Source organism: Nelumbo nucifera, chromosome 5, assembly GCF_055504915.1.
Source record: "Nelumbo nucifera cultivar China Antique chromosome 5, China Antique-T2T, whole genome shotgun sequence".
Classification (NCBI taxonomy): Eukaryota; Viridiplantae; Streptophyta; class Magnoliopsida; order Proteales; family Nelumbonaceae; genus Nelumbo; species Nelumbo nucifera.
In genome coordinates, this window is record NC_142653.1 from 30216071 (window position 1) to 30281166 (window position 65096).

At 36.2% G+C, this 65096-nt stretch overlaps 3 protein-coding genes and 3 non-coding genes across 8 annotated transcripts; 4 read left to right on the forward strand and 2 right to left on the reverse strand.

Moving 5' to 3' along the window:
• Window positions 1-4749: 4749 nt before the first annotated feature.
• On the reverse strand, window positions 4750-14647 carry LOC104600061 (aminotransferase ALD1, chloroplastic-like). 2 transcript variants are annotated; one of them, XM_010262870.2, is made up of 10 exons: window positions 14470-14647; window positions 14313-14347; window positions 14103-14170; window positions 10776-10892; window positions 7657-7719; window positions 6318-6422; window positions 6087-6137; window positions 5622-5942; window positions 5306-5512; window positions 4750-5210 (listed from the first exon to the last, which is right to left on the reverse strand). In XM_010262870.2, the coding sequence occupies exons 1-10, from the start codon at window positions 14550-14552 to the stop codon at window positions 4917-4919; spliced, it is 1344 nt and encodes a 447-aa protein (XP_010261172.1). In that variant the 5' UTR covers window positions 14553-14647; the 3' UTR covers window positions 4750-4916. The 2 variants fall into 2 exon arrangements, with proteins under 2 accessions (XP_010261172.1, XP_088743317.1); XM_088887191.1 differs by lacking the exon at window positions 10776-10892 and having other exon boundaries at window positions 14470-14635.
• On the forward strand, window positions 8237-8310 carry TRNAN-GUU (transfer RNA asparagine (anticodon GUU)). Its single transcript has one exon. It is a non-coding gene; the product is annotated as a tRNA-Asn (tRNA).
• On the forward strand, window positions 8515-8588 carry TRNAN-GUU (transfer RNA asparagine (anticodon GUU)). The gene has a single exon. It is a non-coding gene; the product is annotated as a tRNA-Asn (tRNA).
• Window positions 8705-8777, forward strand: TRNAN-GUU (transfer RNA asparagine (anticodon GUU)). Its single transcript has one exon. It is a non-coding gene; the product is annotated as a tRNA-Asn (tRNA).
• A 22847-nt stretch (window positions 14648-37494) lies between the features above and the next one.
• On the forward strand, window positions 37495-42355 carry LOC104600059 (S-adenosyl-L-methionine-dependent methyltransferases superfamily protein). 2 transcript variants are annotated; one of them, XM_010262868.3, is made up of 4 exons: window positions 37495-37749; window positions 39024-40118; window positions 41662-41753; window positions 42021-42355. In XM_010262868.3, the coding sequence occupies exons 2-3, from the start codon at window positions 39055-39057 to the stop codon at window positions 41744-41746; spliced, it is 1149 nt and encodes a 382-aa protein (XP_010261170.1). In that variant the 5' UTR covers window positions 37495-37749; window positions 39024-39054; the 3' UTR covers window positions 41747-41753; window positions 42021-42355. The 2 variants fall into 2 exon arrangements, with proteins under 2 accessions (XP_010261170.1, XP_088745035.1); XM_088888909.1 differs by lacking the exon at window positions 37495-37749 and having other exon boundaries at window positions 39178-39311; window positions 39524-40118.
• A 1676-nt stretch (window positions 42356-44031) lies between these two features.
• LOC104600058 (uncharacterized) lies at window positions 44032-51086 on the reverse strand. The gene is made up of 7 exons (XM_088887163.1): window positions 50959-51086; window positions 47445-49154; window positions 46351-46406; window positions 45662-45895; window positions 45277-45568; window positions 44985-45181; window positions 44032-44642 (listed from the first exon to the last, which is right to left on the reverse strand). Exons 2-7 carry the CDS (start codon window positions 49038-49040, stop codon window positions 44489-44491), a joined length of 2529 nt encoding a protein of 842 aa, XP_088743289.1. The 5' UTR covers window positions 49041-49154; window positions 50959-51086; the 3' UTR covers window positions 44032-44488.
• Between the last annotated feature and the right edge of the window lie 14010 nt (window positions 51087-65096).

Genomic DNA, 65096 nt, shown 5'->3' on the forward strand with positions numbered 1-65096 from the left:
ATCAATTAAAAAAATAGGTTTATTGAAAAATCGGATCATCAGTTCGATCTTGTTTCTTGATGAATCTCTGAATCGACTACATAAAAAAACATATGTATGTGACACCCACGACGAGGTTGGGTGCGTTTTAGGGGTTGTAACAAGTAGCAAGGGCGTTCTTTGTCCGTCAATCACGCCTGTCGGCCTTTTAGCTTCCAATTCGAGGCTAAAAACATGCCTCAGCCTCAAAAGATGAGTGGCATTCATTCAGTTTTTATATGCTACCGGCCAGTCACCTTGATGTTGACCTACCAAGATAAGGGAGTAGCAAAGTCCAACTTGCTTGGAAAAATAGGGCCCCAGCCCCCTAGCTGGCTTTGCTTGAGCTTGAGCGCATTACTATCTAACTACGCCTTTGTGTTCCACAGAATGACAGTTTGAGTTGAGATGGCTCGAGCCGCTCGACTGGCAGTGGACCACAATGAAGGGTCCGTTCGTCCGTCCCAATCCACCGACGAGTACACCTTCACCTCCGTGGAAGGAGGAGAAGATCATGACCATCGTCTGGTGGATTACATGAACGCGTAACATTAAGGGTCCATTTAATTTATAGTCAGAATTGGAATGGTCTATTTCTCCCACCTGGAATGGATTTGGAATGAATTAGGGGAGCAAATGGATCGCCGATTCGAGATCCGATCTTATTTGGGTCGGATCGGATTAATCGGATCACCACTTATCCAATCCAAGAAGATTCGGTCCGATGTGTTATATATTATATAATATATATGTTATTTATTTATTTATAAATATATTATTTATATTGTATTTTTATAAATTTGTTATATTCTTTATTTTTTTATAAATAACATGTATATATGATGAAAATAATTAAAAAAAATATTTGTTTTTTTGTTTTTTTCTTTATTTAAATTGGTATATTTTATTTTTAAAGAAAATAGGTCGGTTTAAATCAGATCTGAAGATCCAATAAGATCCGAATTTAGATTGAGTCCTATTAGTTCTGATCAGATCTTCAGATTGGATTGGATCCGACATGAATAGTGTTGGATCGGATTTGAATATACCTAATTCGAATCCGATCTGTTTGCATCCCTAGAATGGTTTCTCATTCCCTAAGTAGGGGTGTCAATTAGACTGGATTCGATCCAATCCGATTCAGTCCAATGTGAGTCCATTACAAATGAACCAGGTCTAATCCAATCCAATGAATATTTTAGACCATTTTGGACTGGTCCAATATGTTCAAATTTATTTTAGTTTAGATTGGTTTCAACCCAAACCTGGTCCGTTGACACCTATATTCTTATCTTATATTAATGGATAGGATTTTGGCTTAATCCAACCCAATCCAATATAAATTTATTACAAATGGATCAGGTCCAATCCAATCTAATAAATATTTTGGACTGGATTGGTCCAATCCAATATGTGTTATTGGTCCATCCAATCCATCCAAATTGATTTTGGAATGGATGGGGTCAAGTCTAAAACCAGTCCATTAACACCTAGGAGTGCAAATGGATTGGATCATGATCTAGTCCAAGATCTGATGCCATTTGGTCGAGTTCAGATCACATTGCTCAAATCTTTGGATTGGATTGGATCGAATAATATGATCTGATTAGAAATTGGATTGGATTCGAATCACCCCTATCCGATCCGAGAAGATCCAATCTGATATATATTATATATTTATAAATATAAATATATAATACATATATATGTTATTTATTTATTTATAAATATATTTTTATAAAAAGCATGTATATATATGATGGAAATAGTTAAAAATACTTATATTTTTTGTTTTTACTTTATTTAAATCAGTATATTTTATTTTTCTTTTAATGCTTTATTAATTTTTAAAGAAAAGAAGTTGGATCAAAGCAGATTCGAAGAACTAACTTACTGATAGGATTCAAATTCAAATCTAGTCTTATCAAATTTGTTTGGATTTTCGGATCAGATCGGATCTGACATGAATAGTGTCGGATCAGATTTGAATATACCCTGATTCGAATTTGATCCAATTTATTTACATTTTTATTGACACCCTTATTCCCAAGGGAGGGGGAGAGAATGACCATTCCTTTAAACGGGGAATGCCATTCCAACAAAAATGAGAATGAGGTTTCAATCCGTCCAATCAAACAATTAGAACACGAATAGATTATTCCAATTCCGATTCCATACCCTACTCCCACCAACGAAATGAATCTTAGGTTTTTAAGATTCAAACATGAGTCTTTCCCTGCTTAATAAATTAAATTAGTTTTCTCTTACCATCCATGCTGATGCTATCCAACATAAGCCAAGCCCAAAGAGGATCCACTAGCGGAGCCTCTTCATGGGACTTCGGGCTTTATCATTTGATAAGCTACCAGGCCCAAGCCTTTAGAGTGCTAAGCCCGAGCTTCTTTTTTATTTACTATTTTTTATTTGGGTTATTTACTAAAATAACTTATGGTCTCTTGGATTTACTATAGAGATATAGGGATAAGTGGACTGCAATCCACCTCAGAAATCTGAATTGCAGCTCCCTCCTAGTCTATTAGTGGCCTCTCCTCTATAAACCGCATTCTGCCCGTGAATTTGGCATCAATCAACAGGCAGGATTCAGTCCACCTGTAAAAATCCTAGCTCCACCTTAAGTGTGAACCAAACTATAAAAACCCCTTTAGATAACCTATTTATACTTTGTATTTTACTAGAATACCCCTATAATTCGCAACTGATTACTTAAATGACCTTTCATAAGACCAAGGTGGAAAATGATTTTTTAACTTTAATGTTTGTTTGAAAATTTTAATCAAAAGAAAATAAAAATAAAAATACTAGTCTTGCTCCTAATAAAATGCAAACAATCAATTTATTCTGTTAGTTTTGTTCTTTGTTCAAAGAAGGTAAGCTGTTACAGATGAAGAACCTGGATGCCATTGTTCTTTCATTTTCTTCATTCCCCTGAACCAAACATTGTTTGGTAGATCTGGAAACCAAATATTGTTTATTTTTAAAAGTTTGATATGAAGTATTAAGGGTATTTTTGAAATAAACAATTATGGGTCCATGCCCTTAAACATTTTCAACTCGGTTTAGATGGTCATGTGGCCATTTCTAAATGCCAATACAAATAGGTTCTCAATGGAAGGTTAATTAACTAAATTGGTTGCAAACTATAGGGCAGGTTTTAGTAAATAACTCTTTTATTTTGCTATATACTTTGGATATCGTGAATGGAATTATGGGAATTGTTAGGTTGAAAAAAAATTTGCTCTTGGATGTACTTCCACTTTTTCATGGTGGATGATTCAGCCATGCCTTTTGTTTTGATGAAACTTTTTGATTGCTAAATGAGGTGGCTTGAACATCCACCGTGAAAAGGCAGAACTACATACTTCTAGGATGGAGCGAAATAAAGCTCTGTTAGGTTGAGCTTAAGCAGTGAGGTTTTTGAATAGGTTTTTATTTTCCAATATGCCCCCTTAGGTGAATTCATGTTTGTAGCATGGACAAGCACAGACCCACTCATCTTATGTTGTTGAACTTTAATTAATTATAATGGAGGTGAAAAAGATCGAACACTCGACCATATTGTCAAACATGCCATCTTAAAAAACCCTTCAACATCGAAGTTTAAGCTATTAGGTGAAGTCCTTGAATAGGTTTTCATTATCAGGAATTATATCTACCCACTTTTTTCTAGCTGAACCATCCAACAACATCTTCACTGTGGAACTTCTAATTAAGGTGGTGTTCGGTAATGTGTTCATCTCGTGGATGGATTGTTTCGGTCCACGCCACCGGATGAATTCCCCGTTCGATTGGTCATGGATGGGACTAGTCAACACTATATCATAAACCGGCCCTGTCTACACCCCAAATTATCGTCAACAGCATTTTCTCGTGGATGGGGTTGGTCCACGATTCGTTTTTGTTACCCTGCTTCACAACATCCTGCAAACCCTAAACATCATTTTACCGTTGAAGGTCTCCACTACCAAAGATCTCTGTCGCTGTGCTCCGCTGAAGCTCTCCTCCGTCGAATCTCTCTACCGCTGGTATGTCATTAGATTTGTTAGAAACAAGTTTGTTAGTTTGTATAAATAGTTTGGTGCTATGTTTGTCTTGTAATAATTTGTTATTTGCTTGTTTAAATATTATTTTTAATATTTTTATCAATAAAATAATAATTTTTATTTTTTAAAATTATTTTATTACCATTTTTATTGAATTTAATACTTTTTTTAGTTAATATTCAATTGTCAAAGCCTTTTTTTCAATTTATTTATTATATAAAATATACAAATTAAACAATTGTGATCATGGCCTGTGTAGATTACTTCATATTAAGTATATAAGACATATGAAATCATAAAGTGTGGTATGGATCCCGTACCTAGAGAATACCACTATAAGTGTGGACTAGCCTAATCCACATATCCTCTACACCTAGAAATCTTAGCTCCACACTAGAGGTGGACTGAATCCTCCAAATTCACGGGCAAGATGCGTTTTATAGGGCTACTATTATTCTACGAAGGGCTGCAATTTCAAATTTCTAAGGTGGATTGCAGAACATTTATCTCTTAAATTAAAGCCTGATAAACTTGATGATGCAAAACTTACTTTAACGTCTCTTTGAAGGAAATCCTGCCTCACGGTTGCCCAGTAACTATGAAACCCTCTCCATGTGCCACCACCACAACAAGATCACTGAAAGAGACTTCTCATTCCGAAATCATGGGATTCCCAATAACTTATTCCCGGTCTTTGAGATCATTATTTGTTACAGTTACTACTCACATGACACGAAACGACAAGAAAGTAGACAGAATTCCAGACTAAAATTAACCTGAATGGTTAACATCGTCAGCATTTTGATAGACCCAAAAACGAAGATGTGAAAATGGGTTTTATCTAAACAGATTTTTCAGCCTCATTGAAGCTTCGAGGATGCTTTCTCTGTGGCCAAATGCACTAACTCTGATATACTCTTCACCACCAGGGCCGAATCCCCTCCCAGGAACTGTACTGATGTGTGTCTTCTCAAGAATCTCATCAAATACATCCCAAGAGCTTGAACCTGGGAAATGCACCCAAACGTAAGGAGCATTTTTGCCACCATATGCCTTCAAACCCAGCGATGCAAATGTATCCAGAATTATTCTTGCATTCTCCTTGTAGTAATCAATTACGCCACGTACAGCCTGAAACAGTTTTGCAGGCAGAAAGCTCTCAGCAAGATAAACTACGCCCATGTAGCATATATGAAGCCATGAGCTGAGAATCTAGAGAGACTCACCATGGAACCTTCAGGGGATAAGCAAGCCAGGCCCCCTGCCTGAGCAATGTTGGATGCGCCATTGAAGCAGGTGCAGACAATGCGGTTGAAATCTTTTATGACAGGAAAGCCGTTAGCAAAGCACAGCTCCTCGGGAACCACTGTCCAGCCGAGACGGACGCCGGTGAACCCAGCAAATTTGGAGAAGGAAGAGACCTCAATTGCGACCTAAACGGCAACCAAAGCTTTGTTAGAGAGGCAAAAGAAGGCTTTGACTGGTTCAGTTCTCCATGGCTGAGACTTTGGGTGACAAGCTGTGTTACAGTCACAGTCGTACCTCTCTTGCCCCAGGAATTTCGAAGATAGACCTTGGGCTATCATCTGAGATATAAGCGGCATACGCAGAGTCGTATATGATGATTGATCCATTTTTTCTTGCGAACTCCACTAGTTGCTCTAGCTGCTTTCTCGACGCAGCATAACCAGTTGGGTTATTTGGGGAGCAGAAGAAAATGATGTCAGTCCTTGCTGTGGTCGACAAGTCTGGAAAGAAATTGTTCTGAGGCCCACATTTCATGTACTCGATGTTCCAGTATTTCCCTGTTTCCTCCTGAAGCTCTCCAGCTTGACCAATTATAACACCCGAATCTATATATGCCTGCATCAAGAAATCCATGAGAGAGAGAGAGAGAGAGGATTGGGTGGTAATCTGTTACTGTGTCCATTAATTCATAATACAGAAAAAAGAAGGCAAAGGAAAAACAGTAATGCATGATGTTATAAGCAAGAAGAGTTGGATTACCGGAAATGAAGGGTCTTGGACGGCCATTGTCACATTGGAACCCAGAAGCAGCTGCGATGGGAAGCAGAGAAATCAGGATGTTTGGTGAATCAGGACGCGATGACATTCATCATATAATAAGTACAGCTTAATTTTAGAAGCTAATTCCAGGATAAGACCAAAATGTTTCTCAAGCCCAAATGCAAATAAAAAGAAACAAAGTTCAGTTCACCAAATTCTCAAGCACCGGACCTGAAGGCGGGAAATGTCGCACTGTGCACCATCTGATACGAAAATTTCTGTGTCCTTCACCTTTAGACCTCTGTAAATCACATCTGCAATTGCCTTCCTTAATGACTGTAGTACAATGGGGAAAGAAAGTTAGCAATCCTTGTATAAAACCCACCCAAGAAAGAATTAAAATATATGCAAAATTATAACGAAAAACTGGAAAATGAATTCAAAGCGCTAGTTATATATTAGGCTTCTTATTGGCATTAATTCTATAAGCTTATGCACAAATGTTACATAGTTAACCTCATTTTAAGTACTACTTTTGTACATAAGGAAGGAGAGCAAATACAAATATGTAGAGTGCAATATTATGTATTTTGTATGTCCCTCTAAACTGAGCCTAATGCACTGGTTAGTGGTTGCAATTGGCTATTGTCATCAAGGTTTTTAAAACCGGACCGGATAGGAAACCGTTTTGGGCTCTGGTTCTCGGGTTGAATGGTCCGACCATCTGGTCCGAATGGACAGTCTGTTTTGACAAAAAATATAAAAAAATTAAAAAAAAACAAAAAAATGGCCAAAAAGTGTTGTCCAGATTGACAGTTCGACGGTTTGACCTCTTGGGTCAGCGGTTCGTTGACCAAATCAATGATTTTTGGCCAAAAGATGGTTTTGAGGTAAAACGGAACTGGTCAGGTGACAGGTTCCCAGTTTTGAAAACACTGATTTTCATAGTTAGATTTGGGAGTGCTTAAAAATAAGTGCTTATTTGAATAAGCACTTATTTTGGGCCAGGGCCACACTAATAAGGCGCCTATTTACATTTGGGGAATAAGCCCAACTATATGCTTATTCAATAACTGATAACTTCTGTTTAAAATAAGTATTTTTTTCACCAAACACTCATGAACACTTAATAAAATTAAGCATTTATTTTTCAAATAAACACTCCTAAACTTAGCCATTTGTTTAAGGTAACATTGAATTTTCAACTTTAGCAAGTCAAGGGAAAAAACTTTGGCTCCTTCCACGGAGGAGGCTTTTCCTCAATAAACCCACACCAGACACTACCCATGGAATACATTATCAATTCCTCCCTTAGTAGATCATATATACATCTATCACTTAGAAGCTCAATAGGGTTTTGGTGTTTTCTTATTGGTTTGATCCTGGATTGACCCAACCCATTGACAGCCTCAATGGGAAGGGATTCTATAAGCATCACAATAATACCATCTATGATCAGTTAATAAGCATGGTTAAGCAAGTAATTTAGTATGAGACAATAGAACAATCTGACAAAACATAAAAGAGCTAGGGAGAAAGGGAGAAACCAGTCCAAGCACAATAGCATTACCTTGTTACCTTGCTCAGCTCCATACCCTTTGTAACCCTTAACAGTTGATAAAGCTTGTGCTTGCTGCAAAACAGCTTAATTACTAATCAGTGAACTACAACGAGACTGGCAATGGTTTCTAATCACCTAATTGGGATTGTTTGGCTGAACATATCCGCTGTGTAGCAGGTTGTGGAACCAATGATTACACACCACTCTAGTGATATATACATGTGATTCATAGTTAGAGGTTGAATGATTGTGAGTCCAATGTGTTAAAAGACTAATTATAATTGGTCCCATAGCCTTCTGAACAGGTATGGCGTTCAGCGAATCCTATCTCAAATAGGGTACTGTTAGGAGTGCTTTGTTTTCTACCATTGGAGTTTTGAATAGTAGATGTATGGTTGCTAAAGGAATAGTTCAGTTGGTTAGAGCGTGTAGCTGTTAACCACAAGGTCGGAGGTGTTCAAGCCTTTCTTCTAGCGTGTTTTTATTCTATTTTTTTCCTCTCTTTAAAAAATGAAAATTTCAAGCCGAAGTTTTGGTTGTATTTGATGGCAATGCAAATAAATTTGTACTGATGCAAAACTTTAATAGTGCTGGAATAGCTCAGTTGGTTAGAGCGTGTGGCTGTTAACCACAAGGTCGGAGGTTCAAGCCCTCCTTCTAGCGTGCTTTTTTTCTATTTTCTTCTTCTCTTTTAAAAATGAAAATTTCAAGCCGAAGTTTTGGTTGCAATGCAAATAAATTTGTACTGACGCAAAAACTTTAGCATAGTTTAGTTGGTTAGAGAGTATATGAAACTTTTGAGGCGAACTTTAGGTTGTGTTTGGTTGCAATGCAAATAAATTTATACTGATACAAAATTATGGCAGTGCTGGAATAGCTCAGTTGGTTAGAGCGTGTGGCTGTTAACCACAAGGTTGGAGGTTCAAACCCTCCTTCTAGCGTGTTTTCTTCTATTTTCTCTCTCTTAAAAAAATGAAAGTTTTAAGCCGAACTTTAGGTTGTGTTTGATTGCAATGCAAATAAATTTGTACTGATGCAAAATCATGACAATGTAAGTACTGGAATAGCTTAGTTGGTTAGAGCGTGTGGCTGTTAACCACAAGGTTGGAGGTTCAAACCCTCCTTTAGCGTGTTTTTTCCTATTTTCTCTCTCTTAAAAAAATGAAAGTTTTGAGCCGAACTTTAGGTTGTGTTTGGTTGCAATGCAAATAAATTTGTACTGATGCAAAATTATGGCAGTACAAATGATTTAAGTGTAAATTCTGACCTATTTTTGTTTCAAATTTTAGCTTATTTTGTTTGATTGTAATACAAATGAAATAAATTAAGACATAAAGCAGAATAAAACAAAATTAAACAAGAACTTTAGGTTGTGTTTGGTTGCAATGCAAATAAATTTGTACTGATGCAAAATTATGGCAGTACAAATGATTTAAGTGTAAATTCTGACCTATTTTTGTTTCAAATTTTAGCTTATTTTGTTTGATTGTAATACAAATGAAATAAATTAAGACATAAAGTAGAATAAAACAAAATTAAACAAGAATTTGCATTTTTTACATTTGCACTCCTATATATTTATACTAGTGCAAATAAATTTGCACTGCAACCAAACACAGCATTAGGGCCATATGGTTAGGATAAGGTTTCCTTGAATTGGGTTCACTAACAAATTGATACTTTTTTTTTTGGTATCTATTGTTATTCATAAATAGATAATACTTATTATTTGATTAAAAAAATAAAGAATAATATAGATATATTAGAAAATTAATAGTGGTCAATCCAACTCAACAAGCATTATTTAGATAATATATTCAATTTAATTAGCAGACTCCTTCCCCCACCCCACAAAGAAATAAATAAACAAAACGAAAGAAAAAGAAGTGAACAAAATCAAGCCTTAAATGGGGTTGGCTAAACGAAATCTGTCCCACCATTCTACTTCTTATTTTATACTATTAGAATCATCACAAGATGATTGTGTCCATAGGTTTTAATTTCATCATATTTTTATGAGATTTCAAATTAGTTTGGGACCAATGAAAATGAGGTGCCCAAATTCCATTGTTTGGTTGTCTTTCATTAAATTCTGAAGTTTTTAATTTGTGAGACTATATGTTTAGTTATAGTATAATAATTAACTTAATTCAGTATAAAAAAAAAAGAGAAATGTCACCTAATCCCACCCTAGTTATACAAAATGTGGAGGTTTAGGAATCGTTATAAACAATTGTTGGCAACCACTAGGCCTTATAAAATAATGATCCCAAGCCAATAACCGATTTAACAAGTTTCTAATGCCATTACATTATAATAGAAACTGATGGGTAGTAAATGCTGATAATTGACAAGGTTTGGAATTCACTCTCAAAGGAATTTCCATGAAGTCAGCCTGTAACCCCACTTGTGCTGTCTGAACTCAAGTCAATCCAACTCAACAAGCTTTATTGAAATACTCTATTAAATTTAATTAGCAAGACTCCCCCCCCCCACACACACACATAAATAAACAAAACAAAAGAAAAATAATAAATAAAGTCAAGCCCTAAATGGGGTTGGATAAATGAGATTCCAAATTAGTTTGGGACCAATGAAAACGAGGTGGCCAAATTCCACTGTCTTGATGGGTTTTATTAAATTATGAAGTTTTCAATTTGATGGATTTTATGCTTAGTTATAGTACAATAATTAACTTAATTCAATATATTTTATACTGGGAAAAAACAAAGAGAAATGTCACCTAATAAATAGTTATTTGCAACGACTAGACCTTATAATGATCCCAAGCCAATAACCAATTTAACTAGTTTCTAATGCCATTATATTATAATAGAAACTGATGGGTAGCAAATGATTATAATTAATAAGGTTTGGGATTCTCTCTTAAAGGAATTTCCATGGAGTCAGCCTGTGAACTCCACCAGTGCCGTCTGAACTCAAGTCTTTTGTCTTGTATACTTGTCTATGTAACTCCAACTCAGCCAATGGAGTGGTTCATGAGTCCATCTCTTTGGCTTAGTTTTCCACTAGGGTCTTCTTTAAATAGAAAAAAAAAAATTAATCATATTAGCATTTAGTTGGCTGAAGAGAAAAAGGGACCCAAAGCATGGTTCTTAGTTTCTTACCTCAACCATGTTGGATGTGATGATGTCGGGTATCGGCTCAGTGGTATCACCAATTCCAAGGCTTATCAACTTTGCATAAGGATATTTCTGAAGGTGTTCATTTTCACGCATACCAATCTGTTTTCAATTTCATACAAAGAGAATTGGCAAGAAAGATCTATTTAAATGGTTTCAAAGTTCAAACAGTTGATAAGGAATTTGAGAGGAAAGATGAAAACCCATTTCTGGGAGCTAGCATGTAGCCATGCACAAACTGGGCTAGACTTGGACCGAACTGATCATAATATAGCAATGGGCCAATGTGGGTTTAGTGCTACGCCACCATTAAAGACTGAGTGGTCAACTGGGCCTATATTAATGCATTGATTGACCCCAAAACCTCAACAATCAATATCTCAAGCCCTAAACTCTAAAGTTTGTAATGAAGTGTTTAATGTAGGCTGACCGAACTGGAGCAAGAAATTGAGATCTGAAGGCCCGAAATTGGCTTAGAATTTTTGACTGATATGTTTAAGGCTAAGGTCATCCCTGAAAGACTACTGCCAAGCAAGATGGGGCCAAAGGCCCAAAGGCCACCGGACAAAATCAGACAGGGTAATAAACGCCAGTTCTAGTCTTGATGAACTTTTGGGAAACAAATCCTTTTAGACATTCTAACTACCATTCAGTGTCCCTTTCTTAACCTCGCCCCTTATGTATTTTGGGCTGCCAATTGATCAGGTCTGGGCCGGATCAGGGTAGACCCAGTCGCTTATCCATAATAAAAAGCTTAGTCCTGGTTCCGGCCCTATGGGTGCTAGGCCCGAGATTATAACTAAGAAGCCTTTAACCTGGTAATTTGACAATACATTTAGTAATTCTTTTGCCCTCTTCTCAAAATATCATATGCATACCCTATAGATTTATAATTTTAGACATCTTATAATAATCATCATCATCATCTATGCCTTCTCCAAATTATATGGGCTTGGCTGCATGAATCCTATTTCACCATTCCCTTCTATTCAGTGACATATCCATTATAGGCATGCTTAAATCATTTCTTATTATTTCCAGGCAAGCCCTTTTTGGTCTGCCCCTTAGTTTTTTAACTTCTTCAATGTGTGACAGATTATTCTTTCTAACAAATGATGTAGATGGTCTTTTATGCATGTTACCAAATCATCTCATTCTATTTTTTCTCATAGATCTAGAACTGAATCGGGGCTCAAGATACAAATTGAAAGCTTGGTGTGATAGGGTTGGGTGTAAGTTTCTAGGTTGACTCGCCCTATCCTATATGTCAATTTTCTCCTCTTTTAATCTTAACTACCACAAGGCTAAGGAGAGATAATGACTAAATATGCACAATGCTTTATATCTTAAACCATTTACACAATTCAAATAAATCTAATTTTACTTCTATGGGAAATTTATAGTTTGATCCCCTCATAAATTTTTATCGGTTTTTATTTTCTCAAACCCCACCTATACACACTTGTTATTATTTCCAGCTGTACAGACTTATAAAAATTTATGAGGTCGAGGAATCAATAAAAACCCCTATATTTATCAGGGCAATAAAAAGATTACTTTGAAAGCCAACCTTTTGCTCATCTATTCAAAACTTTAAAACTACTAAAATGAAACCATCATGCATTGACAAAATCACCCTTAATTTATGTTTGTTGCCTTTTTTCTTCAGACTACCATTCCCTTCTTTTACCAAGATACTTATGCAATGAAATGCTAGTAATCAATGACTTCTTCATCCTTTTTCAATTATGTACATCTATAGGCATATGGCTTATAAAAGTAGAAAAAACATTAACTTATTTCGAATTTTACATTTTTTGCATAATAATTTTGGACCTAATGTTTTCAAAACTCACTCTATTTTATCTTATTTGCTTTCTCACCCATAAAAAGAATATTGCTTTTATGATCCTTTTATGGCTAAAGTGCCTTTGTTATTTTAATTGGAAATAGTGGTATTAATATCTTTTAAATTGAAAATAGTGCCCAGTAAAATAATTGTAATTAGAAATACACTATATATACATGCATACATACATATATATACATACATACATATATATACATTAATTAAGTGCTCTATAACATTTATTGAAAACTTTTCCACTATATCCTCATTATCCACTATAAAAAGTTAAGAAAAATACTAGAGTTCCAGAATCTAAAAATGTTCATTAGAGATGGAAAAATATTACGAAAATGACACTTAATGTGTTATTTCATTACTTAAGAAAATTTTAGAATAAATATATGAGAATAATTAATTATTAGAATAAAAATTTTAGATAGTATCTAATGCACCACTTAAAAGCCAAAATATTGAAGAGAAACCCTAATTATTAAATTGGATGGCCAAAGTTGTACTTGAGAAATCAGGATGCAAAAGTTAAATGCTTCATGGTGCTTTATATTATATGACTTACTCTTCATTCCAGTCAACAAAGTTTCATAGACAAAACACAAAACTTCTGGTTTGGGATTGACTGAAAGAAATGAAAGAGAATCCATCTTCATTAATGCTGCAATATTCTTAGGATACCTCTTGGCTGTTTTTTAATCAATATTCCTATCTTCTTGTTGCAGCTCCATTCTTATTAATCTGTGCGTGCATTGAACTAGTTCAAAACCCATTTTCTGGCCAATTTTTCAAAAATACAAGACTCTGGACCTTATAGTTCATGATAAATCCTAAAGGTACACTACAAAAAAACAGGTTTTCTTTCTAAAGGGGTGTAGACACACAATTACACTTATGATACATAAGAGAACCCAAATATATTTTTATCCCAATATTGTTGAATATTTATATTATTGGCATATTAGACAATTTACTGAAAAAAAGATTTTTTTGCATCACTGATTATTTGTAAAAGTAAAATGTGCAAAGTTTGATTTTATAATTTATATGCTGATTTGTTAACAAAATGATGAGCCTAGCTAGTCCAAATGAAGTCAAACTGACTGGAATTATTAAAATCTTTTTAAGTTTTAACTAAGCTAGGCATGGGGTTCATTTTTTTTTTCCATGGTCGGTGAGACACAAAATTGATTTCAGGCTTGATTTGAAGAAATTTCCTAGTAAGTAGATTGGCTTGTTGATTGCACCTCAGATTTCTCTTATCCCTAGAACCTGCATCAGGGCACATAGCTACAGAAGAAAGCTTCAAATTCCAGAAGTTAATTAAAAATAAACACAAACAGCATAGATGAAGAGAAAGAATAAGATCAAACCAATAAAAAGCTTGGATTCTTCAATCCAACAAAGAAATATGGGAGTAAAAAAAAAAAAAAAGCTTGAATCTAGTCACAGACCTCAGGAAACAGATACCCATTTCTGAGCTTCTCCAAATTTACGTTACGGGGGACCCTTGTGCAATGATCTGCAATTGCATTGCACTGTTCATCATTTCTTTAAAAAGACAAAAGATCCCTAAGAAAATAAATGAAAAACCAACTCAAGAGATCACTCAATGTTCAATTTCTGGTGGGTGAAGATTGAAGAATGCTTTGCCATGCACATACCGACTCTTCTCCTCTCCGTCTTGACGACCTCCCCACTACAATGAAATCATCATCCATCAATTAATCAATAAAGAGCTGCTGTCTTCTACTGATCAGTGATCAGTGATGTATGCATAATTTATGAAACTACTGGAGCTCAAAAGCAGCATCCACTTACCTGGTCTGGACCATCCTTGGCTTAAGCATCAAGGAAGGACGGACGGAAATGCAAGGTGATAGTTGAATCTGATGATAATACATCTTTCCCTTTAGCTAAGCTTTGTATGCAAATTACAGAAGGGAGAGTTGAGAGTTGAGAGCTAGAAATTAATGAATCACTTGGACGTGAGCTGATGAGTTCTCATGCTATGTGTTTGTATATATATAGCACAAGAGTGGTTGAGAGTTCAGACTCTTGTGAAAGAGTTTCCTTGAAGAAATGTATATGGGTCTCCTATGATGACTTGGAACCGTTGATTTGAACTGTGGAACAGGTGGGGTTGGCAGAGTTTTCTGTGATGGACCCTGGAAGCCTACAGAATACCTTTCCAAAGCTTCACGGCATCTGGGTTCCAAGATATCCATGTGATTATTGAACATTTAATTATTTGAATGGACCAATCAACTATTTGAAAATCCAATCAATTAATTAGTCATGGCACCAAAAATTTACTAAAAACACCAAGTAGTCCAATTTCCACATTCCCTTCCCTCCCCACCCTCCTCCACACACACACAACCTCATTTCTTGGTATTTTCCATGTCATTTGTGTGATGGTTTTGAGTCTTGACCCACCTATACCAAATGTAACATGGAAAATTCTTGTTGCTTCTAGCTTTTCTTCTACCTACTTAAGGGGCACACCTTATCACCAGTTGGCTACTGTGGTTTTCTGACCAAACAAAGTTAACATATTCTGTGGAGCTGTGGAAGAATCTGGCAAGAAACCCAGATTTTTCTTGGTTATAGAAGGGTTTCAACCAGCACTTCTCCAACTTTCCACCAGTGAAGTGAAGAAACTAATAAAACACAGTTAGAAGGACACTCCAAAGGGGTTGAGGATGGTTGTTGGTTGAATCAATGATCCGAAAGCTGGACCAGAGATGGATGGATGGCTGGGTTGAATAGGACCCAAACCCAAAAGTTCAATTTGACAGGATCATTGAATAGAATATAATGGTCCAAACAGGAAAACGACATCAACTTCCATCATACTACTCTGTAATATAATTTTGCCATGTAGCAGTCTAAATTCAGCAGCCTGCAGGGATGTCAACAGGGCTCTCCCTGCATGACACGTATGGAAAGCCCTGCTGGCTGTCCAACGTGAAAAGCCAAAGCTTATTCAAGCAGTCCCTATCTTCCGACAAAGATCGTCCTTTACGCTTTATACTAATATATATATATACTAATAAGCATGCATATATACAAAGATACCGTGACCAGATACTTAGCTCAAGGTGGACCAGACCAACCATCTCAAAGCCTTTAATTTATTGTTATGACCACGAGAACTACGTTCGTGAAAAGTTTGATTCAAATCGGTCTAAATCGAGTTTCGAGTTGAACTTGAACTTTAATATATAGGTTCATTTGCTACATCACTCCCTCGAATTTACTCTTACCTATGACCATACCTTGAATCAAAAGAAATGATCTCTTATGAGGCCACCGAAACACCATGATTCTCGATTTTGGCTAACAATATTGTCTATAAACAATGTTTGGCAAAAGAATCCGGAAAGACAAAATAATTGGTTCAAGTCTCAAAGAAACTCAACCAAAACTTCAACCCTACCAAATAGGCCCTTAGGTTTGGGGTTTAAATTTTGTTTGTATCAAAATAAATTTTGAGGGCAAAAACATAATTAAAATCTAGCTATTCCATCCAAAGTCTGTATAATAAATAAACCCTTGCTGAAATCTCTCTTGAAGTTTAGTAATTGTAATCACCTCCCCTGAACTTTTTAATACAATTGCAAGTAGATCCCCTTTGGTAGAATCTTCTTAAAATAAAAAGGCATAAAATGTTCAAGATATCCATGCAATTACTATTGAGACTGGTTTCTATGGTGAAAACATACAGACTTTATGAATGACAAAAACAAAGAGAATTTAAAGTAGTAGCTTTACCTTTGAGTGATTGATATGAAGGGCAAGTTTGGAAGATAAATCAATTTCAAAAAAGAGATTGGGAGGGTTCGGGGTAGTGATTTATACGAAGAGAAGATTTGGAAAATAAACATTTTTGTCAAAAGTAATTGCATGGGCATTTTGCTAATGGCTTTTTTAAGAAAATTCTATCAAAGGGGGTCTACTTGCAACTATGTCAGAAAGTTAAGGGGAGGCGATTACAATTATCAAACTTCGAGGGAGGTTTCAGCAACAACCAGAAAATTCCGGGGAGGTTTTAACAATTTACCCTAAAATTTATCACAATCTATAGATTGTTAATTAATTAAGTTTCAGCACAATGTATGGATGAGCTGCACTTATCTGCACTTTAAGCCCAATAGGGCTTTTGTTTGGAGAGGCATGTTAAAGAATAAAACCTATTTAGAGACCTTGCCTAACAGATTAAGCTCTTAGGTTGAACAGTAGTCCTTTGAGAATTGCATTCTATATTTTATCCCTTTTTTGTGTGAACTCAACATAAAAGGTTTTATATATCTCGTTTATGGAACAAGGCAGCTCATGAGCTGGCTTGCCGTTTTGATTGTTTTGCATTGTAAATCAGAAAAAAATTTGGCTGTTTGTTAGAAAAAAAAAACAACTTGGATTATTTTAGAAGCATAAATGATATCTCATAACAAGTGTAGATAAAATAATATTTATACACGACACTTTTTTAATTGAAAAGACAAATTAAGATCTGAATTAGCTAAGATGTCATATGTAGAGGCCCCAAAAACAGTCCGAGCTGTTTTTTTTTCAAACAGTTAAAGTGATCTCTCCTAAAACAATGACCTAGTCTTCTTTGCTGGATTTTATAAGGTCATTGTTATCAAATGAAATGTAATCTTTTTGATGATAAAAGGAATCAGCTTAAAGAAAACAGTTTCCATCCGATAAAGCACAAGATGCTTTAGGATATATATTTATTTCACTAGTGAGGCTCCCTGCAATTGCACGAAAATACACAGCATCCAATAATATGATGACAAAAGGGATTATAAAGAAATATAAACATCATATCATAGCTCCGGAAAAAGTATTATACCTGCTAAAAATTACATGTCAATTCATTGTTTATTATGGTTTTAAATTTTTAATTTCTCTCCTTTTGAAGGGGTTGAAATTCATATACTTGTATCATATCTTTTCCTTGGAGGAATGTTAATTGTGACCAGTTAAAAATGCCCATTGAATACAAGCATGCATGCACACATATAAATACAAACATGCATAAATGGTCATGAAAGATTCTCTATATATTTAGTGGAGGTTTCTGAAGTCAACTACTATTTTCACTCAAGTCTTCTCTCGCATGAAGCCAATTTAATCAGACTGTTTACTGGGTACCCCAGAAGAGATTATCAAATAGAAGATAATCTGCAGTCATAATATAAATGAATAAAAATGGACCATTTTGTTTGTACTAAGAGAGAGATTGGTAAAATCTAAGGGTGCAAAGATCTAAGGTCGATCTTATTTGGTCGAATTGGGATCATTCTCTATCTGATCCGAGAAAAGATTCAATTTGATGTGTTATATATTTATAAATATATATATATATATATATATATATAATATATATGCTATTTATTTATTTATAAAATATATTATTTATATTGTATTTTTATAAATTTATTATATTATTTATTTATTTTTATAAAAATCATATATATATATATGATGAGTAATTAAAAAATAATTGTATTTTTTTGTTTTTTTTTAATTTAAATTAGTATATTTTATTTTTTCTTTTAATAATTTATTAATCTTTAAAGAAAACAAGTCAGATCATATCAGATCTGAAGATCCGAAAATTCGACAGGATTCGAATTCAGATCGAGTCCTATCATATTTGATTAAATCTTTGGATTGGATCGAATCCGACGTAAATAATATCATATTAGATTCAAATATACCTTGATTCAAATACAATCCAATCCGTTTGCATCGCTAGTCAAAACATGTCTACTCTTATAGTTTAATCCACTTTAGCTCTTGTCGTACATTTATTGTAATATTTTTTCCCCGAGCGATGTAGTAGAGGTTGAGTGAGAAAAAAATGAAACTGCCAAAGATCTCTTTAACATCTCATTATGTCAAGAATCTTCAACAAGAGACCCAAAAGGGACTTCTCGTAATAATCATATATGTATATATCTTTTCATGGAGTAAAGTTTTAACTCTCAACCCAACAAACTAGTGGCCCCCAGGTGAAACAAGGCTAGTTTTTTCAGAAGGGTTGGTGCTGAAATAGACCTAGAACCTGCTTCAGATTCGCAGGAACCTCTTTTCTTAGGCTGGGTTAAAGAAAAATAATGGATTGGAGTCAAGATTGTTATTAAATTATACAAACAAGCGTCAGATTAGAATTATTTGTTATTATATGTTAATTTCTTCTATTACCCTGTTAGTGTATATTCTTTGGGTTTGCATGTGATTATGCTTATGTTTTATTATAAAAATGCAAAATAGTACTGGTTTTATGAAAAGGAAGATGGTGATGTTATGCTTATCTAGCTATTATCTGGGCTAGGTTGACCGAAGAGCTGAACTTCTAATAAGTTATTCTAACCCAAATCCAATCTAAAGCTTATAATAAGGTACCAAGTTAGGTATTTTTTTTTAATGTATCTAATTAAATAGCTTCAGGCAATTAATTGCATCCTTGTAATTAAAACCAATTAGCTAAGTGGGTGATCCCCTTTTCTCATTCTAGTTACATCTTTGATAGATTCACTTCTGTCTGAAATTTTGCTTGATGGTTTTGGATAGAAAGTTGAAAAGATTTCTAATGTGGTGGGAAACATTGGGCTCCACTATGGTTGGTTGAAAATTGGATTTTTTGAATCATTCAATTCATTTGAAGCTGATTTGAGGCTATATATTGAATCATACGCGCAACCCATTGGAGCATATGTTTCATACCTTTATAGTGTGGTTGAAAAAGGAATTGGAACTGAAATTGCCTATTCCCCCCCCCGCCCCCCCCCCCCGCCCCCCCCCCCAACCCTGTTTTGTTTAGATGGGAGTCGGAAACCAACTGAGGTGGAGGGAGAGAGGGATAGGGGTTTGGGAGGGGCGGGGGTTAACTCATTTGTCTTGGGGGAAGGTCAGAATGGCCATTCTCTAAATAGGGAATGCCATTTTGTCAAGAATAGGAATCAGAATCTCATACTCACCAATACAAACAGATAGAATAAAAAAAAAAAAAGAAGCATTCTAATTCCGATTCCAAACCCTTGTTCCCATTAACCAAAGGAACCCTCAATACTTCAAACCCTATTTGAAACTATGACTCAATAGGAGATTTATTATAGGTTATTATATTACTTATCTACATTAGACAATGACATTATAGTTTTGCCACATAGAAAAGTAAATTAGATGTGATGGTCATGGGTCAGGCCTGAGCTGAACTCAGCACCTATGATAAGGGACATAGCCCAAGCCCGGGTCCACAACAGTACGACTACAAAACTACAAAACCTAGGCCCAATTATGTAGTGTTTCAGGTTTGAACTAGGTTAAATTGGTTGCCTAGGAATTTGTTTGTTTAACTAATAAATGATACTTACACAATTATCAGTATAATTAGATGCTATTTGGCAAGTCTTTTTAGGAAGATCTTTCGACAGTTCAGATTGGTATGTAAATATCTTGATCCACCATGATTTATCGAGCTGTTAAATGAAAGATTTTAGGCATGAAAAAATGGAAAGCTTCATTTGAAGTTTATTGAGTTTTAGTCATTTTGAACTTTTATGAGCTTTTTGAGTGCAGGTCTTTCTAGTTTTCTGTCTTCCATTGCTAAACAATAAAAAATGACTTTTTTTTGGGTTCAATGGTCTTTGGCAAACCCAAAAAATCTTATGGAAAGACTTGCCAAAATATGTAGGTATATTAAATCCTTGTAAGTTTTGGTTAGAACTTTGATACGGTTGATTAACTACAAGTTTTGGTATGATATTCAAATCCTTGTAAGTATTATACTTACTTCTAATGAAGAATATTCAAAAGCTAGAGAGAGTCAAACACGTAGTGAACAGCTTTTTGGGTAATTTAAACATGGATATTGAAAAGAAAGGCATAATATTCGGTCATGTCGTAACTTCCACAGAACAGAAATACCACGAATGTTCTAACAAGTTTCCACCAATTTTCATGAGCTTAGTCCTCCTTTAATTAGATTAGTTACAATGAAGCTTCCAAGGAATTAATTATTTCTTCTCTAATCTCCTCCAGTCTCCCCACAAGTAGAAATAGAGGCAGTGAAGTGGAAAATGAGAATTCAGAAGTCAGAAGAGAGACAGAGAAATGACGTTTCCTAGTCTGAGTGGAATAACTCCTACGCTTTTCTTTTCCGTTTTCATCTTATCCAGGAATGAACGACCTGTCCTTCTGTGAACTAACAGTCCATGGCGCACATGCACGCCAGATGCTTGAACTTTGGAGTCTGCGACGTGAACAGAAGAATCTAGCACTAGCACATGGCTTTTGACTCTTTCACGTTCTTTGCTTTTTGCCAATCCCACCACGTCATGCATTAACGCATCCCGGGCCTCTGATCGTAGATCTGTGTGGGTTTTTCATACTTTTAAAAGTATGAAAGCAAAAATATATCATGTTTTTTATACTTTTATACTTTCAAAAGTAGTATTTTATAAAAATCTATCCAAACAGGGTCTAAGATAACCGTGTTATTTTTTGAGATTAATATAGGGTTTATAGAAGATTTATTTTCTCTAAATGTTTTCCAAGTGGATAAATGATTTTTCCACCTAGAGAAAAGTTGTCAACATTTGAATGCCATAAAATTGTTCTTTTTAATAATAACTTTTTACGGCTAAAACAATCATTATCTTATTTATTTAAGAAATAAAAGAATATAATTGCATTTACCTAGATAAATAATTTTCTGGAAAATTAATGGGGCCTAAATGCAATGCAAAGAAAGACAATAAGAGACCATGAAGATTTTGTCTTTGTTTCTTCTATTGTTAATTAGAGGTGTTCATATGGTCCCAATTGTTACCGTTTGGTCTTAGAATTTCTTGGAGCGTAATTTTCTGAACCAATCTGGTATATGTTTGGCATCGATGCTGCAGATGCAACACCGTTTTCTCAACTGATGTGTGGATTGGAAGTACTGTTTTCTTAGAAAAGCAATGTCTTTTTTTGTTTGTTTGGAATCGTTGCTGCCAGGTAGGATATTTACTGTAGCAACAACAACTTTTTCTGTTTGGTACTAATGCTCCAGGAAATGTTTTCAGCATTGGTACCCATTATCCAATGCCACATCAACGCCCTGTTGGCAGCAATGAGTTACAGCTATAGGAAATGCCAAATTTGGCGTTGCTCCAAGCCATGCTTTCCCAATTTCCGAGACGTGGCTTGGAGCATTGTTTTTTATGGAAAAATGGTTCCAAACAAATACTTGTTTCCTGGAGCACCATTTTTTCCGATATGACACTGATGTGGTGCCGTTTTTTGGACAACAACAATGATGCCAAACAGACACCTGGTTTTCTGAATTTTAGAAATCATATCAGACCATCAACTGAATTATTAATATATATATATATAATATAATGTATATATTTAAACATATATAAAATAATTATATATACAATATAAATATTCATTTAATTACATTTAAAAATATTACATAATTCTTTAATCTTTTAAACAAAAACTCCTTAATCTCTTTACTTAATTTATAAGATCAAATAAATCTGATTAACCAATAAACACCTAATAAAAAAAAAACTGAACAAACATAATCTCCAAGCAAAGGAAAAACTAAACAAAACAAAGCCTGATTAATTTCTCTCTAACTCTCTCATACTCCTGAATCATATTAGAAATCGGACCCGACTATAATACAAGATCTGGTCTGATTTATATACTAAAATGATTTGTTCTAATTTGAGAATTTCTCATATTATAATTGTTCAGTTTGGTCTAAGATTTCTTTCAAATCAAACCAGACCGGACTGTGAACACCCCTAGTTTAAAATTTGAATGACAAAAACATATTCTATCGTAGGAGTTTTCATGGTTCGATTTGGTTACGAGAAAATCTCATATCAAACCTGAAACTTACAATCTGAGAAATTCTCATACTAAATCAAATCGTTTTATCATTGAAATCAAACTAAACTAAACCATTTGGTTTCCGATGCGTACTGTTTGGTTTATTCTGTTAGGCTTACCACAATTAGAAGGCTCAAATAACAGACATGTTGGAAAAAAGTTAATCAGATTTGCCTTTATTTATTATTAATTATTACTATTTTTTTTGTGTTGGTTAGAGTTATGTTTGATTAGGTGTTTAATGGTTAAAGGTTTTCAAATCTTATTATATTCACTTAATCTTAATCTTACAAAGTAAAGCGTTATATAATATGTATAAATTAAGGTTAAATGAATACTTATGTTGTGTGTGTTTATGACTTATATGGTCTGACTTTTGAAATTTAGAAATCTTGATCAAAATTGTGAACCAAATTTTTAAAATTCTCGAAATTAGACCCATTTATAAGACCAAATTAGACTAAACTATCTGTAGGTATATAGTGTTCATGCGGTTCCTCAGAAAACATTAAACACTGTATTCATATTACATAAAGGCTTGCGATTAGTTTACAGCCAACTTTTCCCTTGCGATGAGTCCGTGATGCACCACATGCCTGTGATGAACCCACATAGTGCATCGTGGAAACACGATAAACTCACGGTTCATCGTACGCTCTCGATGAACCCACTCATAGCTCGAGCCAAGGCAAACCTAGGCTGAATCCACGATAGGACCCACGTGCACTTAGACGTGCGATAAACCTTCAACCACCGCGATGCCATGGACCATTAAAGAACCGTGCCCAAATGACACCTATGCATGTAACTCCGAAAGGACAAACGTGGCAAGGCGCCATGTATGGATAACGAGACGTCACTCACCAGACGGTGGCGTCACTAGTGCCACGTCAATTAAGTAAGGCATGCAAGAGGTAGTAGCCCACGTAAGTAATGAGGGTTCCTAAGCGAAAGGAAATCCGATTTTCAGAAAGATCTTCATGAGACATATGGCGAGACCTCAGTGGTGCACTTAATGATTGACAGCAAATCCAATATTTCATTTCCCGATAAGAGATAAATACTTTTATTTCCTACCTTTTAGGATCTTGGGATTTTCCTCATAAATAGAGATCCTCCTCGTATTGAAATTCATTTGGCATTCAAGTACCCTTTGCCTTGGACTCCCTACTCTACCACTAAAACCTAGCACCTTAGATCGAGAGCCAATTTCATTCCCATTCATAGTCTTTCTCTGTCTTTCAAAGAGACCATCCCCCAATCAAGCCTTACCCTATCTACACTATCAATTACAGTCTGATTTAATATAATTTGGCAGTTTATATCATATAATGAAAACCCCTACTTTGTGAGGTTAAATTTAGGCTAGGGTGAGTATCCAGTTTATTTGGTTAAAAACCAAACTGAATAAACCAAAATAATGCAAAACTAAAATAATCGAAACTAATATTTTTGTTTAATTTTTAATCAAAACTAAATTATATATGTATATATATATATAGTGTTTTCAAAACTGGACCGAAAAAATTGAGAACCAGTCACCTGATTGTTTCCGTTTCACCCCGAAACTGCTTTTGGCTAAAAATCATTGATTTGGTCAATGAACCACTGACTCGAGCAATCGAGTTGTCGAACTGTTGACCCGAACAACAATTTTTTTGGCCTTTTTTGTTTTATTTTTTATAATTTTTTTGTCAAAATAGGCCATTCGTTCGAACCATTCAACCCGTGAATCAGACCCCAAAACAGTTCTCTATCCAGTCCAGTTTTAAAAACCTTGTGTGTGTGTTGAGGGGGATTGAATGTTAGATGGGGTTTTAGACTTTCACTATATGGTCTAACCACCAAGCCGCTCCATTGATGGTTTGGTCTAGTTTGGCCTTAAAATGGTTTGATTTGGTTTAAGAATTTCTCAAACTATAATTTTCTAAATTTAATAAACCAGATCAAACCATAAATCAAATTATTAATAATACGTTTATTAATATATAATATGCATGTTTAAGCATGTTCATTTAACATTTCATATATTAATTATTGTTGCTTGCTTCAAATTTTAACTTGTAATTTGATGACAAGGAGCTGTTTTTGTTTGAGAAAGTGTGAATATCATTTATATAATAGTAATAGGTGGCATTTCCTAATATTTCAATTTAATATTTGAATTATGTTTGTTATATATTTATGTAGGTATACTTATTATTTAGGCTCTGTAATTGGGTTAAACCCAACAGAATGGCCGATACCATAATAGAAACCAAACCAAACTGTAATAATATGGTTTTGGCTGATTTGGTTTTTATACTAAAATGGTTTGGTTTGATCTTAAAATTTCTCAAACTGTAATTTATCGGTTTGGTCTGTGATCTTCTCCAAACCGAGCCCTAATTTTTTGTTAAGACTGCGGAGTGAGTTTTTATACTCACAAAGCCTAACCCATGACACCCGGCCCCTACTTATAATAAGTATATTTTCACATATATTAAGAAAATAAGAATTAATAATTATAAAAAGTGGGTGAGTTTAAATCTACATCTGACATGATGGATAGATGCTTTTACAAGTTAGAAGGGTCAGATTTGAGCCAAATATAAATCTTGCTTGTTGAATCCAAGGGGATCCTATAGGCTGTGTTTGATTGCAATGAAAATAAATTTTCCCTGATGCAAAATTATGGCATTGCAAATGATTTGAGTGTAAATTTTAACCTATTTCTGTTTCAAATTTTAGCTTATTTTATTTGATTGCAATATAAATAAAGTAAATTAAGACATAAAACAGAATAAAATAAAACCTAAAACAAAATTAAACAAAAATTGCATTTTTTTATTTGCGCTCCTATGCATTTATACTGATGTAAATAAAATTGAACTGCAATCAAACACAGAATAGAACTAAAGTGTTTGACTCCTGTTCCCCTCATTATAATTAATTAAATTTCAGCACAAGTTATAAGTGGGCTTATATTCATTAACACTTCAAGCCCAATATACTACCCTGTAAGACATTGTGTTAGAAAATAAAAAACTATTTAGGGACCTCCCCTAACAGATTAAACTTCTAACGTTAAGAAGTTCCTTAGGCTCAGTTTAGAAGGAGTATAAATACAAATATGCAAAGTATAAAACCTTATATTTTGTATTATTTTGTATATATTTGTACTGTATATATTTATATTTGTATTCTTTCTAAATTGAACTTTAAGGGGACAGCCATATACACCATTAGTATATGTATGTCTGTATTTATATAAATTCATTAAGATTGTAAGCTTGACTTAGACTAAACCAAAAAACTTGATGGAATAACCCGAAAAGCTTGAGATCTGATTGAATTTTGGATTAAATTCGGTTTTTTTTCCTACGAGATTGGATTCAGATTTGAGCTTTTAATAAACTGTTCGGACTTGCGTCCAATCCTAAACCAACACGATTACAATCTTACCACTAGAATTGAATTGTAAACGTAATGTCATCTTCTGCATGTCTAGTTCAGAGCATGCATGCAGATGAGCTACTTTCAAATTCAACGTATGAGTGGAGCATCCCAATTAGAGATGAGTATGGGCCAGTTCAGTCTGATTCTAAAGCAGAGCCTGAAACCTACTCCATAGGGGTTGGTTCCAGATTTTTGAAACCGAATCCTACCTTGATAAAGATTGGTTCTAGGATCTGCTCTGACTTTGGTGGTTCCAATGTCGATTCCAAAGTTTACCCATGGATATAGGTGTTCATTGTATGGTCCAAGTTGCAAAATCGAACCAAACCAAATTTATGATTTGGTTCTGCCTGTACTTTAAACTAGTTTGGTTCTGTTTGACATTTTCTTAAATTACAATTTATGGTTTTAATTTGGTTTACTGAATTTTATAAACTAAGCCTAATTGTAAATCAAAAGCCAAATTGATATAAATGTATGTATTATATAAATATATAATAAACTCTTTTATTTTATAATAAATAATAAAATAAAAGTTTGGAAAAATCTCACTCAAACCCACCCCACAAGTTTGTGAGGTGGGGATAAATGAAAATTTCCCTATAAGACTGACAAAATACCCTTAATGGTATGACAAATACTACGACTCCATTAATTATCAATATACCTATTCACTGGCCATGCTCAGGCTTAATTTTTTGTCAAAAATTCTAATGGCCCGATCCAAAACCCAAGATAGTAAGTATTAAGTTGGGCCTGAAGTCCGGTGTGTGACCAGTTGTAATTATCAGTTTATTACGTTTCGTTTGCACATGACTCTTCTAATGCTTTTAAAACCCAATTTAATGGTCACTCAAATTTGTTTGTTTTCCCTCCTCGACATCGTCTATAATAACCCTTTTGAGGGGAATTCAATTTGGAGTATGACCCAGCTTTTCTCGCACCATTACAATTTCCTTGTTTTGGCAAATAGGGGAACCGTTTTCTTGAGTGGATTCAATGGTTTGACCACATGGTCAGACCACTATTTTCGATCTAAGTTCTAAGGTCCGTTTGGTTTGTAGATAGAATCGGAATCAGAATTGAAATCGGTATCTCCAGGAATTGGAATCGGAATCGGAACCATTTATTCAAGATCTTGGAGCTTGGATACACACCCAACCGAGTTTGGGAGAGATTTAAGCTGGTTTGAGTGAACATTTGACACGGCAATGCTCAGCAGTCTCGCTGTTTAACGACTGGAATGCTCTGTTAACATTGCAGAAAAAAATAGATAAATTAAATTTAGGAATAAAACAAGATAACTGAAGAAGAGATATGCTTAGAAGATTTTCTGTTTATAGACATGCTTGGATTTACATTAAAATACAACAAAAAATAATAATATTGGCTCCGTTTGGCATGTCTTTCTGCACGATCTGTCGGCTACTTACAAGCCTAGTAGACTGTGATTCGGTCTTTTCCTGTTTGGTTTGCAGTAGATCTAGCACCAAAAGCGATGCACAGAAAAGACGTGAAAAGCCCAAAAGGTTGATTTTTGGAAAGCTCCAAATGGAGCTTTTGCGTTTTTTTATATTCGTCTTTGTGTAGTAAGATGTGCAGAAAGACACGCCTTAACCAAAAGGGCTTCAGGCTGTTCACATCTTAATACAAAAACTCAATGCCTCTTTTGACCGTCAGAGCTACTAGAAGATTTTACCAAAAAAGACTTGCCAAATGGCCTCATCATCGGATGACCTGTAAAGTGTATGAAGTCAAGAGGAAAGAATAATATCAGAAGAAGTAGAGGAACCAAAAGCCATACAACCTGAGACTCATTTTACTGCATTTACATTTGATATGTGGAGATAAAAAGAACTCCAAGAACTAAGCAAAAAAGAAACCAAGAGGCTAATAAAAATTGTAGATAGTAAAAATATCTAGGTTGCTGATAGTGTCGAGATTCAGAGATGGATTGGGGATAGACTCCATAGACATGTCGACTTCCTTAACTCCATTATCACGTAGTGTTCGTACATCATGCTTCTACTTTCTGGTTTCTGACATTTACAGAAATCCAGAAACTGAAGAGATGGGATTGGCAGTGGCAACGGTTGAGGCTGATTTGGAAGAAGAAGAAGATGAAGAAAGAGAGGACGAATGATGATCGACGACAGTCTTAACTCACTAGAAATGGGGTTGGTTGACGGTTGTCTTCACCGGAAATGGGGTTGACGGCGGCGATGGCGGATAGTATGGAGGTTTAAGGAATTGCTTACACAGCCTTCAAACTTTAGTGGAGTAAGGATTGGAATCAAATAGGGTGTTTTCTATCAAAAAATAAATGGACCGAAATGGGAATCACATTACTTGGGGTGGGTCGGGAACGGCCATGCCATTCTTCCATATGGGGGAATCCCATTCCAGCAAGAATGGGAATGGGAATGGGATTCCCCCATATGGAACACACTCCTAATTCGTAATTAGAATTGGAACTGTTTTTGCCTCAGTACTCTTTCTATATAGAGGGAATTGGTGGCAACAGAATAGATATCCTTGGAGGAAAGAATGGAAGCTCAGGCCCGTTTGGGCTCAGAATTCTTGAACTCTTGCATTGATCACATAATTAGTTGCATGTCCATTCATTAACTTTATTTCTTCCATTTGGGCTCAGAATTCTTAAAATGATACAAATAGTAGTTTCTCACAAATCAGAAAATAGGATGAACTTATCTATCTACTGTGACAGCTTTCATGGCACCTTTACTTCATCCCCTTCTAGCGGGAGATTGTGAGCTTGAATCTGATTTTAGTTTAGGTGGCGATAGTTGTGTTCAACTTATGCAGACTGCTGCAGCAACTCACATGCTTAAGCCTAATAACTCTTTTAGAGGAGTATGACTGATGTACGCGCACATGGCAGGTCCAATGGCGCTCGGACATGTGGCATTCTCAGATGGCGATGTGCAGCCTAGGGAAGATTGCATTTTGGCTGTCCGCTTGTAATTAATTCCAGGCAGGTTTAAGTATAAATAAGTGGCGTCACTTCCAAGCTAAGGGATCTTGGCATTTACTACTTTTAGTTCTTTAGCTTCCTGGTAATTTTGTCTGAGCTATCTTATTCAGGCCTTGTCCTACCTACTGTGCTATGCTCTTATTAACTTGACCGTCGAGTCTCCACCCTTGGGATCATAACCGGGGCCTTTGACATTCATCTTTTTCCATAGGTCGGACTTATAGGCCCTCGGCTCTAAGAGCCCTAAGATTCTTCAGCCAGCCCTTGTCTTGGAAGTGATTTGACATTATTGCCCTCAGCCTATTCCAATCATCAACAATGACAATATGTAAACCAATAAATTTTCTTTTTTTTTATGTTTTTTAATCTCTTTATATGTAATTGAATCTCAAATTATGTATGTCTCTTTACATGTTCATTGGATTGTGTTGGGTTTGGATTTTCATGCATATTTTTATTTCTTTATATGTTTTTATTAGGGACAAAATTGAAAATCATGATTAATTCAAATTCCACATCTTGATGAACCAAACAACATAAATCAGAATTCAATTCTGATTCCTGTCTGAACCAAATAAATAGGGGAATGAGCCATTCTAATTCCCATTCTGATCGCGAACCAAATAGACCGTAATGGCTGAATCATAGATTTAGGCTTCCAAATTTACTGTAGCGACCATTTATCGAGGCTAGTGTTTCAACTTTCAAGACACCTAAGAAAGCTTCTCAATTGATTTTGGTTTACATTGCATCTGTAACAGGATTTCTGAAGACTTTTTTTTTTTTTAATTTATTGCAAAAGATTAGTATTGTTGATTCTGAAATCGGACAACCTTGAACAATAAATTTATCAATATATGAAGAGTTGTCATCAGATGTCGGGTGACAACTTAAAAAATTGATTCTTTTCATTTCAAACCAAAAGGTTAACACTTACCTCACCAGATGTACAGGGGATCTTTGTATATTTCAATTTCATGAATTTTAGAACCCCACGCCTCTCTCGAAGTTCATGGAATAGATGTGCAAGAGTTTTATTGGGTATAATGCATATATGAGAAAGCACTAGCTGCTTTTGAGAATGGTTTAAAAATTTGAAGGGGAGAGAGAGAGAGCATGTTTTGAAAATTTGAAGAATAGTTAAGAACAAATTAATTTATTTTGAAAAATTTCTGATTAGTACCCTGTATTTTGGATTTAGTGTTATTTTGGTTCCGGAACTTTAAAATGTGACAATTCAGTATCTGAATTTTTAAAATGTGATAATTCAGTACCTGTTGTTAATTAACTGTTAATCAGCCGTTAAGTGACATTTTAAAAAAAAACACAAATTTCCTTCGAATATCATCTAATTTTCTTTATCAACTATCTAAATATTGACAAAAAAATTAATAGTCTCAAATTTTTGCCTCTTTTATTCAAGAAAGTTGGGGTCACTAGAATGCCCACTCAAACCTAATCCTAACTTTCTTGAATGGAAGAAGCAAGGATTTTGGATTGTTAATTTTTTGTCAACATTTAGATGGTTGATAAAGAAAATTAAATGACACTCGAAAGGCATTTGTGTCCTTTTCAAATGTCACTTAACGATAGGTTAACTGTTGATTAATGGCAGGTATTGGATTGTCACGTTTGAAAGCTTGGGTACTGAATTGTCTCATTTTAAAGTTTGGGGACCAAAGTGGCACTAGGCACAAAGTACAAGGTACTAATCGGGAATTGCGTAATTTTTTTTATCTATTTTAATGACAGTATTTAACAAAATTGAATTTCTAAAACTTCTTTGGGTATTTTTAATAGGTTTTTAATTTTAAGAGTATTAAAAGTAAATGTAAGATAGTTATGGTACTTTAAGAAATTAGCACTTTTAACTTTTAAGTTGGATAAAGTACAAAGATCTCTTGTACTATGGGGATACTGATAATTATCCTCCCTCAACTTTCACCTTGCAACAAATAAAAATAATTTTTTATTTTAGTAATTATTTTTATTTAATATAACGAATATATGAATTATGGCATCATGAATTTCTTTTAAAAGTTGGATCATTTACCCATCATCTAGATAAGAAAAGGCTTTGCTTTCGGAGCAGTTTTAAGTTATATATTTCATCTACATTATATAAATAATTTTTACTTATCACACATTCATACTTAATTCTTATTTGACATAATTAATATATATTTTTTGATTACTTGTAATTTTTTTATTATATTTTAAAGATTTATTATTTAAGTATCATGTAATCAATTAATCCATTTGACCCAAACCACTGAACCACCATCCAAAAAGGAAAATAGTTTGATTTATAGATTGACATTAAATTTTGTATAACATTTTCATCAATGGTAGAATTATTTCTTATGTATAACACTTATTTTTGTTCAATATGATGAATGAATAATATTAGAGATGTACCCAACATTTTATTTTTTATAAATATGTAACATTAGATATGTGCTCAAAATTTCTCTATTTTTTTTATTTTTGTGATTCTTTGTATTTTCCATTTTTAAATATTTTATTATTTGATTATGACATCATTCATTTCTAGGTTGATTTTAAATTTGGAATTTCATTTTCATCATTAATAAAAATACTTCATACATTCCATACTTATTTCTGTTTTATATAATGAATATACAGTGTTAGAGATATGCTCAATTCTTTATTTTTTGTATTATATATTTTATTTATTTTAATCTTTTATTATTTAATTATGGTAATACTTATTAACCCATTTGACCCACCACCAAAAGGGAAGAAAAATGGTTTTGTTTTCAAATTACATTTTCAAAATATTTATTTTTATACTATTAAAATTAATGTTGTATATTTAATTAATAGAATTTAATGATGAGATAAATATATATATAAGGTATATTCTCTCATTAAATCCTATTTTTAATATATATATATATATATATTTAATGAGTGAGAATAGGAAAATAATTTTATTTTCAATTGTTTTTAAATTTTACATTCCATTTCTATTATTAATAAAAAAATATTTTTTATCATACTTATTATTGTTTAGTATGTCAAATATATGTTAAAAATGTTTCCATTTTTTAATTTCTATATTTTTTTGCATGTTATCTATTTTGAGTTTTATTATTTAATTGTGGTAACATGGATTTGCCCATTTGACTAAAAATGGTTTTAAAAGTATAAGTTTTATGTTATTAGAATTATTAATTTATTATAGACTTAATTAATGGAATTTTATAATGAGAAAAAACATAAATGCCTTAAATATATAATTGAATGAAGGTGAATGCATGTTAATATCTTAAATATTGAATTTAATGAGAGAATTGAATGCATTAAATATCTTAAAATTACCTCTTTTCAACTCATTTAATATCAATAACCAATTACCCTATCTACTCATTTTTACCAATAAATTTAAATATAAAAGGATAAATTTTATCCTCAAAAAATTCCAGAAATATTTTTGAGGCTATTCGTGATTTTTAAAGTAGTATAGATACAGATTTATTTGAACGATTTATGATTCAGTTTGTTTCTGAATATAATATTAACTATATTTATAGCAATATAACAACTATGATGGTGTTTGGAAGCGTGGGTATTTATTGGGACCGATTTTCAAGAAAACATAGGATACACGTCATCGCCAATCAGTCAACCGTTGGGGGAAACAATTCACCGATGCATGAAATGACGCCAAATTTGACGTTTCATGCATCGATGGGGTCTCGATTTACAAGGCACACCCAATTTTTCAATAAACGTCTGAACCAAATAATGAAATATATGAGTGTTTGTTGAAATGCCTATATGGATCCGACGTGGCACTATTTTTTTGAAAAACGGCCACGGTTCCAAACATCCCCTATGATGTCTTGCATATATATTCATAAAAGTGAGAAAACCTGACAAAGACAACAAGAAACTATGTAGAGGAAATTCCATATTATTTACAACCAAAGACCAACAACTAATAGATGATCTATTTCTTATCTAGATCTCAAACAAAACACCAATCTCATTTCAAGCATACTCTTCAAATGGCTTGGTCATTACTAGAGACCTAGATAGCACATTTCATATCCTCTCTGCACATTTCATATGGTTTGAAGCCGCTCCGTTGCCATCTGTGGTCTTTCCCACTTTGGAATAAGGAGGAATTAGGTGATAAACTTGACCTACTGAATGGAGCAAGAAGTATTGGCCATTAACCAATGTTGGTCCAACTAGATGTTGCCACTGTTCAATAAAAACCTTATTTTGTGGCATTTGTAAATAATTTCCCCCATCTATTTCTCTTCTCCAACCTTTAAAACCGGTAGATGATCATTTCATTCTTAAATCTTTATAACAATTTGAGAAAGCCGAAGAGGTTGTGCACTTAACAATATATATTATTACTGGACTAGCTAAATATAATACAACATTGCAATGGCGGATGGACCAATAGGCCTCAAGGCGACGCTCTGCAACCCGACAATGACAAACTATATATCTTGTTTTCATTGTAATTCAAGATGCTATCAGAATTTTTTTTTTCCTTCCCTCGTAATTTTTGTTGGAATTTATTTTCTCTTTTGGCGAGAAGTGATGGAGATACAACAATAGAGATATTTTTGGATCAATTAGAAAATGGGTGAAGAAAAGAAAATAAAGAAAGCTTATATGGATATTTTGGTAATTTAACTCCATCATCTGCCATAGTAGGAGGAGATTTCTATTGCAAATGAAACTTTAGGGGATACTTGTTGCTTGAACCCATAGTAGAATGAGTCTTTGTAATTTAACTTTTGGGAAAATTTCCGATCAGTACGTGTACTTTGGTTCGAGTGACAATTTGATCCTCAAACTTTAAAATGCAACAATTCAGTACTTGAATTTTCAAAACGCAACAATCTAGTACCTGCTGTTAATGGACCGTCAGTTATGTATATCATAAGACATATAGTAATATCAAAATTATCTTTGAAAATAAAACACACTGTTCACCATCGTTTCATGACAAAATTGCCCTTAATTGATTAAGGGTGTGAATATGAACAAATTGGCGAGATTGAAGGCAAAGAAAGAGATAAAAAACCCAAGCTGATATGTTCCGCAGAGGACAATGATCGCCATGGATGGAGGGTGAAGGATTCCATGGATATTGCACAATAGACCCCAACCAACGAGAAATATACTGGAAACACCTTGCTCTGCAGGTTCCTGAACTGATGCCTCAGAAGATTTCTAGAACAAGAGAGAAACTAGTAATTGAGAAATCGATGAACAAGTTTTAAATTTCTTATAAAAATTCATATCATAGCCTATAGTTACTGGAAGGATGGAAATTTGGGGATTATATAAGAGATAGAGTGGGAGACGAGAGGAGTGGGGGTTAACATACTTGAACATGATAATTCCGCCGATAAAGGTAATCCAAAGAGTTGTGCCAAAAGCGGCTGAGAAACACAAGAGATGAGCAAGCTTCAGAGAGTTGTATAGCATCGACGAATATCCAACATTTGATTTTGATCCGAAGGTTTTGGGAGAGAAAAGAGTTCTGATTGCAAGGAATGCTACCGTTGCTAGAAATCAAGTTAACCAAGCTATCTCTCTCTCTCTCTCTCTCCTTCAAGGGAACTAAATTTGAAATGATTGTAATTATTGCTTTGTTCATTGTTCATCTCCCATTGAATGTAGCTTGTTGAGGCTGAAAAGTTTGATGGTTGGTTTTGATTTTAGCATATAATTGATAAAGAAAATTAGATGGCACTTGAAGGGCATTTGTGTCTTTTCACATGACACTTAATGAATAGTTAATGGTAGGTACTAGATTATTGCATTTTAAAAATTCATGTACTATATTATCACATTTTAAAGTTAAGGAACCAAATTGTAACTCAAGCCAAAATACAGGGTACTGATTGGGAAATTTCCCTTAACTTTTAAGTTTTAAATCTCTCTCTCTAACCACTTCAATCTCGACTAACCCGTAATGTGGGCATGGCATGGACTGATGGTAGCCTAGATGCCATATGGGTCGGTCCGTGCTTGGGTAGCATGGTCCCCTAGGTAGCTTAGGTCAGGCTTTGGCATGGCCTATGGGCTATGACCCCGTTCCTAGACATGTTGGGTCTAGCTCAGGCTGGGCCTACTTTTTCCTTTTCATTTTTCCTAAGAAAAATTAGAAAAAAAGCATATAACAGAAGAAAATTAACATGAAATATAGACAATAAATTGAAAAAAAAATTGTGAAAATTTATTTCACTTCAAATTTAATCTATACTAAAAAATAAAAAAATCATTGAAAAAATAATACAAATATAGTCGTTGGTCACTTGGCCTCCCTCCAATGATTATATTCTCATGTGCCACACCCATACCAAGCCGATGATACTCAAAAGTCCGAGGCTCAACTCGTCTGATCCAATTATCTTGGATTTGGATGATATATTTATATAATCGGATGGAATTGAATGTTACGATCTACATCCGATTTGAATTTGACCAATTCGATCTGATTAAAATCCGCTTTTGATTATATTATAATAAATCTATTATGTTATATTTATATTAATTTATTATATATAAAAGTTAAAAAAAAATAAATTTATAATTTTCTGGTATTTTAGAAAATTTAGAACGGAATCGGATTAAATTCAAGTCCAATTCGAATCCATTAGAATTCCAATTTGATTCCGAGTCTTTAAATCCGATTGCACTTCGGATCTCATGCGGATTTTGTTGCATCCAATCTGAATCTGATCCGATTACAACCCTAACTGTATCATGTTTAGACCTGTTCATGGGCCGGGTGGCCCGACGGGCCGGCCCGGCCCTCGGACGGGCTTGAACAGGTATATGGGTCTGTGGGCTTAACCTCAGGCCAAAAAGCCCAGTCCGCAATAAATTCGAGTCGGGCTCGGGATTTGCCAAAATAGCCCGACCCGACCTAAAATTAAACCTAAAAACCCTAGTCGAATACCCCCCTCTTTTTTTACCTCTTTGCCTCTTTCCCTTCTTTTTCCAGCCGAACCCTTTTTCTCAAATCTCCACATCCTCCACACTCCATAGTGAGGCGGCAAACGTTCATCGATGCAACAACTCCGGTGGCGACGGTGAGTTCTCTCTCTCTCTCTCTCTCTAACGCGAACTGATTAGTGATCACTGTTAGACCTCTTCATGGGCCGGGTGGCCCGACGGTATAGGCCCGCGGGCTTAACCTCGGGCCAAAAAGCCCGACCCACAATAAATTCGAGCCAGGCTCGGGATTTGTCAAAATAGCCCGACCCGACCTATAACTAAACCTAAAAACCGTAGTTGAATACCCCTATTTTTTTTACCTCTTTGCCTTCTTTTTCCCACCGAATTCTTCTTCTCCACATCCTCTTTCCCTTTTTTATATTCTTTTTTTAATATAAGTAAATTTTGAATTTATATATTTTTTAATATAAATATATTCTGATTTATATTGATTATTGAATAGGAAAAATTTCTAATTTTTTTTATTAGGTCGGGCTTTGGGCTTTTTATTAGGGCCAGGCTCGGGCTCAAGTTGTAGGCCCATTGGTCGGGCTGGGCTCGGGCTCGGGCCTAACATATTTCTGTTAATGAAGAGTAAAAGCCCGGCCCGACCCGACCCATGAACATGTCTAATCACTGTCAAAACCCAAGTTGTTGAAACCAGTCCTCGATTTCGAACCACAAATAACAGTACCCAGGAAGCTTTGCAAGCTCAAAAGTTCAGTGAGAGCCTCAGCCTGTCGAATTCCTCTGAATTGGATTCTTCATCATCTGAAGACAACGACAATGATCTCAACGCTATTGCCTACATGGGAAACGACTGGAAGGAGAAGAAGATAATGATGATGATGTCGAAAGACTGCTAAGGATTTAAGAGGGGTCGACGGAGCTGGAAGTCGAAGATTAGAGAGTTTGTGGACTCGCAGATGAGGAAGTTAATGGAGACGCAAGAGGCCTGGCTGAAGAAAATGCTGAAGACCTTAGAACACAAGAAACAAGAGAGGATGTCCAGGGAGGAAGAATGGAGGAGGCAGGAGGCAGCTCGGTTGGATAGAGAACAGAAGTTCTAGGCTAAGGAGCGAGCTTGGATTGAAGCTCGAGATGCTGCATTAATGGAAGCCTTGAATAAGTTTACGAGAAGAGAACTAAAGAGCTCCTTCACTGAAGAGCTGGTGGCTCCACACCTCCACGATAACGATAACAGTGAAAACCAGAATGAGAATGTAAGTGAAATGCTTGATAGCACCACGAACAGTAATAAATGGCCGGAACAGGGAAAAATTCTAATTTTTTTTATTGGGTTGGGATTCGGACTCGGGCTCGGGCTTCGGGCTTTTTATCAGGGCCGGGCTCGAGCCTAACGTATTTCCATTAACGAAGAGTAAAAGCCCGGCCCGGCCCGGCCCTTGAACAGGTCTAACCATGTTGTGTCGTCTCTGCAGACTAGGCTGGCATGGCCCAGCAGGGGCCGTGCCGGCCCGGCCCACATTACAGCTCTAGACTAGACTCGACTCTCGAAGTCGAAATGCCCTAACATTGCTCTGCTCTGCTCAGACCCTACACACTTGCTCACCCGTACTCTCGACTCCGAGCTACGGCCTAGATTACAGTTCATCAACACTCCACCCTTTTCAATCTGAGTCCAAGTTAAACCGTACTCCGGCGCTAGCCCCTGATGATTAAAGTCAATACGTTCGTCGGTATTCCCTGCGTACGGCACCGGATCACAGCGACTAACGCTTGCTTACTCTGACCGGGTAAGTTTTCTATTCTCCTTCGTATCTCTCAATCTTACTGGTTAGCTTTGTATTCTTATTATTTCAATTCAATCTCACTGAAGCTCATATTCATTCTGCCTTTTGCTCCCTTCTGTAATATATATCTTGTTTGCTAATCGATTCCCCAGATTTTGTTGACATTCAGATTTTGAGTTTCTATAGTTTTAGCAGGAAAAACCTATTTGTTCAAATCATATGGTTTTGAATGTTTGTGGGAAAAAATCCGTATGAATTTACTAATTTGAAATTTCTTCAAAATGGGCTCTCTTATCTCTCTATCTGGGGAGCTTTTTGCGTATACCATAATACAATTGGTGCTTTTTTTGGGAGTGGGTTTTTGGGTGTTGACATTCACTTTATACATTGTAACCTAATTCATAAATGTCATCACGGGATTCATGGATTGTAACCTAAGAGAAAGAGATTCCCTTCTTGTTCACTCTCAATTCCCAACTCGCGATCTTGAACATACCAAAACTGATTTGGCGATTTCCATGGTGTCCTAATCCCAAATTCGTGCTTGATCTACTAAATTAAGAATAAAAGGTTTGGAATTTTGTGAATTCAATATTCTCCAAACATTTCTATTACAGAAATCCGTATTTATAGACTACCAAAACATTTCTAATATTAGAACTAATACACCAAAAAACGCTGAAATATACACAAGATAATCCAGGAACTACTATGAATACTTAATTCATGATTAAGTGCAGGAGTTTTTGTAAATAATAAATACAAATTTTACCAAAAGTGCAGACTTGAAAAATAATTGGGCTCCTACTTAAATTATTCCTAAAACCAATAAAACAAGGAAAAAAAATGCAAACCCCTCCCCCACGAAAAAAGTAATTTCTTGCAGAACTATGTGTTTGTATAATTGGTCTATAACTTGTAATTTTGGAATAATTGGCCTTTAATTTGAAATTTTACATTGGGTAGTATTCTGCATCCCACTTATTGCTTACCCTGGACATTTATATTTCAATAATGTTCATTTTGCATCACATATTATCATGTTTTATGTCAACTTGCAGAAGGAAGATTTTGCTGCTAAATTAGTTTTCTGTCACTGGTCTTGTGAACTTCAAAATGAATCCTTATATTTGTGCTTCTAAATTTTGTTGGGCTTGTGATACTTGCCCAATAAGTTTTAAGGAAACTTGTGACTCACTTCTTGTAGCACTTTTTTATGCATGTGTAATGTGTGAAATTGGATTATTCATCACTGTAGTATGATGGTATCATTGCAGGGTATCAACTTAGAGCCTGTGTTGCAATCTTATGTTTTTTAATGTTACAAGGGCAAGGAGATACCTTCATCAATCTCATGAGGTCTTTCCTTCTCTTTCTGGCATAGTACTTAGTGTTGGTCATCTGAGAACCTTCAAATCGATGACAGATTTTCAAGAAGATGGTTCGCCTGGATTTTCTTCACTTGTATCAGAGGGAGGACTTCATATTCAAAAGTCTATATCAGTATGCCATGATGAGAGGTGTTCCTTTTCAAGTGTCCAATCCACCCCAGACATTGAAAAGAAGTATGTTCATCATGTTTATGATGCCATTGCTCCCCATTTTAGCTCCACTCGATTTGCTAAATGGCCAAAAGTGGCCACATTTTTGAACTCCTTGCCACTCGGATCTCTCATCCTGGATGCAGGATGTGGGAATGGGAAATATTTGGGTTTAAATCCTGATTGCTTTTTTATAGGCTGTGATATAAGTGCACCTCTGATCAATATATGTGCAGGAAGAGGTCATGAAGCAATGGTTGCAGATGCTGTAAATCTTCCTTATAGAACAGGTTTTGGTGATGCAGCAATCTCTATTGCTGTATTGCATCACCTAAGCACAGAAAGTAGAAGGAAGAAAGCTATAGAAGAATTAGTTCGAGTTGTTAAGAAGGGTGGCCTGGTTCTAATAACGGTTTGGGCTGTAGAACAGGAAGATAAGTCATTGGTTACAAAGTGGACCCCTCTTACAAATAAGTACACAGAGGAGTGGATAGGTCCTGGTAGTCCTCGTGTCCGTAGTCCTTCTTCCTTAACACTAGAGAGCATATCAGAAACTGAGGAGAATAGTTTTGGAGATTGTCAGGAGAAACAAATGTCAAATAAACATACACATTTGCAAAAGCTAGATGGTTCAGTGGCTTATGAAAATTGGACTAACAATAAGAACCAACAGGAATATTTCGTCCCTTGGCACTTACCATATCATCGTGCAGAAGTCAGTGGTGAATCTGCTCGGGCTCTTGCAAATGGGTTGGCAAAAAAAGATGATAAAAAGGGTGCTGTTGTTTACAATAGGTATTACCATGTGTTCATTGAAGGCGAGTTGGAAAGGTAACAACATTATTTGCTCTGCTAATGGCTTTGTAGCTTTTCTTTGTTTTCTTTTTATCTTTCCCTAAGCAGAGTTGCTTATGCACCATTAAAATATATGTTCATTTTCACAATGTCTTTAGGCTTTTTTGTTTATAATTTTTTTGTCATAAATAGCACTAGCATTGCTAGAGCTCTATCATCAAGACATGCAATAAGGATATTTCAACATTTTTATTAGACCAAGTTTGGTTTTTGTTTCCCATCTATATCTCATTAGGCCTAGAAACATAGTTGTCAAGGCGACAAGGCGCCCTTTGAGGCTCGCCTCGCCTAATCGCCAAACAGTTTTATATTATGTATTATATTCTTTTTTTATTCTTTATTTTTTGACATTATAATTATAAAATAGGCACTATTAAACTAAAATAGGCCAACTGATGGTGGCTCAGTTGGTAGGTTCTCTGACTCGTCGGAGTAGAGACCTGGGATCAAATCCCGCTGCCACCAGGGGTTGGGGGGGTTAAGGGAAAGGGGATGGGCTACCCCCTGTTGTGTAGCCCCATGAAGCAAAGAAAAAGACAAGGCAGCCCCCTTCTCGCCTAGCCTCGCCTTGGCACCTTGAAAACTATGCCTAGAAATAATTCAGTTTTCTAGGATCATCCAATTTTTTTCCTTTTGAACCTATTTTTTATTCTAATAAGCTCATAATATTTCTATAGTTTTTCCTTCCTCTTAGTTATTGCTACTATTATATTTTAAATATAATTTTTGTTTGTGACCATATTTCTATATATTTCTCTCCTATGTGTCAATCTGTATTCTCACATTTCACATTCACAATTCTGTGTGTGTGTGTTCAGTGATCAATTAAAAAATCATGTGAGACAGCTTATAGGAACTATTTTGAATATTTGTTTGTCTCTGTTTTATCCATTTTGATATGTTGTCTTATGCTTTTGAACCACATTTAGAACCACTTTGTCAAGTTAGACCTTACCTTTATCAGAAAAAAAAGGTACAAGCTACTTGACCTTGTAAGGAAGGGGAATACTTTATATATCTCTGTGGCTTTTGTGAGTGTATTCTATTTGGCTTCTAGCATCCTACATTAGGAGGCTCTTCATGTTGGAACTACAGTTGCATTTTCAATCCTTATCCACCAGAAGGAATGAAGACTCATTCATGAATGGAGAATATTTTTGTTGTACATTAATGTATAAGAATTATCTCACAGAGCAATTACTAACCCATTTAGAGGGATGATGCCAGACATTCTACAGGTGTTAAGTTTGAACCAGGCAGTGTATGATGTATTTTCATCACACTGACTGTGTAACCATAATGTAATGGAAACTGTCAAGAGTTGTTCAGCTGAATAGTACACATGAAGAGTGTCTGATGAAGACATGGATATGCCACATATAATATCCTAACCTATAAAATTCTCAGGCGGATTCTTGTAATCATTCACATTTTCATATTTTGTTTTTTATTAACCTGGTTCTGACTGCATTCTATCTATACAAAAGGTTTTCATCTTTTTTTTCCCATTTTTTTGCAGGTTAGCATCTGGCGTCAGCAATGCCATCATCCTTGATCAGTTCTATGATAAATCTAACTGGTGTATTATCCTCAAAAAGACATGACCTTCGTGTACGTTTCTTAAATGTGTAATGATTAGTCATTACTGCCTTTTCCTTGGCATGCAAAATAACATTTCAGCAGTGGCATAAGTGGTCAGAGAACAGAAGAGTTGGACCATTTCATCAAATATGAGAACCAATTGCTTCCTTTGAGATGATAGCTTAACCTCCTTTTATGTATCCTGGGGTTACCATTACGAGTTGTCAATACAGCAGTCGTATTGTTATTAAAGCCCATTTCTATCATTTTAACCTGATCCCTCTATTTTTGGCGCAGGTTTCAGTTGCTGATGGTCTTAACCTATCCGCACATCAGTTTGGAGAATTGGAGTTTTGGCTTCACAGTTGATATGAATGAAGCACAAATGTCGATTGATATTCAATTTTGATTGCCTTTCTGGTCGATGGAGTGGATTTTTTCTTCACAACTTTGTGCTTTATTTGTGGATTGTTGGGAGAGTGAGAGAGGGGTCTCTACATGAGACGTAGTTGAGTTGTAGAGTTAAGAGAAGAAACAAAGAAGGAAATATGAGTTGTATGACAATTCTTTCTCATAAAATTTAATCTTTGATGTGTCAGGGCAACAACAAACACAGTTACCCGCCATCTTTCTAGAATCAAGCAAGCAAACAGAATCTAAGGGTCCGTTTGGTTTACAATCAGGATTTCAGATAGGAATCAGAATGAGAATTGTAATCAGCTGGAATGAGATTTGATTCCCAAGGAAAGGGAGGGAATGGTTGTTCCTTCAAATAGGGGAATGCCATTCTACCAGAAATGGGAATGAAATTCTGATTCAATCCAATCAAATAGTTGGAATGGATCCAATTCCAGACCCCTATTCCAGGGAACCAAATGGGCCCTAAGCGTTTATACTGGAAGTTATGCCCTGTTGGGAAGTTATATCAGTAGTGTGAAAAGAAGGCAGCTCACTGCCTGTCCAACATGCTGTAGCCTGTACATTGTAGACGAGTTGGGGCCGCCAAAATTCTTGTCTTCTAGCGAATCTAGCCTGCTGCCTGCCATTTCAGGAGCCCCACCGCGTCTCATGTGCTGTGCGGTTAGCTACTTGCTAGCCTTGTCGAAAAGGAAAGTAGAAAACCTTCTACCATCCCCTCCTTGGCCTTGATAATTATTCAGGTTAAGTACTACTAGGAACCAGCCTCTTATTGAAATTGCCCTACCAAGATTTAAAGCAATTAAAATATGACACGAGGAATCAACGTTTGCACGTCTCTTGAATATAGGTCCTGCAACTCCAAGAAGAAATACTTGTTATATGGATGCCATGCCAATTTGCAAGCATTTGGCTCCCTCCCCCCAAAATTCGTCTATACTATTTCTCCCCTCGTCCTCCACCTGCCTTCTCATTATCCGTAGAATGGGTTTGGTTAGATTTCAATGGGTGGTGCAGCAGGTTGGGTTAGAATCAATGTTTCAAAAAACGATCAGGAATGGGAACTATTCTGGCCACCGGTTTAGGGCATGGCCCATTTTTATAAAAAAAATTAAAAATAATTAAAATATAAAAATGACCAAAACTATTGAACGGGTTGGTGGTTCGACCACCTGGGTCAATGGGTCATTGACCAATTCAATGGTTTTTGGCCAGGGTTTGGGGTAAAATGGAATCTGGTTGCTTGGATGATTTTTGGACTGAACGGTCCAACCATCTAAGTCAACAATGGTTCGAAAACATTAGCTAGAATCAAGGTTCAAAAAGTCAACACGTAGATACGCTCCTACAGATGGTGTATCGGGGTTCTGACTGGTTCAGGGGGTGGAAGAGCCTTAAACCAACCCCCCTAACTGGTTTTGAAAAAAAAAAGTACCGATACTGCCTGATACGCCCCTACCGATGTATTGGGCGTATCAATATTTAGAACCTTGATTAGAATAAGAATGGCCCTAGGTTGGGTCATACACATTTTTTGTTCCATAAATACTGATGGGTGTTAAATGGATTGATGGATTGGGGATGCACGATGATCTGTTAGCAGTACCACGTTTCGTATCAATGGCATACTTTACTAGGAGATGGTACTAGTATGCAAAGTAGAGGCATACTACGTTTCGAATCAATGGGTTGGGGAAGCACGATGATCTTTACTTGGAGTATCATCAAATATGCCCTTTCGTATGGGACGGGAAGAGGCTCTAAAAGACTATAACTATCATGAAATGTTTATCAGATGTGCATTGGATCAGACACCAAAAATACATTGGAAGAAATGACCAGTTCGTAGATGGTACTACCGTACTAGTATGCAAACTGCAAAGTAGAGAGCTATTTCATCAAAATTGGTGTAAATATACTTGCGAAAAGAAAAAGATATCATTTGCACATTTTCGTTTTGGTCATTGATATTATTCGGCAGTTTGAGGCATCTCATACATTAAAATGAACAAGTAAAAACCGACTTGATGTGCTGCTACAGGGTAAGAAATTTGATCTGCATAAGGTGCAAAAGGAAATAAAAACCGATAAATTAATTGTTCTCTCAAATGCTGTAAACATTTAAACTCATTTTTGACAAGATGTTGCTCAACCGCATATGGCATATAAAGTGGGTCTTCAAAAGGACAGGATTGTCTTAGCTACGGGAGTATGAAAATTCCCACATTGAGGATTTTATGTAACAGAAGGAAGAAGATTGCAGCTATCTTCTTCTTCCTTCATTTGGTCCATGTCTACCTCTTTTGCCTGAATGTAAGGTATTAAACAGAAGGAAGCTTATTTGAATGCTAATTGTTCAAGCCCCAGTCATAGGTCTGGTATGTCATTTTCAATTGAGTGTTAGTAAGCAACTCCAGCAACTTCTCTGACTTCTCCGGCTCCAGATAGTTGGCTACATACTTCAATACCTCTGTGTCATTCTTGCCAAAGTCTACGCTATACCTGAAAATTAGAAGCAAAGAGAAATCAAAGCCAGACCACCACAATGTTAGTTATCACAAGAACTAGAATAATCTCTGGGGAAATGCATGGTTCTCGAAACAGAATGAACCACTCACAGCAACCACAGACTGGAGACCATCCAGAAGTAATTAGTCCAAAAATTGGGTAATTCCACTAGAAATATGCCAACTTAGCACAAGTATAGAAAGAAAACTCTTGCTCTCCAGCTGTCCTGACTTTGTTATTACCTTCGCCCATACTGGGAAGAAAGCTTTTCTTTGTGCAAACGACTATCATGTTGATAAACACTAAAAATTGTTCCTGTATTCTTTAGAAACTTACCATCGAAGAATTCTATTGACTGATGCCACCTTTGCTTCCACATCAAAATTTACACCTCCATTCCTTACAAAATCATAGGCTGCCTCCTTCAGCTCCTTGTCAATGTTTCCAGGTGAGTAGCATCGAAGAGCTGGCCCTGACCGGGTGCCACAGACCAGAGCAAAATGAACTAGTGGTTCTGCATTTGAAAGGGATACCTGATCCAGTCCAACAGCCATTACTTGTCTGGAGCAATGCATAAGATGGACATTCAAATCTCTACTATCTCGAAACAGGGGTTGCCATATCTCACCTTGGAACGTCTGTCTCTCACACTAAAGGGCTTCATCAGATTGTATGGGGGTCGTTGATTTCCCCTTAAGATGCCATTATGAATAAATGAAAGTGAGTAGGTGCATCCGCCAACAACATACTTGAAGTCTCCAAGCATTTTTCGCCGCCCCAATGCTCCAACAGGATAACCCCAGAGTAATATTGCATGGATGGCCATCATATTATACAGATTTATGAAGAAAGCAAGTTTCTCCTCCCTGGATATATCCTGCAGATCTACCCTCTGAAGCTCCTCAACTACTCTTAAATACCTGTGCAGAAATAGAAAAAGAAAATTAGAAAAAGTTAACAGACACTTGTTAACATTTTTCATTTATAACTTCAAATTTTAATATTCAGAAAACCTTGCAAACTCCTCACTGCCATGGATACTTCTGTAATCAACATGTTTTCCATCCTCAGAGGTGTAAGCTTCAAAGATTGCGAATGACAAATATCTCAACCTTGATGCAATTTCGACAATGGACTTTGGTTTCATATCAATGGTGCCCCTTGGAAAATTGTGACATTGAGACAAGATGATGGGATCATGATCCAAGAACCGATATAAATGGTTGCCATCTTCAAAGACATTCTCGCTGGATAGCAAACCTCATCGAGAACAAACAGGAAATAATCATCCCATCAGAACATGTGTCAAATAGTGAGCACAAAATAGTGTTGTCAAAACCAGACTGGACATCAACCCGCTGAATGTGACAGGTCACTGGTCAATTCGTCTGACCATGCGATTTGCACAAGTAAAAATGCATGAAAAATCAATGAAAGTAATAAAAACTTAAAACTCATCTTTTCATTAATTTAATGTCTAATAGAAGTTTCAAAACAAAAATATTATATTGCATAACACCTTGTAATCATATTTAAGAAGATTTTACCAAATCAACATTTTGGAAACAGAGATCATATAGAAAACTTTTCTGGGGATTTATCATAGTTTAATCATGTGGTCTGATCTGAATCTAACAACACTAACACAAGATGTAGAGAGAAAGTATGCATATCCTGAGAGGAACAGTGCCAAGAAACATACTCAAGAACATGCCAAAAGAAATGTTTGTTTGCAAGCTTTCGTCCAAGCTCAATAGCCTGTCTCATAAAAACCAGGAGAAAGAAGAACACTAAGTGAACATAGGATTGAGATAGAACAAGAATGCTACCAAGTCTTAGTGTTATACAATATGATTTGTCAAGCACCATAAAGAATGAATTAAAAGTTAGGAGGTCGCAGCACTCATGCTGGGGCTTCAAGACCCAGAATCTTTATAGGTCACAGAAAGAACTGATAAGCATGAAACCACGGGTTTGAGTATGAGGGTAGCCATTTCATGCAAAAAATGGTAGAGATTAGCTCCATATCCAGTCTACCCCTCCCAAAACCCAAGATAGCCAGGACCAGTATTGGGTAGTGGCCTTTTTTAGTCAGAGATCATACAGCTAAGATTTTTGCTGTGCACATGGTTATAACAGGTCAATTTGTAGGTCATTGAACGTGGTCCAAAAAAGTTTGACCGTTTTAATGGTTATTCTCTTATATACCAGACTAACATATAATGCATGAGAGCAAGACCAATATATATTTAAAGATAAATACATCCATATACTCTCTTCAAAGCTCCAGCCAACCTTGAAGAATTAATATTCAATTAAAAGCAGATAACCTAAGACAACCATAACAATTAGAGCACTGAGAACACCTCAGGCCTACAAGATTGTATGATTTCCTTTATGGCCAATAATACCAAAATCCAAAGGGCAATTATCCAGTATAAATAAACTTAAACTAAGAGTGTTATTGGGTTAATCACAAAAATCAGGGAAGTGGGACTCTCTTACCCTATTGGCCCCTGCCTAGGAGATATTCTGAACAAAAAATTGGCCTGTTGCCATTAAACCTTTGACTCTGGATGTTTGTCACATTTTTGTCCAGAGACGAAGAAATGTGAGCAATTGTCTTGTGAGAACCATCCTTATCAGGCCAGTTTATTGCATAGAATATCCCTGAGGTGACCTCAATAGATTTGGAGGCTTGGAATCCTGAATGTTTACAGTCATTTATGCTGGTGCCATAATTAAGTGGATGTAAGCTCAGGCTTTCCCCAAGATTAAAAGTGCATAAGAACTAACCTCTTCTCTTTCCAAGTACTGATGCTCTGATAAAAAATCTGTAGCTTCTGACCCTAGAAAGCAGTTGGTGAACCTGCGTAACTTATAAAACCTGTCCTTGACCACAATAGTTTCTCTCATCTTCCGAACAATAACAGCCAATTCATCCACTGTCCCACTACTGGAGATGTCATCTTCACCAGAAAATGGTGGCATAGGAGCTGCAGCAGATGGTTCTTGAGTAATCAGATCTTGAATCCTCTCTGAAAGTTTTCCAGATTCATCCATGGCCTTGAGTTCACTCAGTCCTCCGGCCAGGAATTCATTGAAAAACACCTTAGGAACAGCAGAAGATCCAGTGTTCTTCTCCAGTTCTAGTTTTCGACTCGGAAAGATGTCAATGTTAATCTCTACGTATCTTAGCCTTTTCTGACGTAGAAATAGCCTAACCTCTTTACTTTCCTGGCAACCGAGCCTTGTATAAAGTATTACTCTTCCCTTCATTGGTAGTGGTTGTACTAATTCTTCAGTGCATGCTTCTTCCTTTTCCTCCCTTTTGCTCTGTGTATCTACATCCCATGCAATCTTGAAATAGATAAAAGGATTCCATGTGGATCTTTCCGCTGTTTTTTGAGAGGCTTCTTTTGCTTGGCTTCCCAACGAAGAATCCTCTCCCTCCTTAATCCCTGAATTATCATGATACTCTTCATCATGAGGAAACTTTTGTCTATCTTCATCTCTTCTTCTGGAAAGACGATGAAGAAAAGTAGATACAGAAGCGACAGTAGAGAAAGCAACTGTTCCTTTCTCCTTAACAAAGTTCTTAAGTGTCTCAGCCTTTTCAGGCCAAGTAGGTCTTTGTGCCTCTGGGCCAAGATCCGAGGACTGTGCAGCTGAACTCCTTGTAGGTTCCACACCACGAATGTCAGTTCCATCAGAGGCAGGTTCTGCCTCTTTCTCCTTACCTAGATTCTTCTCTGCCACCTGCTTTGTCCCTTCTTGGTTTTCAGACTCCAATCCTCTAGACTCCTCACTCTCAATGTTTGGGTTCTCTCCTTCCTTGTCTGAATTGAGATGCTCTTCACTGATGTTTGAAGATTTCAATTCAGAATGTACTTCCTCTTCTTTTGGAAGATCAACTATGTCTGAATTGAGATGCTCTTCACTGATGTTCGAGGATTTCAATTCATACTGTGCTTCCTCTTTTTTTGGAGGATCAACTATGTCTGAATTGAGATGCTCTTCACTGATGTTCGAGGATTTCAATTCACACTGTGCTTCCTCTTCTTTTGGAGGATCAACTATGTCTGAATTGAGATGCTCTTCACTGATATTTGAGGATTTCAATTCACATTGTGCTTCCTCCTCTTTTGGAAGATCAACTATGTCTGAATTGAGATGCTCTTCACTGATATTTGAGGATTTCAATTCACACTGTTCTTTCTCCTCTTTTGTAAGACCAACTATATCTGAATCGAGCTGCTCTTCACTGGTGTTTGAGGATTTCAATTCACAATGTACTTCCTCTTCTTTTGGAAGATCAACTACATCTTTCTCCTGTTTTTCAGAAGTTGGATGGACCACCGCATTTCTCCCATTGAAGTCTTCACTTTCCATAATTCAAGCAAATAAGGCCAAGCTTGGACTTTAATTTAAGGATACATGGGCTCTGAAAATTTAATCAGCCTGCAGTGTTTAATTATGTCAAGCTAGTGAGATATTTCCACAGTCCTGCAAAAAAAAACGTGTATTAAGGCATAAACCCACGGAAGTAGACTAACATCAAGCATTTAATTTAAGATTTTGAGCCACGTTTAAACTCATTTGGAAACACAAAAGTTGACAGAAATTTAGGTGGATTTTTTAGATTTGGTTGTAACTTTAAGAAAGCACAAGCACCCTTGATAGAAAAAATAAAAATGTTATCTACATAGTTTTAGTATTATTTCTTACTGTCTTCATTTCAATAACCTCTTTGTTATCTCTGTTATATATCTATTTATCCATTTTTGTTCTCTCTATTTTATTCCCAAATTCTTGGTTCCTTATTATTTTTTTCCATCTTCCTTCTTTGGAAAATGGAAAGGAAAACCAGAATGTCAATTATTTCCAGCAAAATTTTAATCCTTCCCTAGCATTTCTGAGAATATCCCACCAGAAGGCCTTTAAAATTCAGTGTATAATGATGCTAGGCATATTCAAAATACATAGGGAGTAATTGTTTGCTCACGTCATAATTTCTATATTAATTTGAATCCGATGTAATAGTTGGGACTTGGGAGAGTTAATTGGATAAATTTGAAAAAATAAAAAATAATAATAAATAACATTTTTTATTCAAAAATAATAACATTTTTTCAGAACTCTAGACATCGACGATCTTTTTAGTATTTGATATAAATAATAAGTTAAGGACAAAAATAATTCTGACAAGATTCAGAGATCCATGTTTTAAAACTTTAACAGTTCAACACGTGGTAGTCAATTATATCTATCTAAATAAATGAAAACATGGGGATTTATTGTTTACTTTCTTCATAAGAGTTCTATATTAAGTGGAGAAATAACATTTATGGCAGTTATACAGCTTTAACATAGAAGAATAGTTTTAACAGTTTTTCTTAGAAATGTGGATATTTGTGGTGTTTTTTAACGATTCAAACGAAGTATTCATGAAGGATAGCAAGAATTCCCAACGAGGTCCACACTCCACAGACTTTTAATTTTTGAACACTTCAACACAGTTGCTAATTCGCTTCGTAAATGAATACACGAAGCAATTAGCGATTAGCAAGAAAGTTAATGCAGCCTAGTCCTTTTTCATGGAACCGACAAAAGGTTGTTTTCTTTTTCTTTTTCTTTTTTAGTTAAAAGATTGATCAAACAAATAAATGTCAAATAAGCAGGAGAATAAACAGAAACCAGATGAAAAATTCAACTCTAAACGGATGGGAGGAAAACGTAGCCAATCAACGAATCACACCTCATCCTTTACTTCTCTCATAAAAATGGAAGTCATGAAAGCAAGCTTCAGGTGTCTCTCACTCTCTCCCCTAAAATGGCTCAAAAAATAAAATGAAATGGCAATTAAAAATCCAAAACCCAAAGATTGCGATGCGAGATACAGTAAAAACTAAAAGGCAATTATAAGAGAGGAAATCAAAATGACATCGAAACCGGAAGCGAAGCAGCAAAAGCAAAACATAAATAAATAAATAAACCATCAAACACGAATATGAAATATCATAATAAGAAGGCGTTGATCTCCAACGCGGATGTTCCGAAACCGTAACTTTATGAAGACATGAAAAGCATACATCAGAACCAGCTCCATTGGGGTTTCTACAACCTAATTTATAGAAACACTGCGAAGAAACATAAAGATCAATGTAACCAAGCGTCTGGAAACAAATTCAAATAGTAACATGGGAGAAACCAGCGGATCTAACGGAAACAATGCAATATTCGATAAAATGGTAGAGCTCCAGAAGAAGAGAGAAACAAAATATTGAAGATCTGAAGAAACATAACTTACAGAGAGAATTCTCGAAGAACAACTCGGATCAAATAGAAATAATCCGAGATGGTTGATGGTAACAGACGAACATGGAAAGCGGGAACTCCACAGGTGAAATGCATGCACGGATCATCAACTGATCAAGAGTTAAGAGTTGAGACTTAAGACCCTTTTATAGGTTTATATATTTTTGGAAAAATGCTAAAAGACCCTTTATCTTTCTAGATATACAAATTAGGTCCCATATGTAAATGAAATAATGCCCATGGGTCCTCTCACTCCTAGCCACGTAACGTGGCCAACGTTGGGCCCAATGCCGGTCTCGGTCTATTTACTATTTTGGGTTCCTATTGTGTAATTGTGTTGTGTAGAGAGCAGAGATCTGGCCATCTCATCAACCCCTAAGAATTGGGATCTGCTCACAATAAAAACTGTGCCAACATGCTTCCAAATCTGCACATCTCACCATGATCAGACTGGACCCATCATGTCTGCAATGTGTGGATACAGATCATGTTGGAATAAGTGGGAACAGTTTTCTGTTGTGAGCAGGTTGCCCAACCCACAAATGATGACCAGGTCACTCGTCACTCGGTGAAGTTGTAACTTTGCCATGCTGTCAGTATTCCATCATCCTAGAGAATTAGGATTTTGCTTTCACAAAATCCAAACTCATACTAACCTCACAGCCATTGCAGTCAAGCATTGAGAATATCTCCCAAAAAAATCATACAAAGCCCGAAGATGTTCCCAATGCACGGCTGAAAGGCTGTGGGAACAGATTTTGTGAGTAGGGAATTCTTATTCTATCTATCATAGAAGATTCTCATATGATATGACCACGGTACAAAGTATTGGACGTATTATATGGTATCTTCCGCTGAGTATATGCCTATTTTAATATAATTTTAATTTTTAAGACATCCTTTTCTGAATAATAAATAATATAAAAATGGCTTCATGTGAAATTTTAATAAGAAAATAAAAAAGGAAGGTTACAAGTATCCATATACCCAATTAAACATATGGAGAATGACGGTTCATCCCAGCATCAGAATTCTTAGGCTCAAGTGCCCAATGTACAATTGGGGTAGATGTCAGTTCGGAATTGATGCTAATTCATGGGCAGGCATTGGTGTATGGGTTGGAGGTATTTGACATTTTGAATTTTTGTAGGTCTGCAGTGGAATTAAGAATTCTGCAGTGAGTTGTCGCATACTTTTCCATTAAACATATAGGGGTAATATGCAAAATGGAGTGAATCATATTGGATATTGGATATGTGTATTCAAATTTGAATTATTTATATTCAATTTTGAATCATATCAGATCAGATCCATTAAATCCGAATTGACTTCATATTGTAATCGAATATTGTTAATAAATAAAGGATATATTGCTGAAATCTCCCCTAAAGTTTTCAACCATTGCTAAAACCTTTCCTGATGTTTGGTAATTGCAATCACCTCCCCTCAAATTTGTGACATAGTAGCAAGTCGACCCCCTTGTAAGAATCTTCTAACAAGAGGCACAAAAATGCCCAAAATACCCATACAGTTACTATTGAGGCTGGTTTCTATTGAAAAAATGAATAGAAATTTTATAAACAAAAAAATAGAGAATTCAAAATTGCAACTTTACTTTTGAATGATTGATATGAAGGGCAAATTTGAAAAATAAATCAATTTCAAAAAACAGATTGAAAGGGTTTGTGCTAGTGATTCATATGAAGAGAAAATTTGAAAACTAAACATTTTGATCAAAAGTAACTTCATGGATATTTTGGACATTTTTGTGCCTCTTTTTAGAGGATTCTAACAAGGGGAGTCTACTTGCAACTATGTCAGAAAGTGCATGGGAGGTGATTGCAATTACCAAACTTCAGAGGAGGTTTCAGCAATTTACCGATAAATTAAACTAAAAATGAATAAAAAAAATAACATATTTAAAACTTGAACCTATGACCATTAAGTAAAAACACAACATTCAAACTAGTTTTACAAATAGATATAATATAAATTTTAAGTATGGGAAAATCTATGATGCCAGAAAGACATAATACCAGAAAGGCTTCTACTAATCACAAGCCCCTGTGAATTTTGGTCAAAATCCACCTGATTGGTTCCTACTTTTATGATGCGGGTTGATTGGTTGTAAGTTTCACCATATCATGTCTTTCCGGCATCATAGTCTAACCCTTTAAGTATATATGAGCATATAAATCAAATTGAATGGGATTTTACTGGGTCAAATAGGAGTAAATCCATATTCGATTCAATTATAAATAAATGAAAGATGGATCACCATTTAATGGGATTGAATTCGAATTCAAAATGACTGTCATGTACATGTTTAAACATATATATAAAACCCTAAACTATGTAGAGTGCAAAACCTTGTATTTTGTATGGATTTGCACTATACGTATACGTATTTGTATTCATATTCCTTCCAAACTGGGCCTTAACGAGTACAAATGCAAATATATACAGTGCAAATACATACAAAATAATATAAAATATAAGGTTTTGCACTCTACATATTTGCATTTGTACTCCTTCCAAACTAAGCCTTAATTTTTTCCCCTAACTCTAATTTTTTACTTAATTCTCTCATCTTATTGACTGTATCCACAACACATCGCAGCTGCACATGGAGAACATCTCATCCTCCTACATAATATTATGCAGGGGAGATATTCCCAATTCATGGAGGTAGTGTGTTGTGAGTAGATGTGGACAGAATTCTCGTGGGCAGATGATCCGGCCACCTATGATGAACTCTTTTTCTTTGGTGTACAAGTCAACTTGAATTTTCTTAGTGTCAGCTAGTTCTGGCAAATCACTGTCACCTTTGTTATGGAAAATCGCTTGTGTCAATCTTCAATATGATCCACCTCTGAATAGAAAGTTCTTATCTTTAGGTGGATTAGAAACCTCCTAACAACGCCTTGTGTGGAAAAGGAGAATATATAAATACTGCAACAAATATATATATATATATATATATATATATATATATATATATATATGAAGGCTATTTTTACAAATGTTTCAGTGATACTATGTCAATAGGTCATGCTTGGCACAGGTTGACCTCAACCTGAAACCCAATTAGGCTGACCCAGGTCAGGTCAAGGCGGGTTTACCACTTATAGACACTGACATTCCTAACCCAAAAAAGAAAAGCCAAATTAATCCACATACAAAAAGATTAAAAAAAAAGAAGATTTCAGTGCCTGGGGATAAAATAGTCTAGGAATGACATCATCTTGCAGATCTATCTTGATGGCACAACTTCCTGGAGTCCATGTAGACCCATGGATATTGCTGTGTATTCTCTCTCTCTCTCTCTAATTTTTGCCCAAGGACTATGATAGTATCTTCTTTGCTTCCTGGATGCAACACCTTGTGCATTTTGTTGTAGCTTTCTCTCTTTTTCTTACCAAATTCTGGTTAACAACAAACAAAAGAAGAAAAATACCTAAATAGAAATTTGAAAAGCGTCATCATGGCCAGCATATTTATCTCAAAGGAAAGAATGTAAGCATGAGCATATACCTAATTACAACTTACAAGGAACAACCAAAAGGCAGTGGCTCAGGCAGTGGGTGTAATGGTTAGGTAGGAGGAAATATTTGATTGGGAGGTTTAAAGGCAGTGGCTCAGGCAGAGAGTGGGGAGTCTGAAGTTGTTGCTTTGATGAAGGGGATTCTTGTTTTCTTTTTGCTAGCTATAAAGGTGTGAGAGAGGTGGAGAGCCTGTTTCTTTTGAAGAGGTGTAATGGTCAGTGAGTGTTTGCTTACTTGGTTGGTGTTGTGTGTTGAGTGAAGGTGTTGTCTTTGCACCTTATAAGTGATAAAGATTTTTCTTTTGCTATCAAAACAAAAAATCATGGTAGGTGGCAACTTTAAGTTTCTGTAATTGCAACCAACTCGGCATTTCATGGTCCAAATCAGTCCTTACTGGAAATCCCTACAGCTTTTCTCTTAAGACCTTGAGAACACCGGTGCTCTTCTGGAGACAAGTAGGCTCTATACAAGAACTTCTACTTCAGTTTTAAGTTTCAGAGAGAATGGTGCTAGTCTCATCATCATCATCTAAGCCTTGTCCCAACTATATGGGTTCAGATACATCAATCCTGTTTTGCCATTCAATTCTGTTCACTGCCATATCCATCATTCAACTGTGGAGAGAATGATACTTGACTATGACCAGAAATCAACATTGGGGCATTGCTCTGTCATGTTCCAATCCTACATATAAGCTGGAAAAAAGTTATAGCACTAAAAAGGAAAATATGGAAAGTTTTGGAAAGGTAACAGAAAGACCAAGACTGCCCTTTCAAGATAAATCAGAAGAACTGTCACCATGTATTTATTTTCAGTCGGCTCCATGGCGTGCAATTATAGCAGGACCCAGGACCATTTAGGATATTCATAGTTATTAACAAGTCTGAGCATCAGCAACACAGATCACATTCAATGAGTGGAAAGGCAGACAGTGGTAGTGGATCACCAATCCACCAAATAAGAACAAAGGTAGAAGAACAACTCACCATGGTACACCACACTGTGAATGTTGTCCTTGCTAAAGCGTTTAAACACATTGCTCTTATTCTCAGAAAAATTATTTGATACCAGCAAAGCAAGCAGTGGATTATTGTGGGCAACAATACACATAGATAAAGTGATTGCCAGGGCTAATAAGATAAATGAATGTACAAGTATGACTAGATAAGGAAAATAAAGGGAAAGTGTATGATTGCCTTGACCAAGGTGCCAAAAAATCTAAAACAAAAAAGTGTAAACCAAAAAAAAAGGATATTAGATGCAACAATAACTAATGCTTGATCGGAAATATATCTCCACAGCCAAAATCTCATATTTTCTGGTGAAGAATTTGCAAGCCCCTCTGAAGAACTGAACAGAGTTGGCATAGTTTATCAAATACCTGTCACAGTTTGAAGGATCAGTTAAAATATATTTTCAATCCAAGCATTATAACGTTCAATTTCAATAAGCAAGCAATGTGCATCAAAATTGACATAATCACTTGATCTGCTGGCTGACCTCTAATACATTGTACCCCACATGGAGCTTGATTGTTCCTTGACCACGGATCATGTGATATATTAGGCTGATATCTGATGGAAGAAAATAAATATTGTAAAGAAAGTCTTCTTGTTCAAGTTACTCAATATAGAAACTCTCATGCTTCAAAGTTCCAGGACAATGACCAACTGAATCATCATCATCATCATCCAAGCCTTATCCCAACTATATCGGGTCGGCTCAAGACTAACTGAATAAAGAAGACAATTGTAGGATTATTTTTTTTATCAAGGAACATTGGAGGGATACTATTAATGTGATCCAGAAGTTCCATTTATTCCACCTGTTTCTTGAAGAAGAATGACTCCAAGGGCCAACACAATTAAACACCCTAAATCAGATAGCTCTGCTGCATGTGGTCTCTTGAACTGCCTGCCACAAGCACTGTTAGGTTATCTTATAAGGATTAACAATAGGATCCTGTGGAGCTTACTTGCTTGGCAAGGTACAACTACTATAACACCCTTCTGATAAAATCCAAACTCTCGTTCTGCTTCTTCCAGCAGCTTAATGAATTCAGGATTGTCAAGATAGCTCAATGCAATAAAGAACTTCTTTGACTCGGCATCACCTGTTGTGAATACTGCAAAATGCCCCTCCTTCACATCTCCAATCTTGTCTTCCCGTCTGGATAGGGAAATGACACCTCTCTGCAGCTTCTTCACTGCGTGCTTGAGCCTAACTACGGTATTGGTCTCTCTAGCTCTCATTCTAACTCCTGGGGTGGTTGATGCTTCTTAGCTGATGCTTAGTGTTTTTTGGGTTACTGGGAGATTGAAACAATCTAGGACTTAAATAGATGGAGAAGAAAAAGATTTTTGATGAACAGTTTTCACCATGTGGTGATTCCTTCTCTCTGATTGACCTTCTTCTACCTTGTATGCCAGCTTGTCACAGATGATACGTCCCTCTCTTTAGGCTGTGATTGGTTGCAATGCAAATAAATTTGGCTATGGCAGTGCAAATGATTTGAGTGCAAATTCTGACCTATTTTTTTTCGAAGTGTAGTTTATTTTGTTTGGTTGCAGTACAAATGAAGTAAATTCTGACCTATCTTGTTTACCCTGTCTATCAAACAAAAAAAAAAGCAAACCTGAAAAAGGATTATTTTATGCAAACATGTGTTAATAAAAACATGATAAAAACTGACATTAAACTGCATCTTTCAAAACTTTTCCTACTTGTCAATCCCAATATCATAGATCTGATTAATGCCCACTATGTAACCCATTTCCACATATAAGAGAAAAGAGACCAGAAAATGCCTTAAACAGCAATGACCATCATATGAGATTTGGGTTCTCAATCAATGCCTTTGCTACCAAAGAACTGTCAGAAAATAAAAGGACAACTACAGTCAACGATACACAAAGTTCCATAAGTCAATGGCTACAAGATCAATCACTTCACTTGGTACTGACTTACATAGATCCCAGTGCAGTCCCTCGGATTGTGTGAGGCCTTAGAAATCTCCAACAAGCATCTTTAAACTTTGAAACTTTGTAAAGTATTGGATCAGATCCAGCAGCTCCAGCTTGACTAGAAGCCTGTCCCCCATCACTTTCTAGTCAGTATTATAAAAGTAACCTAAATTAACTTCATTTATCAAATGAACTGATTTTTCTTCAAAGAAACTCCTGACGATAAGCTGGCATACCAACTTGGAGTGAAATTACATTGATTTAGTCAATACAACTCTTAAGATCAACTGCAGCTTTCGAAACATACTCATCATAAAAGTGTCTCAATATCAAGATCACAGGCCTGAAGATTATTTTATTCCATAACAGAGCTTCTAGCCTTCTACATGTTTCTACAGTAACATCCTTCTGAACATGAGCATTATAAGTCCATACAAGATCACTTCACAGAGTACATAATTACATATATAAAAGATCCAAGTGTATCTCCTGAAACAAAAAAAAAAGAATCAGCCACTGAAAATCAATTGTTGAACCACTTCACAGAGTACGAAATTACATCTACTTCCTCTTGCAATATGTGGTCTTCTTCCTAAAGTAATTGTTGAACCACTTCTTGAGTTATCTTTGTTTTTCATAATTACATCAATTGCAGCTTGCAATATGGAGAGTCTCAATATCTGTTTTGAGAAGAGAGCCTTGTTGAATTCCTCAATTTTCTTGAAGACCAGACCTCCTTGATTTTTGGTTTTACAGATATGGTGTCATGGGATTGTGTAAACTTTTGTTTGTGTTGTTTCCTTCCCACCATAACCTCTTCTGGATTCTTTCTATTTCTTTAATTGTTTTTTCTTTCTGTAATAATGAGTGGGACATTAAGTAGGTGGGTAAGGCTTGTAACACTGTTTTCACTAGTGTAGTTCTCCGGTTCTCGCTGCTTGTGACAACAATTTTGCCTCCCAAGTAGCCAGTCTAGTGTTCATTTTATCCACAATTTCCCAATGGTTATTGTTTTGTTTACCTTGGAAAAATAACTTGGCTCCCAGATATTTTTCTTAAATCTTTATGCGTTTCATTCTGAGAATTTTGAGGAGTATTTTTTCCTTTCTTCTATGATTTCCTCTACTGAACTAAGCCCCTGCTTTTGTCAAGTTAATTTTTTCTCCCGACCAGCTTTTAAATGTTGCCAGTAATTCGTTGACCTTCCTTAACTGATCTGGTTCATCCTTACAGATTATAACACAGTCATCTGCAAATAGCAGATGTGATATTGGAGGACCATTTGTACATAATCTTATACCTTGCAGTTCCTTATTGTCTTCAACTTTCTGGAAGAGGCTAGACAGTGCTTGCATCCCTATAATGAATAGGTAAGGTGAAAGTGGATCACCTTGTCTTGTTCCATTCCTAACCTGAAAAAATTCTTTTAGGGTTCCATTTATTTTAATCGAGAACCTTGGTGTTTGAATACAAAAATTCACTATTTTGCACCATCTTTCTGGGAATCCCATTTTCTCCATCATTTTCACTAAAAAATCCCTTTGAATTCTATTATATGCCTTTGACATATCAACACCTTGCCTGCCCTTAATGAATGCAGCCTGGTTTGGAGCCATTAGTTTTTCTAGTTTTTGCTGAATCCTTAACACCAAGCATTTGGATATTATTCTGTAGACCAGATTAGTTGAGTTTATTTCGGGGGGGAATTATGCAGTTAAAAAGAATCTTTCACTACTTTATACACTTGTTCTTTAACTGTACGCCAGTATTTTTGGTTAAAAGGGGGGGGGGGAGAAACCATCTGGACCAGGAGCTGAATGGGCTTTCAGGGATTTAACTATCATGTCGATTTCTTCTTCAGTGGGGGGATGAGTACTTCATTTGCTTCCTCCTGTGTCAGTGTCTTTGGGTTTAAGTTCTGAAAGTCTACATCTGTTTCATGTTGGGAATCACTCACTTGTTTGATGTGTTGTTTGAAAGCCTCTGCAATCTCCTCCATGTCCATGAATTCCTCACTCTCCTTTTTCAGAAATTGTAGAGAATTTCTTCTCCTGTGTTTCTGTCTCCTATTAGCCAGGTTTCTCTTGACCTCAATCTCCACAGTTTTTCTTCTCAAATTTTCCATTTTTCATATTCTCTCTTCAGCAGATATCTCTTAGCTCTTGTATCTGATGTCTCCTCATTTTCCAGTTTTTGAATTTCTTCCTCAATTTGTCTCAGCCTTTCCTCAATTCTTCCAAAATTTTCCCTGTTCCATTTTTTGAATCAAAAGATGCAAGAAAATGGAATCTTATAATTAACCACGATTCAAATAAAATTAAGAACTTAGTTTGGAACAACACTATCATCACCATCTATCTGGTTTTACAGCCATCCATTGTGGACCAAATGTTTTAAGAACTGAACTTAAAAGCTAGTTGCTGGGTGACAGGTTTGGTGGTTTGAGTGACTGTTTGGGAGGACATTCAGGCTGCGGCTTTTGTCCTTGCAAGATGGGCCCTGCCGGAAAACCTGTAAGTAATGTTTGCAAAAATTGCAGAAAGCCCAAATATGCTTTCATTCAGCAACAGGAAAAGAAAGAAAAGAAAAACATATTTCTGTGGAGCTTCATTTATAGGTACCTTCTTCAAAGCAGCTCAATCAAAGCTTCAGCCTTCCCAAACTGGCTATTAACTGGATGGATTTGCTTGTTAAACTAGTCAAAACTATGAAAATCCTTGGACTCAATGGATGTGATCTGATCTGAGTCAAGGTTCAGATAAGCCCAGTCCCCAACCACCAAGAAAACACCCAGATCCAGTTCTTACCTATAAGTAATAGACCTGCTGGAATCAATTATAACATCCTACTACTACTACTACTATATCCCCATCTAAAATGATAATTTTAGACATACTATATGAAATTATATATCTTTGTTATATAATGTTAATACTTGCCTTGGCTTCAAGTCCAGATCACCAAGCAATAGTTTTAGTCCATATATTTTTCTCTCTCCCCACTTTTCTCATCTCTCTTCTCTTTTGCAAGTGCCAGTCAACTAGTATATAGTACAATTCTGGTATTAATAAGTCAGAATAATTAAATCCAACCCAACGTTGGGTGGCTTAAGAAGAAGGGTTGACTGCCCTGCTGAAATCTTCACTGTAGTTCAAGATTGCATGAGCTTAGCGAGCTTTGCAAATGTATCCTTTTCTTTTGTCAAATGATCAGCAAATAGAGTGGCACTGCGGCTGCTCAAAGGGGCCTTTGTGGGTCTGAGCTCTGGTTGGACGCTGCCTGACGCAGCGTGGAAGCAATGAGAACCGGAGCTGGCGATGCAAGCACTGGGCGTTCGCTAGCACCTAGCGAAAAACACCGATTTCTCTAGGAGAGAGAAAAGGTGGCGAAAATAGGAAGAAGAGAACTTGAAGAAATTCTGAAAATCTGAAGTATGAATTGATGATTAACTTTGGGAAAATAGCAGTATTTATAATACATTTGGGAATTGTAAAAGAACTAGGAAAGAACATGAGTCTTGATCTTGATCTTGATCCTCTTGGGCTGTCTTGATAAGGTCGAACCCTCTTGGAATTCTTGGGCTTGATCTTCCACCGTCCGATCTCCCTAGCTCTCCTTATGCATGAATCTGAGAGTCTTGGATTTCTTGATGCTTCTGTCTTTGTTGGATCTTGATTGGAGTCTTGAATTCTTGCTAATCTTGGAAGAGTCTTGATAATCTTGGATTCTTGATAAGTCTTGGAGTCTTGGAAGAGTCTTAATGGATCTTGAATTATCCTATTATCCTTTCTTGACTTATCTTGGACTCTTGACCTTATCCTAGGAGCTGCCGCCCCTAGGGGTGAGATGGGCTTTGGGATGGGCCTCCATCATTCTCCCCCACTTGGAGAGAACGCGACCCCGAGTCGTGACGAGGATAGGCAAGTGTTATCTCTAGCAGGTACCGGTGAAGGTTAGCAACGTTGAAGATCTTGGATATACCCATATGATCTGGTAGGTCCACTATATAGGCATTATCATTAATCTTCTTCACGAACACTTGAGGTCGGCGGTGTTTGTCTGCGGCCATCTTGTACTTGGCATTGGATTGCTCTAGCTTTTGCTTCACGATGTCTTGGACGGACTGGATTTGTTCTGCCATCTGTTCTGCTGAGATACTGGCACTGGGTACCTTGGGTAGTTTCACTAAATCTAGTGCATGGTTAGGGACCTTCATGTACACGATGGAGAATGGGGATCTGCCTGTAGAGCTATGCACTGCATTGTTATAGGCGAACTCAGCCTGGGCTATGGCGAAGTCCCACTATTTCGGCCGTTCCCGGCATATGCTGCAAATTAAATTCCCTAAGGTTCGATTTACCACTTCTGTTTGTCCATCTGTCTGCGGATGGGCTGTACTGCTGAAATTAAGTGATGAATCAAACAACCTCCACAGGGTCATCCAAAAGTGACTGAGGAACCGTGTGTCATGATCTGAAGTGATGGTCTTGGGTACCCCATGTAAGCGAACAATCTCTCTGAAAAATAATTTGGCTGTTGCGGATGCATCTGCTATTTTCTTGCATGGGAGGAAGTGAGCCATTTTTGAGAACCTATCAACCACCACAAAGACGAAGTCCATGTTCCTTTGGGTCTTTGGCAAGCCTAACACAAAATCCATGGACAAGTCTTCCCATATAGCAGTAGGAACGGGTAGGGGCATGTAGAGACCTGTGTTCTGGGTTTGTCCCTTCGTTGTCTGACAAACATAGCACCTTCTTACGATGGTAGACACGTCCCTTCTCAATTTTGGCCAGTAATATCGCCCCTTAACAGCTTCTATTGTTTTGTCCCTTCCCAAGTGTCCTGCTAGTCCACCCCCATGCAAATCCCTGATGATCTTTTCGCGGAGGGAGGTGCAAGGGATATACAGCTGTTCCCCTTTCATAAGGAACCCGTCATAAATAAAGAAGTCTTCTGCTGACTGCTTATTCACACATTTCTCCCATACCTGTTGGAAGTCTTCATCTTGGGCATATAAGTCTTTTAGGCACTCAAAACCCACAATCTCAACGCTGAGGGTCATGATGAGAGCTACATGCCTGCTAAGTGCATCAGCCACTTTATTTTGCTGTCCAATCTTATACACAATTTTATATGGGAACTTGTCTAAGAAAGTAGACCATCTGGCATGTAAATCACTCCTTAATTGCCTTTGCCCACTAAGATATTTTAGGGCCTGGTGGTCAGTATAGAGAACAAATTCTTTTGCAATTAAATAGTGTTCCCATGTTTTCAAGGCTCTTATCACAGCATAAAATTCCTTGTCATAAGTAGACCACTTTCTCCTGGCTTCACATAATTTTTCACTAAAGAAAGCAATGGGTCTTTTCTCTTGGGACAATACAGCCCCTATGCCAACTCCACTGGCGTCACATTCAACTTCAAATAATTTATTGAAATCTGGTAAGGCAAGAACAGGAGCAGTACATAACTTTTCTTTTATGAGAGCAAAACTTTGCTCTTGTTCTTCTTCCCATTGAAATTTCCCCTTTTTCAAGTATTCAGTAATGGGAGCCATGATACTACTAAAATTCTTAATAAAACACCTATAGAAGGTTGCCAACCCATGAAATCGCCTGACATCTGTGACAGTGGATGGGGTCGGCCACTCCCTAATGGCTTTTACCTTTTCCTCATCTACTTTCACACCATCCTTGCTTATAATAAATCCCAGGAATAATAAATTATCATTCATAAAGATGCATTTCTTCAAATTAGCATATAATTTATTTTCCCTCAATGTTTTCAGGACCTCCCTAGTATGTCCCACATGCTCAGTGATAGATTTACTGTATATCAAAATATCATCAAAATAGACTACCACAAATTTACCAATGAAGGGGCGCAATACCTGGTTCATCAGCCTCATGAAAGTGCTGGGTGCGTTGGTTAGTCCAAAGGGCATGACTAACCACTTGAACAAGCCATCTCTAGTCTTGAAGGTTGTCTTCCATTCATCTCCGGGACGGATCCTGATTTGATGATATCCACTCTTGAAATCTATTTTTGAGAAAACTACAGCTCCGCTTAGTTGGTCCAGCATGTCGTCCAGCCTAGGAATGGGAAATTTGTACCCAATGGTGATCTTGTTAATGGCCCTGCTGTCGACACACATTCTCCAACTGCCATCCTTCTTAGGTGTTAATAAGGCAGGTACTGCACAAGGACTCATGCTGATTTGAATGTGTCCCTTTTTCAATAATTCTTCTACCTTTTCCCATAAGATTTCATTCTCCTTAGGACTCATCCTATAATGTGGGAGGTTAGGTAGACTAGCACCTGGAACAAAATCAATATGGTGTTGTATATCTCTCATGGGAGGGAGTTCATTTGGTAACTCCTCTGGAACTACATCATTAAATTCATCCAGTAGTTCCTGTATTTCAGCTGGAATTGTATTTTCATCATTAACATCTTCTCCTTTTACTATTAATAAATGTATCTCATGAGTATCCTTACATTCTTTAACAAATTCAGCATGATGATGGGTGATGGTAAGGAAATTCTTTTCATGTGCCTTGGGAGTATTTGTAATACTTTTTTTCTGCTATGGGTAACAAAGTATAACGTGTACCTTCTTTTTCAAGTTGGTAGGTATTCTTCCTACCCATGTGCCTTGCATCTGTATCAAATTGCCAAGGCCTCCCTAACAAAATATGGCAACAATTCATATCTACAATATCACAATATGCTTCATCGTGGTACTTACCAATTGAAAAAGGTACCTTGCAGCGTTCTTCCACTCGTACGCCGCCTCCTTCCTTGATCCACCCAATTGTGTATGGGTTGGGATGTTTTTCAAGAATCAGCTGTAATTGTTGGATGACATCCCTGCAAATAATATTTTCCTGACTACCACTGTCAATAATTAAATTAAATAAATTTCCCTTGACAGTACATCTGGTACGAAATAATCTGTGCCTTTGAGAAGTATCCTTATTTTTCTGGGACAACATCAATTTTCTTACCACACAAGTATTCTCCTCATGTTCATATGGACCATCTTCATTCTCCCCATCAGATCCACAATATACTTCCTCCTCAATATCTTCTTCCTCCTCCCTTTCTACCATATTAACTACCTTCCTCCTGGGACAGTCACTGGATCTATGTCCAACCTCATTACATTTAAAACATTTAATAGGAGCAGGCCTTGCATAAGGGTTACTGGGTTTAGGAGGGTTGGAAGGATTACCTCGAGTATGTCCTCCTATAGTAGCCTTACCGGCGTTACTTGTACTTTCCGGGTGAGAAGGTTGTACTGCTGGAACTGATTTGTTCCTGTCGACATTGCCGGTCTGTTGTCGCTCCCGTTGTACCGGCGATAATTATCACTGCGTGCCTTGTCTTTGAACATTAATTCTGCTTTCAAGGCTAGGTTCCTTGCTTCCTGCACACTAAGAACCATCTGTACACCAATTTTATCTCTGATAGACGGTCTTAAACCGCTTAGATAACGGGCTGCTTGCTGGTTATCACTTTCAAATAATTGATTTCTTTCAGCTAATCTCAAAAATTCAGATGTATATTCATTAGCACTACGAGAACCCTGTGCACACCTCTGATAAGATTCAAACATA

Coding starts and splice junctions, on each gene's coding strand:
- LOC104600061 (XM_010262870.2), bottom strand. CDS start 14,552: ATGTATTATCATCAGATTCAACTATCACCTTGCATTTCCGTCCGTCCT. Junction 14,348..14,469: donor CCAAGGATGGTCCAGACCAG/GTAAGTGGATGC, acceptor ATTTCATTGTAG/TGGGGAGGTCGTCAAGACGG. Junction 6,138..6,317: donor GCGACATTTCCCGCCTTCAG/GTCCGGTGCTTG, acceptor TTCCCATCGCAG/CTGCTTCTGGGTTCCAATGT.
- LOC104600059 (XM_010262868.3), top strand. CDS start 39,055: ATGTTTTTTAATGTTACAAGGGCAAGGAGATACCTTCATCAATCTCAT. Junction 40,119..41,661: donor ATTGAAGGCGAGTTGGAAAG/GTAACAACATTA, acceptor ATTTTTTTGCAG/GTTAGCATCTGGCGTCAGCA.
- LOC104600058 (XM_088887163.1), bottom strand. CDS start 49,040: ATGGAAAGTGAAGACTTCAATGGGAGAAATGCGGTGGTCCATCCAACT. Junction 46,407..47,444: donor AGTACTTGGAAAGAGAAGAG/GTTAGTTCTTAT, acceptor TTTATGAGACAG/GCTATTGAGCTTGGACGAAA. Junction 45,896..46,350: donor TTCTTTTGGCATGTTCTTGA/GTATGTTTCTTG, acceptor TTTGCTATCCAG/CGAGAATGTCTTTGAAGATG.